This window comes from Cupressus sempervirens, chromosome 7 (genome assembly GCF_028749045.1).
Source record: "Cupressus sempervirens isolate cs-2001-9-10 chromosome 7, ASM2874904v1, whole genome shotgun sequence".
Taxonomy (NCBI): Eukaryota; Viridiplantae; Streptophyta; class Pinopsida; order Cupressales; family Cupressaceae; genus Cupressus; species Cupressus sempervirens.
This window is the reverse complement of record NC_143124.1, coordinates 528,498,862-528,570,950: the sequence shown is the minus strand read 5'-3', so window position 1 is coordinate 528,570,950 and position 72,089 is coordinate 528,498,862. Positions and strand designations below refer to the sequence as shown.

The 72,089-nt window shown below is 33.6% G+C and overlaps 1 protein-coding gene across 1 annotated transcript; it reads right to left on the bottom strand.

The window, feature by feature from the left end:
- Positions 1-41,511: 41,511 nt before the first annotated feature.
- On the bottom strand, positions 41,512-45,352 carry LOC149547845 (protein ASPARTIC PROTEASE IN GUARD CELL 2-like). The gene is made up of 3 exons (XM_089791887.1): positions 44,690-45,352; positions 43,613-43,958; positions 41,512-42,285 (listed from the first exon to the last, which is right to left on the bottom strand). Exons 1-3 carry the CDS (start codon positions 45,206-45,208, stop codon positions 41,723-41,725), a joined length of 1,428 nt encoding a protein of 475 aa, XP_089648013.1. The 5' UTR covers positions 45,209-45,352; the 3' UTR covers positions 41,512-41,722.
- Between the last annotated feature and the right edge of the window lie 26,737 nt (positions 45,353-72,089).

Sequence of the window (72,089 nt, the reverse complement as noted above, 5' to 3'; positions counted from 1 at the left end):
CGAATGGCGAGGGGAGAGGATACGTCCAATGCAACTCCTAGGGATTTAAACACTGTAAATACGCTAGGCAAAAAATAAAAAGTTCATTTTAAGCACCAAATGAAGTGTTATTTAATCTAATAAATCCACACACATGGTTTTGACAAATACACAATGGTCTTCGACAACATCCTACAAAGCAAACATTAGTAGTTTGTTATGATCATGTCTTCATACCACAATTGCCACATGCTGCAAGGAGACCATTAGTAACACAAAATCATCTAATCTATGTTCTAGAAGGAAATGAAAACCTTAGATTATTTATTTATAGAAATTGAGAATTCATAAAGAGTTATGACACATTTATTTTTATCAAATGAATTTAATTTGAAAATAAAATTAAATATTTTTTATTAATTCAAGTTATAAATTAAAAAATTCAATTAAATGTGAACGAAGATAAGAAATATTGATGAAAGCGTGAACGAAGATAGGAAGAATATTAATTTTCAAATATTGAGAAATCTCTCACCTGCCTTCAATTTATCTGTGCACAAAATTCGTGACAAAGACAGGCCTGCAATGCACTATCAGGTTGATACTAAATACAAAGATTGATGGCACAAAATGACGTCTATAATGAAAATTTGCAATCAATGATTGAAATGTGAGACATGGTGGTTTTTGTTTCGCGGATAGAATGATGTTTCATGCATGTAGGCGCAGGGCCCATTTTTGATAATTTTTTGGCTTTTTTGATTGTTCGCACGAACACGAAATTTTTAGCTATGTTTGCGCGAACATAGCCAGATATTTTTTCGGCTGCCGTGAAAGTGCAATGAACATGTTCGCCTAAACATGTGTTCATGCGAACATGCATAATATGTTCGCTTGAACATAGTGTTCGAGCGAACGCTCAAAATTAGGAAAATTTGAACTCATTTTTCATAATTTTAAATTTTTTTTGCTCTTTTGACTCCCATAATTTGCAGGAGAATGATCTCCTACTGTAAAATAAAAAATGTCAAAATGTGCTTCTCGGAGCAAGCTGTCCAACGACTATAATTTTAATACATATTTTAGTCGTTAAGACTTTCAAATATGAGTTTAACTCATTATAGGTTCATTACTGATTGAACATCAACCGACTTCGACACTTCGGGAAAATTAGTAAATTAGGTCAAATTTTTTTTGAAAAATATGTAGGCACTAGCTTATTGAGATACCTTACTATTCAAAAAAAAAAATTAGGTTTATGTTAAATTGACTTCAAATTATCTGTGTCAAACGGAACGTATGTCTAAATTATGATTCGTGTCACTTCAAAACTTCATAAACTATACAATATTCAACAAAAATAAATCAAACCAAATGCAGACACTGGATATTGATGTTACAAATCCAATGCTGAAAGAATTACTTCATTATCATTTCTAGAAAAAAAGTTATGTGTGTCAAACGGACTGTCACTCTTTAAAATATTGAATTTTATTATGTACCACTTTTCAGAGGAGATAAAAAAAATTGACATAAATATTTTTTTTTTAGATTAAAAAATATAGTTACAAAGTAGGAACAAAGTATTCAAAATCACTAGTTTATGTCATCTTGAAATTATTTATAGTTTTGGAGATATAGTCAAAAATATTGATTTCAGTGTCAAAATTGGTCAAAAAGTGGAACCCATTATTGTGGGATCACCCTAGTATACCCATGGGAATTGTACCCCTAACAAGATATTGAGCTGGTGGATTATGACTATTCATGTTAATATGATATCTTCACCTGGGATGGGATCCCTCATTTGCAACCTTAGCTAAATTGGGCTAGACTAAAAATTCTATAATGACCAATGACAAAGAAGAGAAATAAATTGAATGTTATCCTCAAAACTAAAAATTTAATATCACATTTTCCCCTTGTTCTTCATTGATTTGGAGAGATGAATGGATTCACTCTTACCATTGAGCAATAAGAGAACATTTGACAGTAGACCAATTTGTAAATGCCCCAAGATAAAGAGACTTTGAAATTTATCCATTATTATGTGGGAGAGGATGATGTAGTTGAACCTTAGAAAATTGAATAATAAGCCATGAGATTAGAACCTAACCTTCATGATTGCTTCTTGTGCTTCAAATCTAAGCAACTAGAGATCAACTCTCTCATTCAAGGTATCAAAGCATGTTTATTGAATCTAGTTGAGGATTCAAGAAAATTATAGTAAGGAATTGTGAATTATGGTCTTTGGTGAATGATCAGGTATATCAAATACAACTCATGTGTATACTCCATTTTGACTATTATTTTTCTAGGGGCAACATAAAATTGGCAACTTTAAACAATTAGATCATTCAGAGCCATGGATTTGATGGTGATGACTAAGTTCTAGGTAGATACAAAAGAATTAAAATGGATAGACAATGTTGTGAACCTTGCATGAACTTCTTGTATAATATCTTCCTTCTCTTTGTTAACATATTTAATAGAAGTAGATCTAGGTACCTCTCTTTGTTTTCAAGCTAAGTTAGTGTGGACATACATATATATAATTGGTCTTAAGAAAGTGTAAAAATATGTAGGAGTTTGAAATTCTAGGGTTAGCATTAGAAATTAGGGTTTCATTTTTCAAGCTAGGGTTAGAGTTTGAGTTAGGGTTAAATGGTTACATGGTTAGAGCTATCTTTTAGCCTAGTTATAGTTAGTTTTAGGGTTATGTCTAGACATTGTTTATGTTTTCTTATGATCAAGTTAATGTTGTTATGTATTTGTACATATATATAATCTTTACATGTTTTTATATGATGTACATTCTTTATGTTTGTATATAATCAAGTTATGTTCTTATAATTAACTTTTATTAATTAAATGTTGTAACATGTATTCTTTAGGTCATACATTCTTTATATGCTCTTATGTATGTATGTATGTTATATTCTTACCTATGCAAATTAATCTACATTCTTCTATATGTATAATTTAGGATCTCCCCTTAAGACATGTCATTGAATTATATAGTTAAGTATATACTTAGATCGATTAAGGCATTAAAAATAATAACATATACATAAACATGAATATTGAAAACATACATGTGTCTAAATTTAACATGAACATATTTACATGTACATTAATGAAATAAAATCTACATTAATCTACATTCTTATGTATAATTTAGGATCTCCCCTTAAGACATGTCATTAAATATAGTTAATTACACTTAGTTATAAGACAAATTAACATCAATAGTTAACATATGTAGATATAAAAATGTGAATATTGAAAACATGTACATGTCTACTTTTAACCATGAACAAATATACATACATCTATTTTCAAAATAAAAAATACATTTTAATCTACATTCTTATGTATAATTTAGGATCTGGACCCTTAAGACGTGTAATTTAATTACACTTAGATTTAGACATTAAGATGAATTTGACATATACATAAACATGAATATTGAAAACATACATGTCTATATTTAACATGAACATATATACATATATCTATGAAATAAAATATGTATATTTTAATTTGCATTCTTATGTATAATTTAGGATCTCCCCTTAAGATGTATGCCATTAAATATAGTTAACTAGAACTTTCACCCGTAGGAGCAAGGGATACGTCAATAGTGAGAAAAGGTGGTAGTTTACATGTAAGATACATGACTACGTCTAGTTTGTGCCATACATATAATAAGATGGTAAAGGAATATAAACAACAAAAAATGCTAGGTTGAAAGTTGTTATTTTGACAATCAAAAAACAATTCATGAAAGGAATCAATAACTTCATTTCAAACTTTGCATGTTGATGACCATTTTTTTAATACCTTACAAATCAAAACATATTCGAATACAATTATTTTTATTTATTTATTATTATTTAAAATTTATGATGAATGATACTATGTGTACATCACCTAAAGATCACATCTTTGAGAATGCACATGGGGATATAAAATTTTGAAGTACACCATTTAAAAATTAAAAACATTAATAATCTACAATATTTGAAAGTAGAGATTCTTGGAGCCCCCACAAATATGGACCCATTGAAAGCCATGCGAGATACAAGTAACATATATGTAATTGAAGTTGTGTAGACAAAGAATGATACCAATAGATTCTCTACAAAGACAACACATTTATTATTCAATTGCATCATACATTAACAAGATAGATGCAGAGAGTGTATTACACGTTAGATACAATAGAGATATACTAAACAAGACAACTTATAGATCATATTGGATACATGCAATTATCCATATATAAGTAAATTTCAATGGATTACCAAAAAGATTTTTTTTTATGCACCATACCTATAACACAACAATTATATACATTAGCGTACGATGAGATTAAAATGCATAAATTTAGCCAATTTTAGAATTGATCATGTAAGCACAAACATAGTCATATAAATTAGAGGAAAGTAATATATTTGTGACCTATCCACTCTATAGGGAGAGTTGTTGCAATCGTGACTCTTCCTTTTTTCTAATAATGGTATATGGATTATCTTTCATTCTTGAATATCAATCAAAAGAGAATGATGGCTCTATACACAAGTTGTCGAGTGATTTAACTCTTGATATAGTTGTAACAGTCAAACCCTATCATTCTATTGTACCAATATCAATTGTTGCCCTTTGAAGTGTTAATCCTTAGGATTTATGTATGGTAAGTGCCCATGACATAGATAGTGGGATCTGTCTATAATTACCCAAGGTTATAGGTGTTATAGGTAGACTGTTTGGGGCATTTTGGTCCCACAGTGGGCCAGTATAATTATCAAATCGGACAACCACATATAGAGGTAGGTCAGGGGGCTTACATCCTAGTGTATACACAATATCTACCACCTCTCCAAGCGATCCATTTACAAGGTCCATTTTAATCCAAAGGTTTATCATTAACATTGTTCTTTGACCTTTACATAGCAATAGTTCTTTTGGAAGTCGATCGACATCACTATCAAGGTTTGGCTGTAAGTGTATTTTAATAGCAATACTAAGTGCAATAGGAAGAATGAGTAATTTAAGCATTTGTCGGTTGTGTATCCCGACTAAATTGTTTGTAGAGTAAAGATGCGTTGACTAATCAAATGATCTTCATTTAGAAGTAGATATCATTTTATTTGTACGTTGCATGAGTAATTCCCAATCTTTCTCAGTCATATTTGCATTTCGCATATTGTACAACATGTGACGAAATTTGATTTGAGCTTGACTATCACCTTGTTGGAGAAATATGGTTATCAATGTGATGACCTTTGTAAATTTATCCCAAAGGTATTTGGCATTTGAGTGTGATGCATAAATTGGTTTATCCATGATAGGGGGTAGTTGTACTAAGTCACCAACAATAATTATAGATGTGCCACCGAAGCATTGTTTTTGTTGATGGGGGAAAACCTCAGGAAATCTACTATCTATTTTCAAAAGCAACTTCAGCCCTACAAAGCTAAATTCATGAATAAAAAGCTATTTCACATATCTCATCTCTTCTTGAAAGACTAGTAGTGATTGTCCACGCAGTGGGTACATTTCTCTTATTGGTATTCTAAGGGTAGCATGTATGGTTGAGGCATTTATATTTAATGCCGCAACTCCTATGGGTGCAACAATAACGAGTGGACTATTACTTTTAGGAGCTAAAACCCAAAGTGCATGTCTGATGTAATTTATCAAGTATGATTTTCCTGTGCCCACTGTTCCTTGTATGATCATATAGAGGGGTTGTTTGGAGGAAATATCATTATAATGCTCTTTTATAATGGTAAGTGCTAGTTCTTGTTTAGAAGATAATGGATATAATGGAGCATGCTCTTGTAATATGGAGTTTTCATCTTCTCGGATGTCTTGTTTGTACTTATGAAATGTTCTACACTATTGTGCAAATGGGGAGGTATAGAATATTCACCCCAATTGTTGATATTATCAAAGTCATATCTTCCTAGCATTTCAAGGGCATTCAAGTTCTCACCACCACCAACTCCCATATGTGATAACATCTCCCATTCATCTAGGTCACTCGTCTTTATTGGATCCACCTCACTTATATCATTGGAATCATCTTCATGGTCATCTTTTGTAACTATTAGGCAGTCCACATGCCAGACACGGTAGTTATTTAATTTTAATTGTTTCCAATTTGCAATAATCACATCTTTAGTGAGACCAATATCTACAATGATGTTGCGATAATGCTTGTACAAAAGTAGCTTACTCCAACAAAATAACTTGAATTGTTCAGATTCCTCATCAGGGGTACTATAGAAACAATAAAAAACATTGACAATTTCCTTTTATTTCCTAACCATCCACCTACACCCTTTGCGAGTAGCTAAAAATGAGAATGATCTAGCAATTTTGATCAATGACATTAGTTCCATACTAGTGGATCATTCTATGTAGGAGTGTAAATAACTCACTAGTACTATATTATCACCTAGTTTTTTTGTTAATTTGATGCAAAACTTTACATCCAACATTTAGTGTTATAAAAGAGCAACTACTAACAACAAGTGTTAACTTTTGTAGCATATGGCATGTCTCCTATGCACCAATATCATGATCTGCAATTATCTCAAATAGAAATCTACAATATGCTGACAGTGCATGGTCTTCACCCACTTGTTTCTTGCATATGTGCATTAGCATATCAATACAACTCTCTGATTTCCTCTCTACTTTTGATGCATATTTTGCTATATATTTAAGAAAAAGTATCTTTGATACAACTGGTTGGAAATCCATATTGGCTCTAGATATTGAAATCATATTTGGGTTGTGTGTATTCAACCTATCATCATTCCGAGTTGGAGCATAGGTTTTTTTTCCAAACTCATCATAAGCCAAGGATGAATTAACACTTTCTAACCAAGGGGCTTTGTAGCAAAAATCTAAAATATTACCTTATTTTCATAAGCACGTTGCTTCATTACATTATGTGTGTCATTGAATGCGGTTGATCAATTCCTCATAGTCAACATGCATATCTCTACAGAAGATAGTATTTGTTTCCAACAGACAAGGATCTTCTTGCAATTATTGATGTTGTGTGTTGCATCTACAAGACGAAGTGCAAGGATTCCATGCACTCACATATTTGTCAAAGAATGATCTTGCTCATTCTACCTCTGCATGATTATTCCAGTCAAGCTTCTCTATGTCAGGTGCACCTAGAATCTAGATGAACCATGTATATGTCCTAATCCTCGATGTTTCCATTCATACCTAAACCAATAATTTGTCACATAAAAGAATTTCTCTATTACTTTTTCATGGAATATTGTGAACCTTTCATGCAAGAATAGAGAAGTCGTATGTGGGTTCTTAATAACATTGTTTGTGCGTTCTTTGTTGTTCTGAAGCATCGATGGAAGGCCATTTGGAAAAAGTCATTGTAATTCAGGCCATTTAGTATCTGCAACACTAAACATGAAGAAAAGAGTAGGGGTTCCTATCTGGTTGATCATATTTGTAAGTTCACCACGATATTTACTCCAATACGCATGAGTTCCCCTCAAGGAAGATCCAAAGTGTATAAATTCTTAGGCCAATTGAGTGTTGGGCATCTGTTGTATGTGAAATCAAAGGTTTTCAATGGTGGTTTGGATGGAGTCCTCTAGATTTTTCTTCACAAACATAGAAGAGAGGCCTTGAGTTCGATGTTGCATCATTATATTGAGTACAAAATAGCGAAACCTTGGGTGGCTACCAAATCTACTATCGTGATATCTCATTAAGTGCAACACATATTCATGCATCTTAACTTGTCGATAGCGAGGTTGCATTGGTAATGCAACACCATTTGGGAAAAGTATGGGGAAAGCCATATCGAGTATTCATTTAGTATTGTATTCATTTACTGGAGATGGATCAAGCTCTGGCTAATAAATAAGAGCGTCATTTGCATTTGAAATTTGCATTGTTTCTTTGATGATATCTATCGCATGTTGTCTATTTGGTAAGTTAGCGACAAAAGATGACATGTATGTCATGTCACTTTCATTTTCATCCTCACCACTTGGATGTTCAAATTCAGTTGAGAGATCATGTTCATTGTCTACATCAATAGTATGAAGCAAGCTTGAAATGTCCATACTTGTATTTGAGAGTTCGTGTAGACATTCATCAAAAATTAGAACATCCTTATAGTATGGATCATATTTGATCTTATATTTTAATGCAGCCCAAACTCAAGCTTTACTTACATAGCAATCATACTACATTCCATGGGTTTGGAGTCTGCAAACTATTAAGACATCCAAATCTGAAATTCTGTGTGGTAGGTACTTTGCTATTGATTTAATGTCTTGGGGGAAGCTAATCGCATGACCGTAATATTTGTATTACCCACCACAAGCATGGGTTACTTCCACTATCACATTTACATGTGCTATGAGTATCTCTTCAACTTGGGTTAGATTTTTTAATTCATTTGGTTGTTTTCCTAGGTCCATATTATTTGATGTTGCAAAGCGATGTCTCCCTTTTTAGGAGAACATCTACTGCAAATTACAACATAAATTGTTGAAGATTTGTGTATGCCAAGGTAACATTCATTGCACACTCTGAATTTTTGTGTTTTTTCCAATGCATCTATCCTAGTGTGGAAGATTTTAGAAGCTATTGCAAAGTCTACATCACTTTAGGGTATGAGATTGCTTGAATTAATAGTTGGTATCTAAGTACTCATCCCTATATCTATGCCACATGTTTTCATTTTTTGTTTCATTGCATATGATGAAAAATATTGATTTCTTCTTTGTGGTGAGCATAGTACTCACGATCTCTTTTGCGACGTTGATACTTCTTATTTGCGACGTTGATACTTCTTATTTTCATCTAATGATAGTAGTTTTTCACAATTTCCAGAGGAAGAGTTAATCTTCTACAAACAACATTACACACTTCATAATAAATATCATATTCAAAATGATGCGTGAAATAAGATGCACATAATATTATTGTTAAACAAAAAAATACTTGCATATTCAAATATGTAGTGTAAACATTGGATTTTGCAAAGTACTAGAAGCACCATTTTTAGATTCAAACACCAAATATTTAATTCATGAAAAGTATATCATAAATAATTTAGTTAGTGCTAAAGATCCTCATTGGATTGAACTAGATACAATCACAAACATTTAAAATTGACCACCAAATATTTTCATTGGCTAAGGACATAAAAAACTTGCTAACTTTGAAAAATATTATTGCCTAGGTAACCATTCATTAGTATTTAGTCACTGAGATAACAACAAAAGCATAAATGAATGTTGGGAGTACTAAATAAATCCATAAACATTTTAATTCACCAAATAGATTGTAAATTTAATATGTTGACACATAACATCAATGTTGGGGGTACACTTATGTATCTGTATTATGAGAGAAGAAGCAATACAAATATATTTAAGCATGTTTGCCTTCAACAACATCGATTGTATCGATTAGGAAAAAGCATTCAAACTATTGTTACAAGTAACTAATTGTTGATATTTTAATGAGGCATAAAAGAAGAAGCAACCATTTAAAAGTGCAATTTGCCAGAACCACTATTTTATTTTGGAGGATATGGATCAGAGATACACTCAATGAAAAAGAGTCAAAAGCATACAACCACTACTCTAACATAAAAATGCATTGGCAATTAGGGACCATTCTTCAATTGAGTTTATGATGATCCACTAGATTCTATTTTGAAACTTGTTGGCTAGCTTTGTACATTGGCATAGAGCATGTGAAACAAAATATTTTTTTAGCTTCTTAATCACATGATCAACACATGAATTAATTTTGGCTAAGTTGAGCTAATGATATGGAACTTTGTTTTGTTTATTCAAAATCTTTTTTTTAATGGCAAACACTGATTTATGTATAAGTTAATGCTAAGTACTGGATTCTATTTTGAAGCTTTGTTGGCTAGCTCTGTACATTAGTATAGAGTATGGAAAAAAGGAAATAATTTATTAGTTTACTAGTCACTCGGTTAACTTAGGAATACATTTCAACTAAATTGAACTAATGATATGGAATTGAGTTTTTTTTATTCAAAAGCTTTTCATGAATGACAAATATTAAATATTTTTGTGGAGTTTAATTATGTCCACAATGTAGTGTTTTATTGGAATAATGATATAATCTATCACATATCTACTATTAATATTCATTTGAAGAAATAGTTGGCTTCATTGCACCTCACCCTAAGCTTCATATGTAACATGAACTGTGGAATGTCACTTGATCTTGAAATGTTCCCTTGCATTCTTTAACTTCTAATTTTCTAAATAATATTAAAAGGATTGAGCCTTGCAAAATTTGATTATTTGGATGAGCTTTCCATAGTTCCAATATTTGGGCTCTAGTATAGTTCCCATGGGATCGATGAGTTACTCAAAAAATTATAGAATTAATAACAAAGTGCACAATTATAATCTCCTTTCACAATCCAAACACAAAGAAGTATACACGATTTCATTGAAATGTATAGAACAAGGCTGATCTCTACGTATTATAAAACAACAAATAGCAAGATCATTCCTAATTTGAAACCCAAAGATTATAAAAGAGAACTAAATCTAAAGAGATTTGAAACCCTAGGTTATAAAGTAGGTAGATCATAATTGTGAAACCTGGACATTATAAAATGATTGGTTCATATCTTGGAACTCATCTATAGTAATTTTGAGGAAATTAAAATTTACATAAGATCTCTCTTCCACCAAATTTTAATAGGTGCAACTATGCAAAACACACAGAACAAAGCTCAAATAACTGATTTCATTCCAACCTTTGTACTCTGCATATTCAACAATTTCTTAAAATGAATTCAACTTCCAAATCGTTCAAACAAGAACAACACATTGAGAACAAACATATTTAAGAGCCAAAAACTTTCAAAACCGTCTAAAACCATGCAAAACCAATATCTATTCTATTTGATCAGCTTGCCTAAACTTGAGTGGTTTCTATCTATATTGTTGATATCAACAGCTGAGGTAAATAAACAACAATATCAAACCAATAAATAAATTAAAGAACAAAGTCATTATCAAGGGCCTAGTTTTAATCCACTATTTAAGCATTATTGACCCCATTTGGAGGGTGGGAAATGTCACAGCCGATAGTGGCAATTTCCACCGCTCATGCCACAAGACACCCAGCTCATCATTTGTACAACTAATGCTTTTTGACCCATTTTCCTACATGCCCACTTTCTCAATCCTACTCAAAACTAAATCCAACCTGTAATAACAATCACTTTCCATTCCTGCTGTTTCAAGGTTTAATTGGATTTTGGAGGGAATCAAAATCTTTGTTATTGCAGGGCATGCACTTGAATCCTAAGAAACATTGGGCTTTGTTCATACAGATGAAATTTTGAATACACTATCATAACATACGCAAATTGAGTGTTTCAGGGAATGCATTGAAAGGTTAAGGAGGGTATATATTCATAGTGAACTAGGCTCTGCATTTCTAATATTTATTTGAAATTCACAATGGAGATGCATAAAATACCTAAATAACTAAAGGCTATTGTTACCTAATTGATAATGACCACTTGCAAATCTGCCCTGATATTCAAGCTTCTACCTTTGATTGCAAATGGATATTTTTTACACCGTTCATGGATGATATTGTTTATGCTATTCACAGATGTTATTTATACAAGGTGGAGGCGGTCGAAAATATCTATTGAGAAACAATTATAGTAAATATCAACATGAAAGAAATCAATAACATATCTATAAATCATTAAGGATTCAATGCACAGATTTTACAGATCATGACAAATCTATACAGATATATAAAATCTACACATCTCAAATATGGCATTAAATATGGTCGACATTGAAAGATTCATTATATTCACATTGATTGCTCAAATACCTTGATTTCTCATATTCCATTTTTTAACCAAAAAAAAAAATGTCGATGGTATCTGGTATCTGGTTTCTAGGAATGGACAGGTTTCTACTAAAGTCCCCTCTTATAATAGCCTATCAGCTAATTACACAGTTTAGATTAAGGCATAAAGATGAATAACATATACATAAACATGAATATTGAAAACATGAATAAGGCATTAAGATGAATAACATATACAGAAACATGAATAAAACATATACATAAACATAAAAGATTAAGATATATTAAAAAATCAAAAACATGTACGTTAACATTAATAAATTTATATGAATATTGAAAATATTTTTCCAAATTTTATTTTCTACACTATTTAAAAAAAATATTTTTCTAATGTTTTCTAATTTTCAAGACTAATGTTTAAAAAAATATTTTCTAATGTTTAAATCCTAATTTATTTTCATGTAGTTTTCTAATATTAAATTCTAAACTATTTTTAAAAATAAATATTTTCTAATGTTTTCCTAATATTTAAATGTAATGTTTTTTCTAATGTTTTTCTAATATTATATTATTATAAATTTTCTAATTTTTTAAAATGTTTTTCTAATTTTTTTCTAATGTTTTTTCTAAATTTGTTTTCTAAATTTAATATTATTATAAATTTTCTAATGTTTTTCTATTTTCTAAAATTTATATTATTATAATTTTTCTAATGTTTTTCTAATGTTTTTTCTAATTTTTTTTTCTAAATTTTATATCATTATAAATTTTCTAATATTTTTCTAATGTTTTTCTAAATTTGTTTTCTAAAATTTATATTATTATAAAATTTCTAATGTTTTTCTAATGTTTTTTCTAAATTTTATATCATTATAAAATTTCTAATGTTTTTCTAATATTTTTTCTAATGATTTCTAAAATTGTTTTTTAATGTTTTTTATAATGTTTTTCTAATGTTTTTTATATAATATTTTTCTAATATTTTTTCTAATGTTTTCTAAATTAATATAATTAAGTTTAACATTAATAAACAATAAAAATATTAAATTAACATTAAAATATGCTTTGAAAACATTAAAAACGTAAAAAATATTAAAATAATAATATATAGACATACCTGAAGACAAGAATCTGAAGGAAAATGACAAGACAACACTGGCGGAAAGCACACGTTCGCTCCAACCCTTGCTTGAATAGTGAACATCGTAAAAAATGAAAAAAGGGGTAAAAATGACATTTTAAAACATCAGAAGTCGACATTTTATATGTTCGAAGTGAACATATTTATTACATATGTTCGCTGCGAACATAGTTTAAAAATATGTTCGTAGTGAACATATTGTAAACTTGATTTTGCCTTTTGCAATTTTTTCCTGTTTTTGTTCATCCCACTAAAGTGGAACCCATTATTGTGGGTTCACCTATATGTCCATTTCTCTATGGTTCAACCAAACATTTAAATGTTGAATTGCAATAAGAGGTTTGATCTATGGTTGTTTCATCTTATGGTATAGTTATTCATAGTGATACAGAGAGAATAATTTTTCATCTAAAGTCACATAAAACATATATCCAATCTTTTCCTATGTTTCAGTCAAATACAATATTGCTGAAATGCATACTAAATAGTCACAATAGCCACTAATAGCTTAATTTTCATATTTTAAATGAAAGATAAGTATTCACAAATCATTTAATCTTAATCATACACTAGAATTTCTAACATCAAAACATTTTGAAAAAGGGAAAATTATTTGGAATTAAACAACAACCTCCTAAGGTTTGTATCTAACAGTTGGTTACTTAGTCATTTTCAAATTGTGACATTGCTCTACAAATACATACCACATCTCATGTGTTTAATCTAAGCTTTTTGTGCATTAAGAAGGGTTTTGCCATGGAAATTGACATCAACCAGCATATTGGACAGTCTGAACAAATAGTTCGTCATTAAATTTTCTAACAACAAAATGGAAAGCTCTAGTTTTTAGTGCTTTTTGGGCAGTTAAAGAAAAAATAATGTTAGAAGGTTTGCCCAATTGTTGTAGGTATTCAAGAAAAGAGATGGAGAATAACTTTAAGCACTCGAATTACAATTCATCGAGCAATAATGAAATTTCATAACACACAACAAGAATCAACAAGAAGACATTGTGAAAGAGCCCAACTTGGGAACTGGGTCCAACTACTTCCCAATACCCCATAGTTTCTCATATTTATGAGTATAAGGATGTAATTTATTCAATAATCTCATCATAGTTAAAGATAAATAAAATGTGTTTTTATCTAGGTTGAATAGAATGAAAATGATTTACTTACCATTATTAAAAATCAAGTATCAATGTTAGAGTTGAGTCCCTTATCAAAAACCCTTTTTTAGGTGCTCTGTAATTAACTCCACAGGGGAGGCAGTTCAGAGTTTGGTTGTAGAAAGACACAAAAATTCATGTGAACTCCAACTAACAACAGCGAGAATGGTCCATACGGTCATGATATTGAAATGTTCTCAGTTCAATTACTAGTATTTGCTACTTTCATATGCAAAGTTTCATTTAATAGCAGAGCTTCAAATTTTAAAAGAAAAACAACTACATTCTAGTAGCACAATTGCAAAACCAGAGGCATTATTCAAATAGTAAAAAAAAAATCCTTTTCCAAATAGTAAGAAAATTGTATTTCAAAGAATTTTTACACTGCAAGGTAAGGAACCTGATTTCGCCCTTCCTATTCCATTGTCTGCCGCTGTTCGTTGATGCCCTCCCTTTCTTTCAAACCCCAATCACTGATAGCTCCTTGATCTGTTGTGTATCCCAATTTTTCCAAAAACCCTTTTTCTAAAACATCCCCCAATACAAAATAACTACCTCTCTTTCTGTAACTGACCTAGTTTTACTAGGTGTTGTTTTTCAATTAAAAGAATGAAGCAATGTTATATATGAATTTTATATATTTAATACTTCTAAGTTCCTATTAAATTATTATAGAACTTTTATTGATGTATATAAAAATCAAATATCAAGCATCATTGTTATTGAGTTAATTCAAATTTTGCTTCTAATTTCTATTCACAAAACAAAAATAGACTTTTATTCATATTTCATAATAAACATAAAACAACCTCCATTAATGATTTCTGATATATTAACAATCTATCTAAACATCTTTTACTAAACAAATCAAATGAACAATTTCATTTTGAACTTTCAAGGTAACTTTAATAATGTAATGATAAAACAAAACAAACACATGAAATCCTATGTAACGTGTGTGTGTGGTAGTACGGTCATCCAATGCATCCCCTTACGAGAGACTAACCCTCTCAACCTCAACCACACTCTCGTCGTGACGATCCCTGCATCCACTCACACACTTGAAACCAAAAATGAGTCAGTATCTATCATAATCAATGTATGACAACTTAATTACATCATCATTAAGAAATAAAACATTAACTTAATCACATATTAAAGCATAACATTTAAGAATACATCAAATGACATCACCATCATAACATAATATCTCATGTATTTCCATATTGAAATAACTCATTTCATTTTGGTAAGCCTAAAATGTTAACTTTCATTATCTTAAATTACAATTAAACCATGTTTGACCAAGTCAACATTTGACTAATTCCCACATAAGCAAGAAAAGAAAAAGACCTTAGGTCAAGATGTGAGATCCTTCCCCACTAGGAAAAGGCATCGTCCAGATGGCTTTCACAACAAAATTTAGTATACACATACCAAAACTATTATCCAATCTAAAATAAAACAACTATACAAAAAGATGGGGAAAGGAATTCTATAAATCCTCTACATCTTCCCAAGTGGCACTATCCACACCAAATTGGTCCCATTGGACCTTATACTATAGAACATCCATGTCTCATACCCTAAAGGTACATTTCTCAATGAATCGGGTGGGCTGAACTACCATCACCCTTGGATCTTGTACCTGCAATCCACGCTAGTCAAGAACATGAGATACCTCAAGATGATAAGGCTTAAGCAAGGACACATGGAATATGTTATGAATTTGGGCCAAAATAGGTGGTAGAGCAAGCTAATAAGTAACTGGGTTGATAACTTCTAAGAGCTCAAACAGGCCAACAAATCTCAGAGTAGACTTTGAACTCTTGCCAAATGAGATTGAACTCTTTTGTGGTCTAACCCTCAGAAACACTTTATCCCCAGTTTGGAACTAGTGGAAAGTGCATTTTTTATTCACATCACTCTTCTGTCAATCTGCTACCTCCTTCAGCTGGCTAAGAATTAAGATCACCTACTCTTCCATCTCTATTAACATATTAGGACCCACAATAGCCCTGTCCTCAACCCTATCCCAACTAATAGGAGTCTAACATTTCCATCCGTAGAGAGCCTCAAATGGAGCCATACCCAAAGAAGAATTATAGGTTTTATTATGGGAAAACTCCACCAATGGAAGATATTCTTCCTATTTTTACTATTGATCGATGCAGTACATGCGTAACAAGTCTTCTAGCACTTGATTTACCCGCTTTGTCTATCCATTAGTCTCAGGATGATATGCTGTACTGAAATTCAGACATGTACCCAAAGCAGAATTCAAGGTTGTCCAAAACCTCAAAGTCATTCGGGTGTCCTTGTATGAAATAATGGTCTCCAGAATATTGTGGAGTCAAAAAATCTCTTGAACAAAGTTTCCTGCTAATATTGGAGATCTGTCTTACAGACTACTAGGAATGAAATAGGAAACTTTGGTTAAATTGTCAACTATGACCAAGATGACATCATGCCTATGTTGAGTCATGGGTAAACCCTGTACAAAATCCATGTTGATAACCTGCCATTTATATTGTGGAATCTCATGGGGGTACATAAGACCTATCAAATGGGCATGCTCAGCCTTGACACGCTGACATTCCAAACACTGGGCTACATATTCTTTCACATCCTACTTGAGTCCTTGCCATAAGTATAAAGGCCTCAAATCAGCAATCATTTTGTTTACCCCTGGGTACCCTTAAAATGGAGTGCAATGCATCTCCTCAAGTACAACATTTCTGAACCCTTCACGGTTGGGAACATAAATCCTATTTTGATATTTAAGCACACCATCATCATCAAAAGAATAATCATCAAACCATGAGTCAAAAGCATTAGTGTCCAAGACTGACTTTACCCATTCATAATGGGCATCTCCAGGAAGGTACTAAAGGATATACTCTCACATACAAGTTTGATAGGTAGAGATAGCAGCAATATGTCTCTTGTGACTAAGGGCATCTACTACCCTATTGTCTTTGCCTTTTATATACTCTATACCGAAATCATATTCACTAAGAAATTTGAGCCACCATCTTTGTCGAGCATTCAAATTAGGTTGAGTGAAAATGTACCTCAACTCCACACAATCAGTCTTGAGTTCAAATGGCTTCCCCAATATTTAATGTTGCCACATCTTCAAGGAATGAACTATTGCAGCCAACTCTAAATCATGAGGAGCATAATTTACTTCATGCGATTTGAGTTTCCTAGACTCATAGGTGACAACCTTACCGTCTTGCATTAATACACCCCCAAGCCCATCTTCGAAATCATCTATGGTGACAAAAAAATATCCATTTGGGTCTAGTATAATCAATATAGGAGTTGTAGTAAGCTTTTTCTTAAATAACTAGAAGGCTTTCTCACATGCTTTTGTCCACACAAATCTTTTACCCTTGCGTTGAAGAGATGTAATCGGTGCTGCTATGTGGGAAAATCCTTCAAAAAATTTCTGGTAATACCCAACAAGACCCATGAAGCTCCTAACTTCACTTACATTCTACAGAGTTGGTAGTTCAAGCATGGCTTTGATCTTTGTAGGGTCCACTGCTATGACTTTCACTGACAAAATGTGTCCCAAGTGGTGGATCTCAGTTTGATAAAAGGAGCACTTAGAGAGTTTTCCATATAGTTTCCTATCTCTTAGACACTGCAATACTATGCACAAATGTTCTTTGTGCTCTTCTAAATTCTTGGAGTATATTAGTATATCATCTATGAATATCTCTACAATTTTATGAAGACAACCTCTTAAAACACTATTCATCAGGTTCATCAAAGTGGCAGGTACGTTTGTTAGTCCAAAAGGTAAGACTACAAACTCATAATGCCTATATCTTGTTCTGAATGCTATCTTAGATATGTCTTCCTACTGAATCCAAAGTTGGTGGTATCTAGATCTCAAATCAATTTTTGAATATAGTTGCTCCCTTCATTTGATCAAAGAGTTCATCAATCATTGGGAGAGGATACTGATTCTTTATGGTCACCTTGTTTAGCATGTGGTAATCAATGCACAACCTTAAGGTACCATCCTTCTTCTTGACAAAGATTACAGGAGCTCCCCACAGTGATACACTAGGCCAAATTAAAACTTTATCCAAGAGTTCCTGTAGCTAAGTATTCAACTCATACATTTTTGTGGAAGTCATATGGTAGGGAACCTTTGATTGAGGTTTTGCTCCTGGTATAAGATCTATGGAGAAATTGAACTCCCTCTTAGGGGGTAGTTTAGGCAAATAATTTGGAAACACATCTCTAAATTCTCGCAAAATAGGGTGATCCTCTAATCAAGGTGGTGTCTCTTCCAAAATATTAACATAGGCAATGTATAACTGACATCCTTTCCTCTTGGCTTTCTTCAACTGCATTGCTGAAATTTGTCTCAACTCCAAAGGTCATTTGACACCATTTAGTGTCACTAAATACCTCGTGTCATTGAGACATTTAATCACATTATCCCGATAGTCTACCAAAGCTTTATGCTCACTTAACCAATTGATGCCTAGAATGACATCGTATGAGCTCAAAGGCACTACATACAAGTTGATATCTATTCAAAAGCTAGGGAGTCTCGACTTACTGCAAAATAAGCATTGCTCTATCTTGCATTTAGCCCTGTTACCATACTCTACAGTCCAAGGTTTAGCCATAAAACCAACCCTAATAGGTATCTTGGCTACTATCTTAGGATCTACAAAACATTCAATAGCACTAGTATCTATAAGGATGGAAATAGGGTGACCAACAAGTGTACTAGTCACCTGTATAGAAGTGGCTTGATAATTTGCTTGTCTATGATCAATTGTAGCATGAATGTGGTGTTGCAAAGGAAAGTCCCTCTTATCAGCTAGTTGTGGGCACTTAGCAACAAAATGATGACTGCAGCATACATAACAACCTGCTCTAGGTCATCTTCTATCCTCATTCCTATTCTAATCACCTCGGTTGTTTCCATTCCTTCCACTTCCATTTCTAGGATTTTGGTTTTTGTTGCTATTCAAGTTTTCCTTATTCTTGTCAAAATTTTCTTGTTCTTTATCCTTCATGTTTTTGATTTGTTGCTTCTTTCCATCTCCCTTTGGCCTATCATCTCGATAACCCTTGTTATCTTGATATGACCTATTATCTTCAAACTTGCTTTTATAGTTTTGGTTGAAAGATTTATACAAAGAAGCATTCTTCAACATCTATTCCTGCTTAAGGGCTTTACTCAGTGCGAAGTCTATAGTTTAAGGCTCCTACATCTTGACCTCACTATAGATCTCTAGTTGAAATACCATTACAAACTTCCAAGTTCTAAGTAGCTCATCATGCTGATACTAAGGAGCATACTTCACCAAATGACAAAACCACTCGTGATATTGTGTAACATTCATGTTCCCTTGAACTAGTTTGTAGAAGTCTATTGTTTTCTTTTCATAGTACAACTGACGTAACCATCGTTTATAGAAAAGTTGCAAATTTTTCTTCTAGGTTACCTCCCCATGTTGGAGATTCTTTTCAGCCATAACATTTTCCCACAAAGTAGCTGCCTCACCCATTAGCTGATAGGTGGCCCAAACTACTCTAAATTTCCCTGTATAGTTTCAAACTAGGAATTACTTCTCTATGCTAGTAATCCATGCCTCTGCATCTTCCCTAGAAGCTCTACCATGAAATTTGGGTGGATTCACCTTCTTGAGATCTTTTCTCAACTCAATTGCTATTTGAATCTTGTCAGAATTAAGTAGAGCACTCCGACGGTCAGCTTCTTCCTTCTGCTCCATCTTAGACCTCCTAAGAGCCTCAGCTAACTATTCATCCTCATGTTTCTTCCCGAAATCCTCTTCTTGCTTATGTAGGGCTTTAGAGTGCTGATCTTCTTTCGCGTGTCTACCTCAAGCCCCTTGCTCTAGGTTATCCATCCTCTGGACTTTCCTCTTCTTTCGCGTGTCTACCTCAAGCCCCTTGCTCTAGGTTATCCATCCTCTGGACTTTTTATTGTAACAAGGCCCCCTATTGGGTCAACACTTCCATTATCTAATCTAACCTCTCATTAGGTTTCTCATTCCATGCAATGTTGCTGGACCCACTTTTCCGTTTATATCTTGTGGCCATGGTGATAATTCAAACACCTAACAAACATTGGCACAGGTTAACATAGTAGCCCAAGGGCCTAAGTTTAAACTAGTCCCTGATACCATATGTAAAGGCCATGTCCTACTTAAGCTTTTCAACATCATCAAATTATCAAAAATGTGGAAGACAACGAATCAAAACATTTTGGAAAAGTCAAACTGATTAACCATTAACCGTTAACAACTAGTTTAATAGCATACATAAACATAACATCAAGATGCTGATCTACAATATCACATTTTTAACATGTTTAAAATGATGTTCAAAATTACATCCATAATGGTGATGACTAATCACTTAACATATCTCATTTTTTGTCGGTAACTAATACCATATAAACCAGGTTGCTGATCAAACATACAACATTTGCAGAAAGTTATCAATTATATCAATAATGGAATTTACATAGTTCTGTTCATCTCAAAGATGAAACAATAAAATGAAATTAAGTTAACCCTTCCGGTTGTGCTCTTCAACATAACCTGTCTCCAAAGCTATAGGATGTCATCCATCTGCCAACTAAGATGAGAGTGTGGCCTAGGCACTTTAATCTCACCACCCATGGAGTGAATACTGCCCCAGGATTCTTCCTGACATGAAGAATTCCACGACCTTGGCATGAGAAGCCTAGCTTCCTAGAGAAAAGATGGATTAGATGGATCTAGTGTGATTGTGAAACACACTACATGCAACCATGTGCCTAGTAGCCTAATCATGGAATGTAGTAGGGAATAAAATATAAAACTACACATCTACACATATGTGGTAAAGCCAAATAAGCATAGCCACATACACACATATGCATTACCTCGAAAAAAATAAATGGCTTGGTGAAGCACTTATAAAGACAGATTTAACGGTAGAAGAAACAAGAATAGCATGTATTCATTCTATAGAATTGGTAGATAGAAGAAACTAAATGTGAAGTATCCATTCTATCTTTCCCAATATCACTACATTACACCTAGTCATGAAGGAAAATACACACCTATATGCTAACTACAACAAGATGTTCAACTAATTCTAATTTACATCGACATATAAGTTCATTCCTTCTTTAAGGCTCAACAAAATTCAAAATGTTGGAAAGAATAATTTTACATTTGAAAACACGCATCACGTTTTCTCTATGGTTCAACCAAACATTTAAATGTTGAATTTTAATAAGAGGTTTGGTCTATGGCTGTTTCATCTTATGGTATAGTTATTCACATTGATACAAAGAGAATACTTTTACATCTAAAGTCACATAAAACATATATCCAATCTTTTCCTATGTTTCAATTAAATAAATATTGCTCAAATGCATACTAAATAGTCACAATAGCCACTAACAACTCAATTTGTAGATTTTAAATGAAAGATAAGTATTCAAAAATTATTTAATATTAATCATACACTAGAATTTCTAACAACAGAACATTTTGAAAGCTGGAAAATTATTTGGAATAAAACAACAACCTCCTAAGGTCTATATCTAACAATTGGTTACTTAGTAATTTTCAAATCGTGACATTACTCTATAAATACGTATGACATCTCATGTGTTTAATCTAAGCTTTTTGCGCATTAAGAAGAGTTTTTCCATGGAAGCTGACATCAACCAATATACTAGATAGTCTGAACGAATAATTTGTCATTAAATTTTCTAACAACAAAATGGAAAGCTCTAGTTTTTAGTGCTTTTACAGAAGTGAAAGCAAAAAGAAGGTTAGAAGGTTTTCCAAGTTGTTGTAGGTATTCAAGAAAATAGACGGAGAATAAATTTAAGGACTCGAATTACAATTCACCAAGAAATAATGAAATTTCATAACACACAACAAGATTAAGCAATAAGACATTGTGAAAGAGGCTAGCCTGGCAACTGGGTCTGACTAATTCCCAATACCCTACAGTTTCTCATATTTATGAGTATAAGGATGTAGTTTATTCAACAATCTCATCATAGTTAAAGATAAATAAAATGTGTTTTTATCCAGGTTGAATAGAATAAAAACGGGTTACTTGCCATTATTAATAATTAAATATCAGCGTTAGAGCCAAGTCCCTTATCAAAAACCCCTTTTTAGGTGGTTTATAAGTAACTCTATAGGGGTGGCAGTTTAGGGTTTGGTTGGAGAAAGACACAAAAATTCATAAGAACTCCAACTAACAATAGCGAGAATGGTCTGTACAGTCACAATATTGAAATGTTCTCAGTTCAATTACCAGTATTTGCTACTTTTGTATTTAGAGTTTCATTTAACAGTAGAGCTTCAAATTTTAAAAGAAAAACAACTACATTCTAATAGAAAACATGCACAACCAAAGGCTATATTCAAACAGTAAAACAAAAAGCCTTTTCCAAACAACAAGAAAATTATATTTCAAAGAGTTTTTACATAGCAAGGTAAGAAACCTGATTTCACCCTTCTTGTTCTGCTGTCCGCCGCTGTTTGTTGATGCCCTCCCTTTCTCTCAAAACCTAGTTGCCAATAGCTCCTCCTTGATTTTCCATGTATCCCAATTTTTCCAAAAACCCTCTTTTTAAAACATCCCCTAATACAAAATAACTACCTCTCTTTCCGTAATTGACCTAGTTTTGATAGGTGTTGTTTTTCAATTAAAAGAATGAAGCAATGATATATGTGAAATTTTTATATTTAATACTTATAAGTTCCTATTAAATCATTATAGAACTTTTATTGATGAATATAAAAATCAAATATCAAGCATCATTATTATTGAGTTAATTCAAAATTTTCTTCTAATTTCTATTCACAAACCAAAAATAGACTTTTATTGATATTTCAAAATAAACATAAAAAAACCTCCATTAATGATTTGTAATATATTAACAATCTATCTAAACATCTTTCACTAAAAAAATCAAATGAACAATTTCATTTCAAAATTTCAAGGTAACTTTAATAGTGTAATGAAAAAACAAAACAAACACATGAAATCCTATGTGACGTGTGTGTGTGGCAACACAGTCATCCAATGCATTCCCTTTCGAGAGGCTAGCCCACTCTACCTCAACCATACTCTCATCATGATGATCCCTACATCCACTCAGACACTTGCAACCAAAAACAAGTCAGTATCCATCATAATCAATGTATCACAAATTAATTACATCATCATTAAGAAATAAAATATTAACTTAATCACATATTAAAGCATGCCATTTAAGAATATATCAAATGATATCATCATCATATTGTAATATCTCATGTATTTCCATATTGAAATAACTCATTTCATTTTGCTAAGCCTAAAATGTTAACATTCATTATCTTAAATTATCATTAAACCATTTTTGACCAAGTCAACATTTGACTAATCCCCACATAAGAAAAAAAAAAGACCCTAGCGCAAGATATGACATCCTTCCCCACTAGGAAAAGGCATCATCCCGATGGCTTTCACAACAAAATTTAATATACACATACCAAAACTATTATCCAATCTGAAATAAAATAGCCAAATTGGACCTTATACTAGAGAACATCCATGTCTTGTACCCTGAAGGTATGCTGCTCAATGATATGGGTGGGCTAAACTGCCATCACCCTTGGATCCTATACCTGCAATGCATGCTAGTTAAGAACATGAGAAACCTCAGGATGATAAGCCTTAAGCAAGGACACATGGAAGAAATTATAAATTTGGGCCAAAATAGGCAGTAGAGCAAGCTAGTAAGCTACTGGGTTGATAACTTCTAAGACCTCAAACAAGCCAACAAATCTTGGAGCAAGCTTTGAACTCTTGCTGAAAAGATTGAACTCTTTTGTGGTCTAACCCTCAAAAATAGTTTATCCCCTATTTGGAACTAGTAGAAAGTGTGTTTCTTATCCGCATCACTCTTCTGTTGACCTGTTCTCTCCTTCAGCCAGCTACGGATTAGGATCACCTGCTCTTCCATCTCTCTTAGCATCTCACGACCCACAATAACCCTATCCTCAACCCTATCCCAACTGATAGGAGTAAGACATTTTCGTCCATAGAGAGCCTCAAATGGAGCCATGCCCAAAGAATAATGATAGGAGTTATTATAGGAAAATTCCACCAATGGAAGATATTCTTCCCATTTGTATTACTGATCCATGCAGTACATGTGTAACAAATCTTCTAGCACCTAATTCACCCTCTCTGTCTATCCATCAGTCTTAGGGTGATATGTTGTACTAAAATTGAGACGTGTACACAAAGTGAAGTTCAAGGTTTTCCAAAACCTCAAAGTCATTCAGGTGTTCTTGTTAGAAGTAATGGTCTCTAGAATACCGTGCAGTCAAAAAATCTCCTAAACAAAGTTTCTTGCTAATACTGGAGATCTGTCCTTTAAAGTGCTAGGAATGAAAAATGGGCAACTTTGGTTAACTTGTCGACTATGACCAAGATGACATCATGCCTATGTTGAGTCATGGGTAAATCTTGTAAAATCCATACTAATAACCTACCATTTATACTGTGAAATGTCATGGGGGTACAGAAGACCTGCCGAATGGGCATGCTCAGCCTTGACACACTGACATTCCAAACACTAAGCTATATATTCTATCACATCCTGCTTGAGTCCTCTCTAGAAGTATAAAGGCCTCAAATCAATCATCATTTTGTTTACCCCTGGGTGCCTTGAAAATGTAGTGCAATGCATCTCCTCAAGTACAACTTTTCACAACCCTTCATGGTTGGGAACATAAATCCTATTTTGATATTAAGAAAACCATCTTCATCAAAAGAATAATCATCAAACCATGAGTTAGAAGCATCAGTGTCAAAGATTGAGTTTACCCATTCATAATGGGCATCTCCAGGAAGGTACTAAAGGATATACTCATATGAGTCCGAGAGGCAGAGATAGCAACAATATGTCTGCTATGACTAAGGGCATCCACTACCCTATTCTCTTTTCCTTTTATATACTCTTTTCCAAAATCATATTCACTAAGAAATTCAAACCATCTTCTCTGTCAGGAATTCAAATTAGGTTGATTGAAAATGTACCTCAACCCCATATGATTAGTCTTGAGTTCAAATGGCTTCCCCAATAAGTAGTGTCGCCACATCCACAAGGCATGTACTATCATAGCCAACTCTAAATCATGAGGAGCATAATTTACTTCATGTGATTTGAGATTCTTGAATTCGTAGGTGACAACCTTATTGTCCTCCATCAATACACCTCCAAGCCCATCTCCGAAAGCATCTATGGTGACAACAAAATGTCCATTTGGGTCTGGTATAATCAATATAGGAGCTGTAGTAAGCTTTGACTTAAGTAACTAGAAGGCTTTCTCACACGCTTCTATCCACACAAATCTTTTACCCTTGCACCAAAGAGATGTAATTGGTGCTACTATGTGGGAAAATCCCTTAATGAATTTCTAGTAATACCCAACAAGACCCATGAAGCTCCTAACTTTGCTTACATTTTGCGAAGTTGGCCATTCAGGGATGGTTTTGATCTTTGTGGGGTCCACTGTTATGCCTTTTGTTGACAAAATGTGTCCCAACTAGTGGATCTTCGTTTGATAAAAGTAGCACGTAGAGAGATTTTTCCATATAGTTTCTTGTCTCTCAGATGCTCCAATACTATGCACAAATGTTCTTCGTGCTCTTCTAAATTCTTGGAGTATATTAGTATATCATCTATGAATATCTCCATAAATTTATCAAGACAATCTTTGAAAACATTGTTCATCAGATTCATGAAAGCGGCAGGTGTGTTTGTCAGTCCAAAAGGTAAGAATACAAACTCATAATGGCCATATCTTGTTCTGAATACTATCTTAGATATTTCTTCCTCGCAAATCTGAAATTGGTGGTATCTAGATCTCAAATCAAATTTTGAGAATACAGTTGCTCCCTTCATTTGATAAAAAAGTTCATCAATCCTTGGGAGAGGATACAAAATCTTTATGGTCACCTTATTTAGCATGCGATAATCAATGCACAACCTTAAGGTACCATCCTTCTTGTTGACAAAGATTATAGGAGCTCCCCACGATGATACACTAGGTCGAATGAAACCTTTATCCAAGAGTTACTCTAGCTGAGTATTCAACTCATACATTTATATGGAAGTCATACAGTAGGGAACCTTTGATTGAGGTTATGCTCCTGGTAAAAGATTTATGGAGAAATAAAACTTCCTCTTAGGGAGTAGTTCAGGAAAATCATTTGGAAACACATCTCTGAATTCCTGCAAAATAGGATGATCCTCCAATCGAGGTGGTGTCTCTTCCAAACTCTTAACATGGGAAACATATAACCGATATCCTTTCCTCTTGGCTTTCTTCAACTGCAATGCTGAAATTTGCCTCAACTCCAAAGGTTTTTTGATACCATTTAGTGTCACTGAATACCCTATGGCATTGAGACATTTAATCACCTTATCCCAGCAGTCTAGCAAGCTTTATGCTCACTTAACCAGTTGATTCCTAGAATGACATTGTATGAGCCCAAAGGTGCTATATACAAGTTGACCTCTGTTCGAAAGCTAGGGAGTCCTAACTCACTGCAAAATAAGCATTGTTCTACCCTACATTCAACCCTATTACCATACTCTATAGTCCAAGGTTTAGCTATAAAACCAACCCTATTAGGTATCTTGGCTACTAGCTTAGGATCTACAAAAAATTTAGTAGCACCAATATCTATAAGGATAGAAGTAGGGTGACCAAAAAGTGTACCAGTCATCTTTATAGGAGTGGCTTGATAATCTGCCTATCTATGATCAATTGCAGCATGAATGTGGTGTTGCGGAGGAAAGTCCCTCTTATTAGCTTGTTGTCGGAACTTAGCAGCAAAATAATGACTACTACATACATAATAGCCTGCTCTAGGTCCTCTTCTATCCTCATTCCTATTTTGATCACCTCGGTTGTTTCCATTTCTTCCACTTCCATTTCTAGGATTTTGGTTTTTGTTGCTATTCCAGTTTTCCTTGTTCCTGTCAAAATTCTCTTGTTCTTTTCCTTTATGTTTATGATTTGTTGCTTCTTTCCATTTCCCTTTGGCCTATCATCTTGATAACCATTGTTATCCTGATATGACCTATTATCTTGGCACTTCCTTTTATAGTTTTGTTTGAAAGATTTATATGGAGAAACATCCTCAAGCAAGTTCCTGCTTAAGGGCTTTATGTATTGTGAAGTCCATGGTTTCAAGCTCCTGCATCTCGACCTCATTGTAGATCTCTGGTCACAACCCCATTACAAACTTTCGAGTTCTAAATAGCTCATCATGTTGATACTGAGGAACATACTTCACCAAATGAAAAAATTGCTCATGATACTATGTAACATTCATGTTCCCCCGAACTAGTTTGTAGAAGTCTATTATTTTCTTGTCGTAGTACAACTGAGTTAACCATCATTTGTGGAAAAGCTGCAAAAATTCTTCCTAGGTTACCTCCCCATGCTAGAGATTCTTTTCAGCCATAACATTTTCCCACCAAGTAGTTGCCTCACCCATTAGCTGATAGGTGGCCCAAACTGCTCTAGATTTCCAAGTATAGTTTTGAACTAGGAAGTACTTCTCCATGCTAGTAATTCATGCCTCTACATCTTCCCCAGAAGCTCTACCATGAAATGTGGGCGGAGTCAGCTTCTTGAGATCGTTGTTCAAGTCAACTACTATTTGAATCCTATTAGAATTAAGGAGAGCACTCAAATGGTCAGCTTCCACCTTGTACTCCATCTCAGACCTCCTAAGAGCCTCAGCTAATTGTTCATCCTCATGTTTGTTCCTCAATTCCTCTTCCTTCTTACGTAGGGCTTCAGAGCACTGATCTTCATCACGCTTCCTTGCCTCTTCTTCGATGTGTCTATCTAGAGCCCCTTGCTCTAGGCTATCCATCCTTTGGCCTTGTTGCTATAAAAAGGCCCCCTATTTGGTAACAGTGCCATTATCTAATCTAACCTCTCATTAGTTTCCTTAACTTGTGCACTATTGCTAGACCCACTTTTTTGTTTAGATCTTGTGGCCATGGTGATAATTCAAACACCTGATAAACATTGGCACATGTTAGCATAGTAGCCCAAGGGAATAGCTTTAAACTAGTCTCTGATACCATATGTAAAGACCATGTCCTACTTAAACTTTTCCACATCATCAAATTATGGAAAATGTGGAAGAGAACCAATCAAAACATTTTGGAAAAGTCAAACTGATTAACCATTAAGCATTAACAACTAGTTTAATAACATACATAAACATAACATCAAGATGCTAATCTGCAATATCACATTTCTAACATGTTTAAAATGATGTTTAGAATTACATCCATAATGGTGATAACTAATCACTTAACATATCTAATGTTTTGTCGGTAACTAATACCATATAAACCAAGTTTCTGATCCAACATACAACATTTGTAGAAAGTTATCAATTACATCAATGATGGAATTTACATTTTTGTCATATACAATTTACATAGTTCTGTTCATCTCAAAGATGAAACAATACAATGAAATTAAGTTAACCCTTCCTATTGTGCTCTTTAGCGTAACCTGTTTCCAAAGCCATAGGACGTCATCCATCTACTAACTGAGATGGGAGTGTGGCCTAAGTGCTTTAACCTCACCAACCATAGAGTGAATACTCTGCTGGGATTCTTCCTGAAATGAAGAGTTCCCAACCTTGGCACGAGAAGCCTAGCTTCCCAGAACAAGATGGATCAGATGGATATGGTGTGGCTGTGAAATACACTAAATGCAACCATGTGCCTAGTAGCCTAATCAAAAATTGTAGTGGGGATTAAAATATACAACTACACATCTACACATATGTAGTAAAACCAAATAAGCATAGCCACATACACACATATGCACTACTTGAAAAAAAATAAATGGCATGGCCAAGAACTTATAAAGCCAGATTTAATAGTAGAGGAACCAAGAACAACATGTATCCATTCTATCAAACTGGCAGTTAGAAGAAACTAAACATGAAGTATCAATTCTATCTTTCTCAATATCGCTACATTACACCTAGCCATGAAGGAAAATACACACCTAAATGCTAACTACAACAAGACGTTCAACTAATTCTAATTTACATCAGCATAAGTTCTTTCCTTCAGTCTCAACAAAATTCAAAGTGCTAGAAAGAATACTTTTGCATTTGAAAACACGCATCATGTATGTCCATTTTTCTCTATGGTTCAGCCAAACATTTAAATGTTGAATTGCAATAAGAGGTTTGATCTATGGCTATTTCATCTTATGGTATAGTTATTCATAGTGATATGAAGAGAATAAATTTTCATCTAAAGTCACATAAAACATATATCCAATCTTTTCCTACATTTCAGTCAAACACAGTATTGGTAAAATGGATACTAAATAGTCACAATAGCCACTAACAACTCAATTTGTAGATTTTAAATGAAAGATAAGTATTCAAAAATCATTTAATCTTAATCATACACTTGAATTTCTAACAACATAACATTCTAAAAGCTGGAAAATTATTTGAAATAAAACAACAACCTCCTAAGATTTTTATCTAATAGCTAGTTACTTAGTAATTTTCAAATCCTGACATTGCTCTACAAATACATACCACATCTCATGTGTTTAATCTAAGCTTTTTGCACATTAAGAAGAGCTTTTCCATGGAAGTTGACATCAACCAAAAAAGGAACAATTCGTCATTAAATTTTCTAACATAAAAATGGAAAGCTCTAATTTTTAGCAATTTTGGGCAGTTAAAGCAAGAAGAATGTTAGAAGGTCTGCCCAATTGTTGTAGGTATTCAAGAAAAGAGATGGATAATAACTTTAAGGACTCAAATAAAAATTCACTGAGCAATAATGAAATTTCATAACACTAAGGAAGATTTAGCAAGAAGACATTATGAAAGAGCCCAACTTGGCAACTAGGTCCGACTACTTCCCAATACCCCATAGTTTCTCATATTTATGAGTATAAGGATTTAGTTTATTCAACAATGTCATCATAGTTAAAGATAAATAAAATGTGTTTTTATCTAGGTTGAATAGAATGAAAATGGTTTAGTTGCAATTATTAAAAATCAAGTATCAGAGTTAGAGCCGAGTCCCTTATCAAAAACCCCTTTTTAGCTGGTTTGTAAGTAACTCCATAGGGGAGGCAGTTTAGGGTTTGGTTGGAGAAAGACACAAAAATTCATGCAAACTTCAACTAATAACAACGAGAATGGTCTGTATGGTCACGATATTGAAATGTTCTCAGTTCAATTACCAATATTTGCTACTTTTGTATGCAGAGTTTCATTTAACAATAGAGATTCGAATTCTAAAAGAAAAACAACTACATTCTAGTAGCAAAATTGCAAAACCAGAGGCTATATTCAAACAGTAAAACAAAAAACCTTTTCCAAACAACAAGAAAATCATATTTCAAAGATTTTTTTCCATAGCAAGGTAAGTAGATTGATTTTGCCTTTCCTATTCCACTATCTGCCACTAGTCATTGATGCCCTCCCTTTCTCTCAAACCCCAGTCACCTATAGCTCCTCCCTGATCTACCATGTATCCCAACTTTTCCAAAAAACCTCTTTCTAAAACATCCCCTAATACAAAATAACTTCCTCTCTTTCCATAATTGACCTAGTTTTGATAGGTGTTGTTTTTCAATTAAAAGAATGAAGCAATGCTATATATGAAATTTTTATATTTAATACTTCTAAGTTCATATTAAATCATTATAGAACTTTTATTGATGTATGTAAAAATCAAATATCAAGCATTATTGTTATTGAGTTAATTCAAAATTTTCTTCTAATTTCTATTCACAAACCAAAAATAGACTTATTCATATTTCATAATAAACATAAAAACACCTCCATTAATGATTTGTAATATATTAACAATCTATCTAAACATCTTTCACTAAACAAATCAAATGAACAATTTCATTTCAAACTTTCAAGGTAACTTTAGTAATGTAACGAAAAAAACAAACAAACACATGAAATGCTATATGATGTGTGTGTGCGTGTGGTAGCACGGTCATCCGATGCATCCCCTTTCGAGAGGCTAGCCCTCTCTACCTCAACCACACTCTCGTCATGGCGATCCCTGCATCCACTCAGACACTCACAACCAAAAACAAGTCAGTATCCATTATAATCAATGTATCACAATTAATTACATCATCATTAAGAAATAACACATTAACTTAATCACATATCAAAGCATAAAATTTAAGAATACATCAAATGACATCATCATCATAACATAATATCTCATGTATTTGCATATTGAAATAACTCATTTCATTTTGGTAATTCTAAAATGTTAACATTCATTATCTTAAATTATGATTAAACCATCTTTGACAAAGTCAACATTTGACTAATTGCCACATAAGAAAGAAATGAAAAAGACCCTAGGGCAAGACATGACATCCTTCCCCACTAGGAAAATGCATCATCCCAATGGCTTTCACAACAAAATTTAGTATTCACATACCAAAACTGTTATCTAATCTGAAATAAAACAACTATACAAAAAGATAGGGAAAAGATTACTGTAAATCCTCTGCATCTTCCCAAGTGGGGCTATCCATGTCAATTGGTCCCATTGGACCTTATACTGGAGAGCATACCCGTGTCGTACCCTGAAGGTACGCTGCTCAATGATTCAAGTGGGCTAAACTCCAATCACCCTTGGATCCTGTATCTACAACGCACATCAGTCAAGAACATGAGATACCTCAGGATTATAAGGCTTAAGCAAGGACAAATGGAAGATGTTGTGAATTCGGGCCAAAGCAGGTGGCAGAGCAAACCGGTAAGCACCTGGGTTGATAACTTCTAAGACCTCAAACAGACCTTAAATCTCAAATAAAAGCTTTGAACTCTTGCTGAACAAGATTGAAGTCTTTTGTGGTCTAACCCTCAGAAACACTTTATCCCCAATTTGGAATTGGAAAAAAGTGTGTTTCTTATCCACATCACTCTTCTATCCATATGCTGCCTCCTTTAGCTGGCTACGAATTAAGATCACCTACTCTTCCATCTCTCTTAGCATCTCAAGACCCATAATGACCCTGTTCTCAACCCTATCCCAAAAGATATGAGTTTGACATTTCCGTCCATAGAGAGCCTCAAATGGAGCCATACCCAAAGAAGAAGGATAGGAGTTATTATAGGAAAAATCTACCAATGGAAGATATTCTTCCCATTTGTACTGCTAATCCATGCAATACATCCATATAAAATCTTCTAGCACATGATTTACCCTCTCTGTATGTCCATCAGTCTTAGGGTGCTATGTTGTACTGAAATTCAGATGTGTACCCAAACTGGAGTTCAAGGTTGTCTAAAACCTCGAAGTCATTTGGGTGTCCCTGTTAGAAATAATGGTCTTTGGAATATCATGCAGTTGAAAAATCTCCCGAACAAACTTTCTTGCTAATATTGGAGGTCCATCCTTCAAACTGCCAGGAATGAAATGGCAACTTTAGTTAACTTGTCAACTACAACCAAGATGACATCATGCCTATATCAAGTCATGGGTAAACCCTGTACAAAATCCATGTTGATAACCTATCATTTATATTGTGGAATCTCATGAAGGTACAAAAGACCTGTCAGATGGGTATGCTCAGCATTGACACACTGACATTCCAAACACTGGGCTACATATTCTTTCACATCTTGCTTGAGTCTTGGCTTGAAGTATAAAGGCCTCAAATCAGCCATCATTTTGTTTACCTCAAGGTGCCCTGAAAATGGAGTGCAATGCATCTCCTCAAGTACAACTTTCTACAACCCTTCACAATTGGGAACATAAATCGTGTTCTGATATTTAAGCACACCTTCTTCATCTAAAGAATAATCATCAAACCATCATTTAGAAGCATCAGTGTCCAAGATTGACTTTACCCATTCATAATGAGCATCTCTAGGAAGGTACTGAAGGATATGGTCTCTCATACAAGTTCAAGAGGTAGAGATAGCAACAATATGTCTCCTATGACTAAGGGCATTCACTACCCTATTCTCTTTGCCTTTTATATACTCATACTGAAATCATATTCACTAAGAAATTTGAGCCACCGTCTCTGTTTGGCATTCAAATCAGGTTGAGTGAAAATGTACCTCAACCCCATATGACTAGTCTTGAGTTTAAATGGCTTCCCCAATAAGTAATGCTGCCACATCTACAAGGCATTTACTATCATAGCCAACTCTAAAACATGAGGAGCATAATTTACTTCATGTGATTTGAGTTTCTTGGACTCGTAAGTGACAATCTTACCATCCTGCATCAATACACCTCGAAGCCCATCTCTGGAAGCATTTGTGGTGACAAAAAAAGTCCATTTGGGTCCAGTATAATCAATATAGGTGCTATAGTAAGATTTTTCTGAAGTAACTAGAAAGATTTCTCACACGCTTGTCCACACAAATCTTTTATCCTTGCGCTGAAGAGATGTAATCAGTGTTGCTATGCAGGAAAATCCCTCAACAAACTTTTAGTAATACCCAACAAGACCCATGAAGCTCCTAACTTTGCTTACATTCTACGGAGTTGGCCATTCAAGGATGGTTTTGATCTTTTTGGGGTCCATGACTATGCCTTTTTATGACAAAATGTGTCCCAAGTAGTGGATCTCTGTTTGATAAAAGGAGCTCTTAGAGAGTTTCCCATATAGTTTCCTATGTCTCAAATGCTGTAATACTATGCACAAATGTTCTTCATGCTTTTCTAAATTCTTGGAGTATATTAGTATATAATTTATGAATATCTCCACAAATTTATTAGGATAATCTCTGAAAACACTGTTCATCAGGTTCATGAAAGCGACAGGTGCATTTGTCAGTCCAAAAGGTAAGACTACAAAATCATAATGCCCATATCTTGTTCTAAATGTTGTCTTAGATATGTCTTCCTCATGAATCCGAATTTAGTAATATCTAGATCTCAAATCAATTTTCGAGAATATAGTTGCTCTCTTCATTTGATTGAAAAGTTCATCAATCCTTGGGAGAGGATACCGATTCTTTATGGTCACCTTGTTTAGCATGCGGCAATCAATGGACAACCTTAAGGTACCATCCTTCTTCTTGAAAAAGATTATAGGAGCTCCCCATAGCAATACATTAGGCTAAATGAAATCTTTATCCAAGAGGTCTTGTAGCTAAGTATTCAACTCATACATTTATGTGGAAGTCATACGGTAGGGAACCTTTGATTGAGGTTCTACTCCTAGTACAAGATCTATGGAGAAATTGATCTCCCTCTTAAGGGGTAGTTCAGGAAAATCATTTGGAAACACATCTCTAAATTCTTGCAAAATAGGGTGATCCTCCAATTGAGCTAGTGTTTCTTTCAGACTCTTAACATGGGCAACATATAACTGACATCCTTTCCTCTTGGCTTTCTTCAATTGCATTGCTGAAATTTGCTTCAATTCCAAAGGTCATTTGACACCATTTAGTGTCACTAAATACCCTGTGTCATTGAGATATTTAATCACCTTATCTGAATAGTCTACCAAAGCTTTATGCTCACTTAACCAGAGTTGATGCCTAGAATGACATCGTATGAGCCCAAAGGTGCTACATACAAGTTGACCTCATTTTGGAAGCTAGGGAGTCCCAACTCACTGCACAATAAGCGTTGCTCTACCCTGCATTTAGCCCTATTACCATACTCTATAGTCCAAGGTTTAGCCATAAAAATTGCCATAATAGGTATCTTGGCCACTATCTTAGGATCTACAAAACATTCAGTAGCACCAGTATCTATAAGGATAGAAACAGGGTGACCAAAAAGTGTACCAATCATCTATATAAGAGTGGCCTAATAATCTGGCTATCTATGATCAACTGCAACATGAATGAGGTGTTGCAGAGAAAAGTCCCTCTTATCAGCTCATTGTGGAAACTTAGCAGCAAAATGATGACCACCACATATATACTAGCTTGCTCTAGGTCCTCTTCTATCCTCATTCCTATTCTAATCACCTCAGTTGTTTCCATTCCTTCCACTTCCATTTCTAGGATTTTGGTTTTTGTTGTTGTTCTAGTTTTCCTTGTTCCTGTCAAAATTCTCTTGTCCTTTATCCTTCATGTTTCTGATTTGTTGCTTCTTTCCATTTCCCTTTGGCCTATCATCCTGATAACCCTTGTTATCCTCATATGATCTATTATCTTGGAACTTCCTTTTATAGTTTTGGTTGAAAGATTTATACAAAGAAGCATCCTTCAACCTCTGTTCTTGCTTAAGGGCCTTATGCAGTGTGATGTCTAATGTTTTAGGCTCCTACATCTTGACCTCACTGTGGATCTCTAGTTGCAAGTCCATTACAAACTTTGAGTTCTAAATAGCTCATCATGTTGATATTAAGGAACATACTTCACCAAATGACAAAATCACTCATGATACTGTGTAACATTCATGTTCCCCTGAACTAGTTTGTAGAAGTCTATTGTTTTCTTGTCATAGTACAACTAAGGTAACCATTATTTGTAGAAAAGTTGCAAAAATTCTTCCCAGGTTACCTAGCCATGCTAGAGATTCTTTTCGGCCGTAACATTTTCCCACCAAGTAGCTACCTTACCCATTAGCTGATAGGTGGCCCAAATTGCTCTAGATTTCCCTGTATAGTTTTGAACTAGGAAGTACTTCTCCATGCTAGTAATCCATGCCTCTACATCTTTCCTAGAAGCTCTACCATGAAACATGGGTGGAGTCACCTTCTTGAGATCTTTGCTCAAGTCAACTACCATTTGAATCCTGTCAGAATTAAGGAGAGCACTTTGACAATCACTTTCATCTTCTACTCCATCTCAGACCTCCTAAGAGCCTTAGCTAACTATTCATCCTCATGTTTCTTCTTGATTTCCTCATCTTGCTTACATAAGGCTTTGAAGCGGTAATCTTCATCATGCTTCCTTGCCTCTTCTTCGGTGTGTCTACCTCGAGCCTGTTGCTCTAGGTTATCCATCCTCTAGTCTTGTTGCTGTAACAAGCCCCCCTATTGGGTCAACAGTGCCATTATCTGATCTAGTCTCTCATTAGGTTCCTCAACCTATGCACTGCTACTGGACCCACTTTTCTGTTTAGATCTTGTTGCCATGGTGATAATTCAAACACCTAAAAACTTTGGTGTAGGTTAGCATAGTAGCCCAAGGGCCTAGGTTTAAACAAGTCTCTGATACCATATGTAAAGACCATGTCCTACTTAAACTTTGTCGCATCATCAAATTACGAAAAATATGGAAGAGAACCAATCAAAACATTTTGGAAAAGTCAAACCGATTAACCATTAGCCATTAACAACTAGTTTAATAACATAAATAAACATAACATCAAGATGTTGATCTGCAATATCACATTTTTAACATGCTAAAAATGATGTTTAGAATACATCCATAATGGTGATAACTAATCACTTAACATATCTCATGTTTTGTCGGTAACTAATACCATATAAACTGGGTTGCTGATCCAACATACAACATTTGCAGAAAGTTATCAATTACATCAGTAATTGAATTTACAATGTTGTCATATACAATTCTCATATACAATTCACATAGTTCTGTTCATCTCAAAGATGAAACAATACAATGAAATTAAGTTAACCCTTCCTGTTGTGCTCTTTAGCGTAACCTGTCTCCAAAGCCGCAGGACATCATACATCTGCTAACTGAGATAGGAGTGTGGCCCAGGTGCTTTAACCTCACCAACCATGGAATGAATACTCCCCTAGGATTCTTCCTGACATGAACAATTCCCCGACCCTGGCATGAGAAACCTAGCTTCCCAGAACAAGATGGATCAAATGGATCCAGTGCAGCTGTGAAACACACTATATGCAACCATGTGCCTAGTAGCCTAATCATATAATGTATTAGGGAATAAAATATAGAACTACACATCTACACATATGTAGTAAAACCAAATAAGCATAGCCACATACACTGCATTACCTGGAAAAAAACAAATGGCTTGACCAAGCACTTATAAAGGCAGATTTAACAGTAGAGGAAATAAGAACAACATGTATCCATTCTATAGAACTAGTAGATAGAAGAGACTAAATGTGAAGTATCCATTCTATCTTTCCCAATATCGCTACATTACACCTAGCCATGAAGGAAAATACACACCTATACACTAACTACAACAAGATGTTCAACTAATTCCAATTTACATCGACATAAGTTCATTCCTTCTTTAAGGCTCAATAAAATTCAGAATGTTGGAAAGAATACTTTTGCATTTGAACACACACATCACAATTGTCCATTTTTCTCTATGGTTTAGCCAAACATTTAAATGTTGAATTGCAATAAAAGGTTTGATCTATGGCTATTTTATCTTATGGTATAGTAATTCACAGTGATATGGAGAGAATACTTTTTCTTCTAAAGTGACATAAAACATATATCCAATCTTTTCCTATGTTTCAGTCAAACACAATATTTCTTAAATGCATACTAAATAGTCACAATAGCCACTAACAACTCAATTTGTAGATTTTAAATGAAAAATAAGTATTCAAAAATCATTTAATCTTAATCATACACTGGAATTTCTAACACATAACATTTTGAAACCTTGAAAATTATTTGGAATAAAAAAACCTCCTAAGGTCTATATCTAATAGCTAGTTACTTAGTAATTTTCAAATCCTAACATTGCTCTACAAATACATACCACATCTCATGTGTTTAATCTAAGCTTTTTGCGCATTAAGAAGAGTTTTTCCATGGAAGTCGACATCAACCAGCATACTGAATAGTCTGAAGGAACAATTCGTTGTTAAATTTTCTAATAGCAAAATGGAAAGCTCTAGTTTTTAGCACTTTTTGGGTAGTTAAAGAAAAAAGAATATTGGAAGTTTTGCCCAATTGTTGTAGGTATTCAAGAAAAGAGATGGAGAATAACTTTAAGGACTCAAATTACAATTCACTGAGCAATAATGAAATTTCATAACACATAGTAAGAGTTAGTAAGAAGACATTGTGAAAGAGCCTAGCTTGGCAAATGGGTTCGACTACTTCCCAATACCCCACAATTTCTCATATTTATGAGTATAAGGATGTAGTTTATTCAACAAACTCATCATAGTTATAAAATGTATTTTTATCCAAGTTGAATAGAATGAAAATGATTTAATTGCCATTATTAAATCAAGTATTAGCGTTAGAGCTTTGTCCCTTATCAAAAACACCTTTTTAGGTGGTTTGTAAGTAACTCCACAGGGGAGGCAGTTCAGGGTTTGGTTGGAGAAAGACACAAAAATTCATGCGAACTCCAACTAACAACAACGAGAATGGTCTGTACTATCACGATATTGAAATGTTTTCAGTTCAATTATCAGTATTTGCTACTTTTGTATGCAGAGTTTCATTTAACAGTAGAGCTTTGAATTATAAAAGGAAAACAATTACATTCTAGCAGCAAAATTGCAAAACCAGAGGCTATATTCAAATAGTAAAACAAAAACCCTTTTCCAAACATCAAGATAATCGTATTTCAAAGTGTTTTTACACAACATGGTAAGGAACCTGATTTCGCCCTTCCTGTTCTGTTGTTCACCGCTATTCATTGATGCCCTCCCTTTCTCTCAAACCCCAGTCACCTATAGCTCCTCCTTGATTTTTCGTGTATCCCAATTTTTCCAAAAACACTCTTTTTACAACATCCCCTCATACAAAATAACTACCTCTCTTTCTGTAACTGACCTAGTTTTGATAGGTGTTGTTTTTCAATTAAAAGAATGAAGCAATGTTATATATGAAATTTTTATATTTAACACTTCTAAGTTCCTATTAAATCATTATAGAACTTTTATTGATGTATATAAAAATCAAATATCAATCATCATTGTTATTGAGTTAATTCAAATTTTGCTTCTAATTTCTATTCACAAACCAAAAATAGACTTATTCATATTTCATAATAAACATAAAAACACCTCCATTAATGATTTGTAATATATTAACAATCTATCTAAACATCTTTCACTAAACAAATCAAATGAAAATTTTCATTTTGAACTTTCAAGGTAACTGTAATGAAAAAACAAAACAAACACATGAAATCCTATGGTGACATTTGTGTGGTAGGATAGTCATTTGATGCATCCCCTTCCGAGAGGCTAGCCCTCTCTACCTCAACCACACTCTCATCGTGAGGATCCCTGCATCCACTCACACACTTGTAACCAAAAACGAGTTAGTATCCATCATAATCAATGTATCACAACTTATTTACATCATCATTAAGAAATAAAACATTAACTTAATCACATATTAAAGCACGACATTTAAGAATACATCAAATGACATCATCATCATAACGTAATATCTCATGTATCTGCATATTGAAATAACTCATTTCATTTTGGTAAGTCTAAAATGTTAACTTTCATTATCTTAAATTACGATTAAACCAACTTTGACCAAGTCAACATTTGACTAAGTGCCACATAAGCAAGAAAAGAAAAGGACCCTAGGGCAAGATGTGACAATTGTAGGCTTAGGTATGGAGAAAGGAGCCGAACATCAAGTCAAGGAGACAAAGGACTTACCACCAAAGGACAAAGGAGAAGTGTAAGCATGATGTTTCCAAGATGGTCTTGAGTAGCAAGTCCAAGACCAAGATCAAAAGACATCAAGACCAATTAGACCAAAAGATATTAAGACATGTAGAAGAAATATAAAGCAAGTTCAACAAAGAAGACAAGGCTTCCACCTAAGAAGGGAATGCTATCTTGGAATTCCTTTGGAAATCAAAGATCAAGATGAAGAACCCAATTATCACTAGAAGGCAACAAAATCTCGAAAAATAAAAATAAAACATTTAAAAAAAAGGGTGTTCATAGTGAGCACGTAGGATAAGATAAAGACTCTGCGAGATGAAAATTCACAAGTTATTCTAGAACATGATGGAATTAGTAAGTTAGTAGAGGACATGGATCCATAATAAAAAAGCTGAACCAGAATTTTCACCCAAGGTACCCACTTCTATTTTAATTTTGCAGCGATTTTAAATATTTCCGCACATATAGACTCAAATGTATGCACTCTCTGCCTGTGATTGTCAAACAAACAAAACCTAGAAAAAAATGAAACATATCAAAGCCAAGTAACAAAAATCCCAAAAAAATCTAGGAGAAATACAAAATTTTCAGTGTTAAAGATCATGTTAATTGAAGCAAATAGAGACAATGCAAATTAAGAAATGCGGAGAGATGTACAACAACCCTGTTTGGAGAAAAGCAACAACAGAAGATGAAAATAACATAGCCTAAAGTACCTTTCTTACTTTGAAATCCTCAAATGCATGATGTAGTAAGAAGCGATCACAACCCCTACAAATATCGACCGCAAGACAATCGGTCGATGCCCATCGTAAATGACAGTCTGCCACGATACCAAAGCACGTTACAGGCAACATCTCTCGGCAGTCAAGCATGACAGGAGGAGTCCACATCAGGTCCGTGACGAACACCACTCATATCCACCATGGGAGCACTGTTATGAAGCTGAGCGTTTACATTAAACACCAAAAGGGGATTCCCACTTGGAGGAGACATTTCCTAGTCATGAATCCCATAGTAAATAGCCTAATCGGCTAATCAAACCATAGGAAAATTCACAAGAGCCAATGGAAAAATAGAAATTAATGCAACAAACTAATTTAAAAATAAAAGTTCAGTAAAGTTTAGAAATACACAAATTTTTGAATGACACAAATTAATTGGTAGGGTCAATTGAAAACATTAGTGTTAGAATAATGTTGATCCACATAGTGGTAGATGGACATTTAATATGTATTCTAGAAAACTCCTGAACAGTCCATAGCAAGCTCCAGAATTCCTCTACCGTAGTTTATTGTGGAAAATTAGAGGCTGTGTAAATCTTATAAATACATCAGCCTCCTTTCACAAATGCGTGTAAATTTTTTTACAGTGCTGTGCTAAATAAATTTGTATATTTTACTCTGTTCAATCTGGTTTTACTGCTATGTGATGCTCTGTGTTGTCATGTTTTCGCTGCCATATTCTGTGTCACAAACTATTGCTCATTTCATTAATGAGTTCCCTGCTAAACAGATCAAAACTGAAAAATAATATAATCTTCCATAAGATCTCATGCAAACGCCTCTTATTCAAACAAGATGCAATTGCTCAGCAAACTAATTCGGCCCATGTCAAGTTCGTTCTACTGTAACAATCAACATATATGTGCATAATTTAATTCGACCAATAGATAAGTATGAAGATATTATTATTAAGTACTTCAGTATAGTAGAGGGATGCAGTTTACTGCACTTATTCTACATGCCAATTTTGAAGGCAGCGCTAGATTTTGTGTAGGCGAAACTAGAGTCAGACATATAATAGTATAGTAGTAGTAGTACTACTACTAGTATATCTCATCATCTTATATCTCTGGGCAGTGCATTAACACTGGTTGGCAGCGAAGCCAACGAGAGAGTTGGCAGTGTCAAAAGAGACTCGAATGCCCTGCTGCTGGAAATTTCCGATGATCGACAGAGTACCCTCAGTGGGCGCAAAAGCCAGGCAGAAAGTCCCCGTCTCATCCACGGAAATCAGAGTATTCTTTGCCGGGAGAGTCAAAGAGGCCCCATTCGAAAACTGAAAGGAAATAAGGGGGACTTTGACCGTTTTAAGGCCAGAGAGATCGTAACAGGTATCCAAAATGGAAACTCCGTTCGCGGGGGGAAGATGTTTGGTGCCCGCCACGAAGGCGTCTCGGAAGGCTTCGTATGACTCCGCCTGCAGTCGCGTGATGGTGGTGCCCGAGTCAACTATTATGCCGCCCTTCCCATTTTCGTCGAATTCAGATACGCTCTTTGGGAGAGCCACCATTGATCTCCCCACGGTTATGCTTTTTATGGAAACGTAGTAGAAGGTGCTCGCTCGTGGGTTTGTCAAAAGCGGGGTGGAGATGGTGCCGCTACGAGAAACAGCTCCCGGGCCGAACCGCAGAGTGCCCTTGTCATCTATGTTAACATTCAAGAGCCAAAGAGTCAATGATCATTCTTGTGTAGAAGTTTTCTGACATGTTAATACACAAAAACTCATTCACAATCTATTTCGTACACCGTGATTAGTGATTGGGATGATAGCTATGACTGATCATAGAATATAATCAGAAACATTCATACAAAAAAGATCACAGTCTATCTTAAAACAACAATAATCAACAATTCATATCACACTCTGATCTATCATGAAAAAGGAGTTGATGATAGATCACAAAGTTTGATTTGATATTTTGTACAAAATGACATATGTACAATTGAATCCAGAAATAGTAGCAACCAAATATTCATTTCATATTCCATGGCCTGCCATTAGAATAATGGAGAGGATGGATCAAGAAGTGTGATCTAAAACACTGATGTGAAAAGCTCACAATCTATTGCAAAACAAACAACAATAAAAAAATCCATATTACATTCTATGATCCATCATCAAGATAATGCAAATGATGGATCATCAATTGTGATCTTATGGATTGGTATAAACTGACACACATCTAATCTAAAAGTAGTAGCAATCAAATACCCATTTCACACTTGGTGATCTATCATTACAAAAATACAGATGATTAATCATGGAGAGTGGCTCGGAACATTACTACAAGAAATTAAATTTAATCTTGAAACAAAAGAATCAGCAATCCATATTACACCCAGTGATCCATCATCAAAGATAATAGAGATGGTGGATCGCAAAGCTTGATCTAACTCATTAATACAAAAAACTCTGATACTATCATAATCCAGAAATAATAAAAATCAACAGTCCATTTTGCTCTATGTGATTGATCATCAAAACAATAGAGACAATGGATCAAAGAGTTTAATTCAAAATATTCAAACAAAAAAATCATTCTATTTCTGGAACTGCATCAATCAACAATCTGTGTCACATTATGTGATCCATCATCAAGATAATAGTGACGATGGTTTCTGGAGCTGCATCACATTATGTGATCTATCATCAAGATAATAGTGATGATGGTTCACGAAAAGTGATCTGACATACTGATAGAAAAAACTCACACAATCTAATTCATAAATAGTACCAATCAACAATCCACTTTATACTCTCGTTAAGATAATAGATCAAGGAAGGTTACAAAAATCTCTCACACAAGTCTAACTTTAAAACATTAAAGATCAATAATTTTATAGAAATGGTAGATAAAATTTTCAATATAACATATACATAGAAAAATACACAACCTAATTCCAAAACAATACCAAGCACTAGTATAAATTCTGAAATCTAATATGAATATCATTGATAGTAACATTTTACCAGAGTCTCGGTCTACAAGACAATAAGAAAATGGTGTGCCGGATGACCCCAGTTGGGTGGGAAAAGATAAAGGACCCCCACCAAGACCAAGCAAGCCTCCTGCTCCCTTAAACAACCCTTCATTGTCCTGCCCACACCCGATGGCCATGCTCTTAACTGGTGTTCTACCAAACGTCAGTGTTTCTTTAACAAAGTGTCCCACAGTAAAAGAGCCATCTCCATATGAGACCCCATATAAGCACCCCTTCTTGTCACACTCTGATATATCTAGCTCCTGGCAGAGTCGAGACTCACAAGGAATTGTATTGTATGAAGTAGATAAGGATGGATCAAACACTGGGTCCTCCTGAAACAAATCAACATTAAAGTGAATTTTGATTAATAAAAAAAAAAAAAATTTATCCTTTGTAGTGGCTGATGTTGCTTTTATATTTAACTACTTTAGAATGTTTGAGAGTCTAACAAGATGAAAACTATGGAATGCAATTTTTAATATTTATAATCAAAAAAATATTTCATTTGCTTGAGTTTTCTAATATCTTTATATTGTACACTCAATAAAATTTAAAAATCACAACACCTGATAATCTATATTTAGAATGTTAAAGAACTGAAGGAGATGAAAACTAATGAGATCAAATCTATTAAAAAATTTAAAGACAATAAACTTAAAAACAACCACAATCTTGTTGCGATATTGCTATCAGGATTTTACTGTGTAGTTTTTGCATCGAAGTCATTGACCCATGTTTGCTGTGTAGTTTTTTAGTCATACTCATTGACCCATGTTTCAGAGTAGTGATTCGCATGAATCCATCTCTCATTAGAATAAATGGAAACACTTGACACTAACACAAAGGTAAAGCACCAAAACTTTCCTGGGTCACCCATCCTAGTACTACTCCAACTTGAACGCGCTTAATTACAGAGTTTACTCCATGGTTAAACTCATTTTACTCCAACCCCATTTTCAAGACTTTTACCAAGTCTTTATTCATTATAAAGCCCCTTAAACTTATCAATGGATGTAAAATTACTTACAGCCCTTAAACATAAAATGTAAATAGAGAGGTGGACCTGATCGTAGCACTTAGAGCATGGCTTGCACTGCACCCAAGTGATGTCACTGCCAGTGTCCAACAAAAGGTACTCCATTTTGGCTGGTGTTCCAAAACCAATACGGATTAGATACTCCCCGGTACCTCGAGACAGACCAGATATCACATCACCTCCAATATCACCAGTTTTGGCCTTGCGCTCTATTCTTTCCGTCTTCCCATTCGACATACTCTCAATCCGTTTGTTCAGAGCCTTCACCCTCTGCGAATCCCTTTCCAACCTCTCTTTGAGCCTCTGCTCGTAGCTCGTATTTCCCATCATCAGACCATCTCTGTGGAAAACTTGGAGGCTCCATGGAGAAATCAACTTCTCCTCTGCTACACATATCTGCGAAGGAGGAGAACTCACTTCCCTCAGCCTAGCTGCAACATCCAGTGCATGATAACCACTTTTGTCCCCTGCAAATCCAACTTCAACAAAGAAGAGGAACACAAGGACGGAAATTGAAAATCCAAGAGAAAGTCTACAAGCTTCCATTTTATTTCAGGGTAATGTCAGTGATATCAGCAGCCAAAAGACTTCAGAGGGCATTTGCACTTGCAGAGGAATATATGAGGAGCCCAAAAATTGCTATGGGTGCTCTCTAAACAAGTGGGCTTACTGGAAAAACAGACAATCCATGACAAAAAAAAGTATTACACCACAATTTATAACCAAATTGTATGGGCTCACAATGAGTTAATGTGACTTAGGTCAATATCATTGCTGACTCTTCCCACTTGTTGGATTAAAGTTTCCACTCACCATAGTTGCCACTACCACTAACAACAATGGAAATCCGCACCAATAGAATCTGTGATCTGCCACTACTCCATGGAATTTGACAAGATTTCCTTCGTCATATAGATTTGTCAGGGATGACATAAGATGATCATTCCAAATAGCAGCAAGAAAAGGAGCCCTGTGGATGAAGACCAACTCTACGATATCAAATCATTGATGCCCACCTATGGGAGTACATGGAATGTTCTTAAGCTTAGATTTCCATACGGATGGATTGGGTAGATTACTTTTCTTTGTTTATAAGTTCATCTTAAACTATATTGACAGTTGGGTTTTACATATAGATTTCAATCGAAGTGTGTGACTTCATTGAAGCTAGTTAAATCTTAAGAGTGTTTCTGTTTAAGTCTAAATATTGGTGAATTTTATAGTAAATTTCTTTTTCAAAAAATCACCAGAAAAGGTTTCTAGATGGACAAAGATTAGAGAAAGAGAATCAATAACTGTTTATGTTTCAATTATAGTTCACTCTTTGTTCATCCAATTTTCTAATTATTAAATTGAATGGAATCAAAGTCTATTGATCACATATCATGTACAATGGCCACTCACTTGTATATCTCTAGAATTTTGAACAACTAAAAGGATGTTTATGTATAACTATTTGAAATTTTTGATGTACTACTAGGACATTTGTTTATAAGTATTGACAATTTTTGAGATGGTTGTAGTGCACAACTATTAAGGAATCTATAAGTGGATTTCAGACGATCACTTTGAAATGACCATCTTTTGAGCCTTTGCACGTAATGGATCCTATAGCATGTGTTGCTACTACCTAGAAGCTAAAATTGTGAGAAATAAATCACAACTTTAAAAACTTCACTTGACACTAACTATTGCCAAGTGCCAGTTTGCTGGGCACCTTAAGGAGCCGAGTGGCAATTTGCTCGGCACGTGAAGATGCCAAGTGATAGGCAATAGGTGCCGAGTTAGCTCGACACAAGAAGAATCTGAGTAAGCTCGGCACACAAAGGGCAATGCTCGGCAACAATGGATGTCGAGTGAGCTCGGCTCAAACTGGAAAAATTATAACTTAGAGAAATTTCAACGTGAATGTTTCCACCATTAAAACTGGAGAGCCAAAGCTTGAAGCTTCTAAACAAACTTCTCAAATGCAATGAATAGAAGAAGAACAATGGATTCAAGTATGCCTGCTTGCTTTCTATTCAACTTTGATTAAAAATATTACAAAATCTGGGAGCATTCGGCTTCAACCAAAAAACCCTAAAATAACTCTAAAACTTTAAACAACTTCAATACTTCAAAACTTGCAGCTCTAATGGCTGCATACAATGGTGCCTGGAGCAATCACTGCTTCAACAGGATAAATCCAACAATAACAAACTTACAGAGTGAATGGGGAAAACACATGCAACTGGAGAGATTGGATCTGCTGATCACTTTCTTCTTCTTCCTTCTCTGCTCTGCTTTGCTCTGCTAAACTCTGAACTGACTCTCTTCTTTGTTCTGCCGAACACACACTCTAAATGAATGAAAAATGAAAACATTCATTTTGTCATATTTTTTCCCCTTTTTTCCTGATTTCAAAAACTCACCCACTGCATTTATGTTTTATGTCTGTTCTGGAGTCCATCAAGGGTGGTAGGTGGGCGTTTGGCTCAAGGGGAAAACGTCAACATCATTAAATATTCCAACAAAAATAATAGCTATAAGTAGTTAAGCTACATACAAAAATACAAAAAAACTCATTGAATTCCAATGTAGCCTTTAAGATACGTGGATACAATTGTGTTCTTTCTACCAACTCTACCATATCAATCTAGTGATGCTTTTTCATTTAGAAATCTTAATAAAAGGATTCAAAAGATACCAATAAGAGTAAATGTAGTGACCTTAAACTTAGCTTGTATGTACATGCTGATTGTAAATTGTGGTTGAATGAAATATTTTAACTTGTTTGCATGACTATCTTATATCATATCAGTAAGGAGGTCTTATTTAGTAGGGAATGTGAATTTAAAGAAATGTCTATTCAAATATCATAATGATAGCTAACAAGACATTTAGTTGTTAATCTATAATATAAGTACATACTTAAGTTTTTACTTTTATTACTAAGTATAAAATAAATGACTTTTTAGCATCTATTTTGATGGTTGTGTAGCTAACAACTGAAATAGTTGAGCTATCTAAACAAGTAAAAGCATGTCAAGTAGTCAAGTGTGTGGTTCAAATCCAATCATTTGTGAACTTGACACATCGGCTTGCCTTCAATTTTTTTTTATAAATATTATTATATTTCAAATTGATGCATGCATATGGTGATAATTTAAATTGTGAAGATAAGAATGCTTTGATTAATAATTTGATACTTTCAAGCAACTTGTTTTATCTATTTTGATTTAAACAAAATGCTCCAAGTTGAATTTCTTATGTGGCTCAACTCAAATGGCATTATTATTAGAGAAATGTGATCTCATCATGAATGACCTAAACAGGTTGAATCATAGAAAGTATTATTTGAGACCTACCATTTTATTCGTAGATGATTTAATTTTGAATTGAAGTTAAATTGTGTAATATTTTATCTATACAAAATAATTAAATTATGTAAATTAAGATTTGATTTATTGTAATATAATTGTATGTGATAAAATATTTTAAATAACTTCCAACTTGTATTTGTAAAAATAATTAAAACATTATTTGTTGTTATGTCTTATTTAATTCTATTGAATTATAAAGTTGAAAAATGATAGATCATTTTCATTAATACAAATTGATTAAATATATTGGAGTATATGACTAACATGTATTGAATATTGAGGAATACAATATATAAATTCTATAAGATGAAGTTGTTGACTTGGTGGTCAACACCTCCTTATAGATTTGTGACATGGTTGAGTTGCCTCTCGTGTGTCAAGTTAAATATGACATTTATATCCAGCATCGATAGTTTGAGTATTTTGGTGCAATGAAAAATGATTCCAATAATTGGTATCTAAGCTTGGTTTATGGGGTCGAGTCTCCCTTTAGTAGGTGCTAAAGGCTCAACTAGTGTTGAGGGGGGAATTGTTGACTTGGTGGTTAGTACCACCTTGGAGATTCTTGTCATGGCTTAACCACCTCCCATGGTCAAGTTAAATCTGGTATTTGTATTAGGCATTGATAGTTTGAGCTTTTGGCATAATGACAAATGATTCTAAAAATGTATCTAACAAATTATAGAAAAACCAAGGTTTAGGGTAGTACACAAGTTAAATGACTTATCCCAAAAGCAAAAATGACAATAGCCCATTAATGGATTTTAGATGTAAACAAAATAAATCACAAAAAATGAATTAACTAGATTTAAAATGCATGTTTTTAAAATATGTTTATGTCATAGGGGAAAGGGGATCTACCATCCCTCTCAGAGTTAGGAGCTTAGTCCTTAGTATCAAGTACCATATCAACAAACTAGCAATGAGGAGAATCATCATAGGTATTAGGAGGGAAATCATTTATAAGTTTAGCAAGGGCCTTCATTTTTAAAACCATAAGGGATAATGCCATCCTCCTGAAAAGAAATAGTTTCATAGTCATTCTCAAATTTCCAATCTCCTCTACCGTAGTATAGGTTATCAAAGTTCCTTTGGTTAGTATCCTCACCTTCCTCCAAAAGAACATGATAATCTTTTGGTTTCAATTTGGATAGAAAGGGATAGGATTTCCAATGCTATGAATGAGAAACATAAGATCTTCACGTAATGTGAGTTTCCTTGGATTTTATGCTTGTAGAAAGAGAAGACATAAGGTAGAAGGCAAAATAAATCTAGAACTTATGTTGAAAATGAGTGACTAACATAAATTGACATCCATAGATAATTGCAAATGTGACATCTAGAAAGAAATGAAAGATAAGAACCTTCAAGTTCACGATCCACAACTTCTTTATTGAGTTGATGGCATAACCAATTTTCTTCTTAACAAAGGTGTCCCCTTTAGCAATGATCAAAATTATGTTTGTCATTACTTTATATATAAATATTTTAAATTTTAATTAATTAAATTAATATAAACTATTAACATCAACAATGAAATAATTTCCCCTAGCAGATTATTTAGCCTTTTTGTACTTTGGGGCCACCCCTGTCTCTTTGGCTATTATCTAATACTTAAAAAACAATGAAATCATTTCAAAGAGATGTTTTGTAAATTTTAAATTATATAATGTATAAAAATAAATTAAAATCCTACTAATTATGGAATTATATTGTTTATTCTTATTATATCCACTTAATCATTTCAATATTATTTAGTTGTTTCTTTTGGATTCGATTGTGTTAGAATTTTTCATCAACGTTTCTAATCACACTCTTTGATCCACCATTATAATGAAAGGGAGAAAGAAAAAGGTGAAAATTCTTATGGATTGTGGAAATTTTTTTGTATGACAATGAATAATTTTCTCCTTTTTTCTTTCTCTCTTTCATAGCAATGATGGATCAGAGAGTGTGATCTCAAATGTTGATGAAAAAATTCTGATACAATCAAATCCAAAAGAAACAATTGAAAACTCTTATGGATTGTGGAAATCTACTCACTATTTATTTCAATAATTTTTCTAGTAAACTTTTTAATGTGATTGAGGATGCTAGCATGGCACAGCTTCTTAAGATCACACAAAATACTTAAGACCAATAGTCATGAATTAGTGAGACTACAAATAAGGGACCTCACTGGTACACAAAAAAGTTGGGACCCAAACTTATGAGCATATTAGATTAGCTAAGACATAAGATTGTGGTGACAATAGTCCAATATAAATTTGAACTTTGATAAAACAACAACATCATCACTTAACCAACACACTAGATAATAAACACAAAATTAAATATTTAACACACACACACACACACACACACACACACACACACACACACACACACACGTGTATATATATGTATATATATATTTATATATACACATATATAGATACATATAGATATATGTGTGTATATATATGTGCCTGTGTGTATGTCTATACATATATATACACACACACATACATATATACACATATATATGTGTGTGTGTGTATATATATATATACACACACACACACACACATACACATACATACATATATATATATATATACATACATACATATATATATATATATGTATATACACATACATACATACATATATATATATATATATATGTATATACACATACATACATATATATATATATGTATATACACATACATACATATATATATATGTATATACACATACATACATATATATCTATGTATATACACATATATACATACATATATGTATATATGTATAGATATATACACATATATATATATACATATATAGGTATATATCTATATGTATATATATGTATATACATATACACATATACACATATACATATATACATATATATATATATATATACACATACATACATACATACATACATACATATATCCACACACAGATAATAATTTTAATAAAGCATGGAATTCCTATAAACCTTATTTTTGATTCTACAAAGTGGCATCTGACAAGATCTACTAATTCTTATGCCTTATTAGGCTGGGCATTATTACTGTTTGTTTTTATGTTACTACTTTTGGGTGAATATAATCCAAGTATACGAGGTCTTTGATTAGTTGAATGTCACATGGTTTTATCTATTTCAATCTTAGTGCATCTCAAACCACGTTGGATAGTTTTCAAATAGGCATAATATTATTGGCCGAGCTTATGAAGTTGAGAGAAATAATGCTAGCAAGAGTTAAAATAATGAAGATGATAAAGATATAACTAGTGCTTAGTACATGAGTTTTTGAAGATAACCCATCACTGGAATGGATGCAAAGGATAATAAAATATGGTGCCAAAACTCAATCTGTGGATGATAGATAGACCTATTGACAATTTATAGTGTACAAAGTGGTGGATGTTTTCAAAAGCATTAACTCAAAATTATGATGAGGCACCATATAAAAAATAGAGAGTCAAAACACTTGACATAGGATATAGCTATGCCAATTTGTTTAAAAGTGAAATCTAGCTGAATTATTTCATGGAATTCACATTATTTTATGCATAGTGGGGCATATAAAGTTAAATTGAGTTTTATCATAAATCTTTTAGAACTAGTTGAGAAGGAAACACGTTATTCATATTGGATTATTTAAAATATAAATTAGAAGAATAATGATAAGAAAGTAAAATAAGTCAAGACACAAATTAGATATAAACAAGACATTTAAAGTTATTATTTTAATTAATTATTTATTTTGTAGAAAATATTTTTTGTATTGACTAATATCTATCTTTTATTCAAAGTTTATTTTAAATGGTTAAAATAAGTATTTACAAATAATATATTAATTAGAATGATAAAACTTCAACCAAAAAATAAAATACAATACTACCCAATTTTGATGTAGATAATTTTTTAAAGATGTGTAATTTTGAAGAACTCTAAGTTCGATTAACACCTCCACCTATACAATTTATAAAATATGAACCCTTCTTATTTAAGCTTTCATTCATAGCTCTCAAACCAAAAATAAAATATTTATTGAAGTACTTTGGTGACTATCTAGAAGAAGAGGTAAACACATGTTTATCCCGCACTTCTCCAAAGCATTAAAGAATGCATTTATTGAGAAGTACTTTGGTAGCTATCTAGAATAATTCTCCATATTCCTACATGTTTGATGTCATGGTTGTATATTTTAGAACATTGATTGTATTCTCTTTTCATATTTCACTACTATCATTTTACCTCCCCAGTGGTGTTGATGATATGCCTTAAGTGTGTAGTGAGTTGAAAGTTTGGATGCCTATCAAGACAAGTCATTTCTTAGGTTTCATCTTGAAGGGATTATTTATAAATTGTGTATAGTATCTTAGTTTTATGTTCTATTAAAGAGGTGTACCAAACCTATGTCTTCCATGCTATTTTTTATAACCATCCTTTCTCAACCTTCAAATATGAAGAACTATGTTTTAGATTGCTTATGCAAGCCCACATTATTATAGAAAGATGAAATATATTATATGGAATAATTTTCAATATTCAAGACCTACATCTCTATGTGACCTACATAGTACAGAATAAGTTCTTTGGTGTTACATGATGTCTAGATTTGATTATTTAGGTATATTTGTGGTTATTTCGCCAATTGGGTTTGTTCTCTTTCTTATGCTATGTTATTAATTGTGGTGGATAATGTGTTGAGTTCATCTTAGGTCTTACCTTTTAATGTTAAGATCCATGATAAATTATGGTTTCATGTTGAATATGTATTTTGGACTAACTAATTAATGCAACATATACCCCACTCTTAGTTTTAAAGGATATGCATCAGACACATGTGATGTTTTCGATCGAAGTGAATATTGTGTTATGTTGATTTGGTCCATGTGTAATTCCTAGATAGGACTACTTTCACGATAATTAATTTTTAGTGGCCAATATTTTGGAGTTACCCATTTTCCCTCATTTTGATAGACCTAAATAATGTTTGGCACTAATACAAGTTGTGTAAATAGAAGATCAAATCAATAGTAAACCATGTAGAATCTGTGTGTGATGTTTGAAATGTAAATTTAAGGTAGTAACAATGTGTGGTTAAATTTTTTGAGCTAAATTGATAATAATATCTTGAGACATCATGTTGAAAAAGAATCTACATCATGGGGTCAATGAGCTTCTAGAGTTGCACCTTCCCTTTCAAGTCCTCATGAATTTGTAGATTGATAGTTTCTCTTGCTATCCTCAGGAGAGTGTTATCCATGTTCACATTTCTCCAAGTTGTCACCCTCCCTTTAGAAGAGCCAGTAACTAACATTGTTTTATCTTTCATCTATTCTTCCATGGGGTTGGTTAGAGTCTCAAACCCCTGCTGATCTCCTTGGTCCAGATTGTTGATAGGACTGTGCTCCCTATATTCCACATATCCTGTAGTCTCCTCTTGAACTGGACACTTCTTCTTTTCTTTGGAGGTCTTTCTCACAACCTCTTTCTCCCCTTCCATTTCCATTTCCTCACCTTCGTCCTCTTCATTCTCATATGATGACTCGCTTCTTTTCTTCTTCTAAGGTTTCTTGGGCTTTTCATCCTTCCTTTGTCTATTAGCTGAGCTTTTCTTCCCAATAGTGTACATAACTTCCATATCCATGTTCATATCATCCTCACTAGAGCTAAGATCATCTTCAAACTTAGTAGGGTTGCCGAGAGGACCTTTGGTAACCCTTTTTTATAGCTGATTTCTAGAAGCTTTCCTTTTGACATTTTTCTTCTTGCTCTTGCTTGATTTAGAGTCCTAACTAGTGTCAAGGCCATGATTGTCCTCCTCATCTGAGGAATCTTCATACTCATTAGAATCATCTCCTTTACCCTCTTTAATCTTGGTCTCAATGAAAATACCTACATTGTTAGCTTTAATGTCCTCATAAATGAGAAGCATGAGGCATCATGAACATGGGGATTAGTAAGACTTTGATCTCTAACCCTATTGATGACATTATTCAACAAGGAGTACATATGAAAAGGAATCAAAATCTTTTTATTATGCCTAAAGTGATTTAATATTAACAAAATGATACATATAGACCCTAGAGAACCATCCATCAAGTGTAATGTAGGAAACAATAGCCCTAAGAATAAACTTCCAAAATTTCTTCAGAGACTTGGGCTAAAAGGAGGTAATACATTTTTTCTTCACCACTTTTGATTCTCCTTGGTTGTCTTTGAGAAGGTGTCCATTGTAGAGTTAGAAATCTTCCAATCTTTATAAAACTTCTTTCCAACAATTGATGCCCGTGACCTTGGAGATATACTCCTTAGTGATGGAGTACTTCCTACCATTCACTATAAAGTAGCCCTCATTCCAATTCTGTAGAACAACTGGGTAACTTGGGAATTGCCCCCATGCAATTTCTCCAAGAAGGTAGCAATACCCCATTTTCTCAATACTTCCAAAATTTACATTTTCTTCCACCATTTTTCATAGCTAGTTGGCTCCCAACATCTTCTCTGGCCTCACATTCTCTTTGCATTGTTTGCAAAGCTAATCCAAGAGGTGAAGGAAAAAATATATCAAATAGAAAAAAGACCTAGAATCAGTGTGATATAATAGTAGTGTAATGGTGAGTACCACTGCCACCTCTCCCACACCTTGTAATAAAAAACATATCCTTCTTAGAATACATCACTATCTTTAATAATGACCCCTTCAACTCCGACCATGCCACCATGATTAATTCTCAAGATGATTGAATCAGGAAGGTTTTCATTCTATTTTTGCAATCTTTGACATGTCACAGTGCAGTTGGCCATGGATTCAGTAGCCCCATTGGCTTTTCGATAAGTATGACTTATAAAGTAATCCTAAAAGGTATTGAGAATATAAATTTATTTTATTTTATTAAAATTTCTATGGTCCAAGAGAGATCATATTATCCTTTAAGACATTTCAAAATGTTGAGTGAATCTCCCTCTAGCCATCATTTGGAAACACCCCTCTCTTTACATAGTATTGTGGTTTGAAGGGTAATCATGGCTTTAGTAACATGGTTAGTCTGAAACACCCAAAGGGAGTGCCACTCCTGCCCAACCATGACCACATAAATATCTAATCACTCCCCCACATTATTTTTGAAGTTACCATTTAATATTTCAAAAGATTATTATGTCCACTCAGTTAAGAGATTTTTTGGTACAATGGTAAGAAAGTAATAGTGAAATTATTAGTTAGGCTTTAGCATTAGTAAGAAAGTAAGAGATTTCTCTCAATATTTTTCCTTTAATCTCTTTCTGGATGATTCACACACTTCACACTTTAACTTGACACTTCCTTTTTTTGATCTTCACTATTTTTTTATGCTCAGTTCACCTTATTCTTTCTTTAAATTGGTCAACTTTAATCACCAACTTTAGTAATGTCAATTAGTAATCAAAATCAATAAACACCATGTTTCATCCCTTAAATGGATTTTTTCTATCCCTTTAGAATATTATAGGATTTTTTGCTTAATCACAACCATTAGATCTTCATTAGGTTCAAATTCATTGAATCTAGACACTTAGAAAATAGACTTCCATCTTGAACTTTTTGCTCCATTTCAAATTGATAAATCTTCTTCATTAGATGGTCTTTGAATTTCTCTTGTCATTGGTCTCATATCTAACTTCATCCTTATCCTTAAAACTTCTTGAAGTTTTTAAATTTTTCATCAAATGTTAGCCTCAAATAAAATATTTTCTAAACCCTCCCTTCATGTCTATGTTGGGTGAACATTACATCTTGCTTGGTCAATAATAGAATCAGTTAAAACTGAAATGATTCAGTTAACAATATCTTTTCATCAATTCTTTCTTTGATGCTTAGTGACAACTGTAGTAGCTTGGTTAATATTGTATTCCTTCATTCACTGACCAAACCATCTTTCTTAGACATCCATATTAAGATCATGTAAAGAAATCAAACTAACATTATACTATTAGAGTATAACTCATTCAAGTTCCCATTGAATATCATACACTTCTAAACACTTACATCACCATATTTTTTTGAAATCTTTTTCATCAATCAAATTATATGGTATTGTATTGAATTAGCATAATGTCTAACTAATTAAGGCTTGATATTAATGACAACATAACAACTAATATGACTCTTCACATAAATTAATAGAATTATCAGTTGGGGATAATATTAACATTCTATTTAAATGGATTTTAAATCATCTTAATGAGTTTTACAAAGTTTATCTATATTTTAGTATAAATAGATTCAAAACCCTCACTTAAAAATGATTTCATAATAAAATGCATATATCTTAGCTATCCACTTTTGGAAATTTCAATCCTTTGGTGAAAAGTTGGGATCTACAATGCATTTTAAAATGAGTGAGATCTTAGACTAGGGAGTAAAGGTGTTGGGGAGAGATGACCCTTGAATAATCAAATATCTCCATGTGACTAACTATTTTTGAATGGAAAATTGATTGAAAATGAGAAAATGGATAGATTGTGCCCAAATAAAAAGTAGATTCAGTGTTTCTAGATGTGTATAATATTTTTCCAAGTATTTGAGTGAAAATTCCAATCCATTTTAGATGGGGTTATTTGCAAAAGTGCCCTAATTCTTTAATTAATTTTTCTTGACCTAGTCAATTTAACTAGGTCACTTCATGGTCAGATCGTGAAGCAAAATTGAAGTATGCAATATAAGGGGAAGAGGGTTAATCAAAAAAATATTTTTTTGGGTGGGTTTTTTGGAAGGTTTCAAAGTTATAGTGCAAAAACCTCTAAAGTAAGGCTGATAGAAAATGATGCTTCTATAAAGAAACTATTATCAAGAACTTTGGTATGGACAAAGTAATGGTTGTTTGAGGTTATATTCGATCCCTAGAATTTAGACATGATGAGATAAAAATTCTAATCCTATCACACCCAATATTTGAAAAAGACACATACATACAAACAATAGATACTATTCAAATTTCTTAAACATTTAAAGAAATTCATTTAGACATATTTTCAATAACCATTTGAATAAAAAGAGATAAACTTTTAATACTTCTGAGCCTTTTCAAGAAATCATTCAGAGGGAATATGCATATACAAGATTGAATTTTACTTCTAATATTACAATTTCCTTTGAGAACATCTCATCAAATCACAATTACAACAATGACGATCAACATATGATCTTTTTATTGATCTCTAAGCCTTTTTTTCCTATTAGTGTCCAACACTTTTTCATTTTTAAGGAAACATTGGTCTATCATCATTGCAACAATGCCATCCAAGGAAGGTTGAGCTACATGGACTTATTTATATTTCACTAAATGCTAAACAAGTCAAAGGTTACTGAGCACCCCACTAGAGACTGAGCAAGAATACATGCTGAGTGAAACATATGAAGAACAAGTGATGTAATGATAACCAATGTTGGGTGAGTCAGTATTTGATGAGCCTATAGAAGCGAGGGACTACATGAGTATTAGTTATGATTGACCCTCATAACATTCAATTGCCAAATATTGTTTTTCATATATGTTTGTAATACTATAAACACTTATGTAAATCATTTTAGCTAACTTCTATGTATGGTATTTATGGATTGTAAGGATAGTTAAGGAGCAATTTATGTGATTTATTAGAAGGCATTAATCCCAAAAAAAGTAGATTAACTAATCAAAAAATTAGAAGGGTTAAATCTCAAAACCTATGAATTATGGATCATTGATTGTGATCTAAAACATTTCCCAATTGTATATTTAAGAAGTGTTCAAAACCTAAAGCAACATGAAAAAAAGATTGTGATGGTATACAAAGGAAGATAATGAATGAACAAAAAGGCTAAGGATAGAGCAAGGAAGGCTAAGTTTGATAAAAATGTCAAAAAGAGAAACCTAGCAGTGAAGGGCAGAACAAAGAAAATAAGATAAGGAGATCAGATTTAGACATTGAAGAGAGAAAAATTTGTAATAAGCTTTGTGAGAGAAAACCAAAGGATTGGGTACTAAGACATTCTAACCAGTATATAAAGGAAAATCTCTTAATAAAGTTGTTTTAATAGACCAAGTTAAATCTTGTAACAAAGTTCTTATTTCACTATAAGTTTAAATCCTTTAATCAAGGTAGACTTAATAGTCTTGTAATGCTTTTAACTAAGTAGACCCCTCATAGGGTAAATCATCAAAAGTGATCAAATTCTATCCCTAATAGGAAAACTTTGTTGTTGGAGTAGTAAATATTTATGGGTGTCATCCTCACCCTAGTTTTACCTTTACCTTGGAGGGTTTCTGGGTTATCAAAATCTTTGTTTTATGAGTTTACATTTTCATTTTGATGGATGTTGAGAATAGTTAGATTGCATTTCAGTTTTACAACTCTTGATTATATGATATGAGATCTAGATATGGATGAATTAGGAGTGAATACAACTAATGAATTATTTTTTTCAAGAAGTGAAAAGTTTTAAAAGTTTTCTTAACTCTTCTTTTTCAAGGTTTTTGGGTTGTGTTTCCCAATAAGACTTCCAACAATTGGTATCAGAGCCTTGATCTCTTGAAAGAAGCCTAACAATTTGAGAGTTGAGATCTTGGAGATGGAGGCTTACTAATTGGGATAAATTATTGAGAATTAGATGATTGACATCTAGATCATACTGCAACAACTTGAAGTAGCAAAAGAAGAGTTAAGAAAATCCTTAAAGGAAAGGAAAGATATGTCCATTCTGTAGAATGATACACTATATAAAGAAGTGGATATCAAAGGATTTCTTCACATTGAGAATTCTAATGAAAGTGATGCCAAAATAGAAGACCTATTAGAGAAGAACAACATTCTAAGTGAAGAAGTCAAAGGATTAAAGAGAGAACATGAAATCCAATTAGTAAGACTATGTGAAGTGACTAAACAAAAGAAGAAAGATAAGTGTCATGCCCAAAATTTGAACAAGACACACACACATACACAAACACATAATATTCAAATTTTTAATTCTTGAAAACAATTTAAGAAATCAGATCAAATTATTAACCAATTATTTTGCTACAATTTTTCAAATACTTTTACTCATTTACAAGAAATATTTAAAATCAAAAGTCCTTTCAAATGTTATAATCGCAATTGGATCCTTACATGATCTAAATTATGAATTCAGGTTACAATACCTGGTGTAGAACCTGCAGTATTGTGACTAAATTGAAAACAATTAAAATGCAACAATAGATGTCCTGCAAGCCAAAAAAGTGATCCATTCATTTCAAAAAACAGAGTTTATAGAAGTTTGATGGATCCCAAGGGTCACCATTATCCCTTGGATATGAAAACAAAAAGTTCACAAGCTAAGTAATTACAAAATAAACTCTAAGAACTATAAAAAACTATATTAAAATTTACATCAACTTGTAGAAGTCACAATTTTCTACTCGTAGCTTGAAATCATGAATAGTCAATTTTTTTAGAAAGATATTCCAGAGTTCTACTTTCATTTTCCAAAGTTTTAAGTGTAGCCGAAGCTTAGAAATGCCTTGAAGACCTCCAAAAATGCAAAATACTATAACATAGAAAATATCAAAAAAATGGATTTTGATATTTTCCCATTTTTTCTTGTGCCAACATCATCTGCATCATCCTAGACTATGTTTTGACCATTCCTTCCTTCTTGAGAGGAAATGGGCCCCATTTCATCCACACTTTACATCAGATGTGGAAAATGAAGTTGGATTTGTTCTTCATGATTAAGCCATTTTCCCTGTTGAACAAATTGTCCTACTTTTACCACATGATACAAATAGATTTTATGGTTCTTCAAATTCTTCATGACAATTTCAAAAATTTGATCACTTTAAAGTGGATGGACAACTTTTGGATTCAGCTTTGTATGAGTGATTTCTTCAACAACATTTGCAATATCTAGTAAAGGAGGGAAATATGGCTTCAAAAATTCTATATTGAAGACTGGGTGAATACCCAAAAATGGAGGCAAGTTGAGTTCAAATGCATTTTCACCAACTTTCTTTATAATCTTATAAGGACCATATCAAAGAGGACAAAGCTTCCTATGAGGGCCTTGTAGGTGTTCCTTTTGGAAATGCAACCATAAATCCCCAACCTAAAAATTATGAGGAGTTCGATGCTCATCATGCCCCTATAAATTTCATGAACTTGCTTCTGCAAATACTGAATTCTATCAATAAACTTCATTGCTTTTCCCTTCTCCTTATCCAAGCATGGTACCAAGTTAGGTTTCCTAATAGGAATAGAAACATTTATTGGTGCTAAGGGCTGCTATCCAAGACAAACTTCAAATGGGCTATGGCTAGTTGAACTATGAATTGCCCTATTGTAGCTATGTTGTACATAGGAAAGGCTCTCATCCCATGTACAATGATTTTTTGAGTGATACATACAAAGGATTTGAAAAATTGTTAGATTAACAACCTCTATTTGAGCATCTATTTGAGGGTGGAAAGCAGTAGACTTTTTTAGTTTCGTGTCCATCATTGCCCATAATGAAGACCAAAATTTACTAAGAAAGTGACTATCCCTACCTAAAATAATGCTTTTTGGTAGCCCAAAATGAACCTAAACATGCTCAAAAAAATATTTTGTAGTCTCTTTAGCAGAGATTTCCTTTTTACAAGTGACCAAGATTGCCATTTTTGAAAATCTGTCAACTACAACATATACACAATCATGCCCATATTTTGTGGTAGGAAAACCAAACATAAAATCCATTGAAATTGAATGCCAAGGTTTATTTGGAATAGGAAGTGGTAAATATAAACCCAACTTATGATTTGTAGGCTTTGCAATGGCACATGTTGTACATGCTTGAATGTATTTTATCACATCAATTTTCATTTTTGGCCAATAGAAATATCTTTGTAGTATAGTAGTAGTCTTACCTATTCCAAAATGATCGACAACCTTACTGTAGTGAGCTTCCCAAATTAACTTCTTACATTCTTCCTTAGGAACACATATTTGGCCAAACTAACTGGTCATTCAATCTTGCAAGTAAAAATAATTCACATGCTTACCTTCCACTAGTTGAGCATAAACATTAGAAAACTCATTATCATTTCCATACATGTGGGCCCAATTTTTTGTTTGGTGACCACATGATTCTAATACCATACTTATTCCTACAATTGGAGGCTTACTCACACAATCTGCTATCTTATTGGTGCTTTCTTTCTTATGATGAATGTTGAGATGAAATTGTTGAAGATAAGCTGACCATCTTTGATGCCTATCATTTTATAATTTATCTTGTGTTTGAAAAAACTGAAGGGTTTGTGATCTGTATGGATGATAGTTTCCTTTCCCAATATATAATGTTTCCATTGCTTGAAAGCTTAAACAATAGCATATAGTTCTTTTTCATAGGTGGGATATCTATGCACTATATTAGAAAGAGTATCACTATGGTAGGCAACTAGATGTCCTTGTTGCATGAGGACTTAGGCATATTTTAATGCATTGGTTTGTATTTCAAAAGAATGTTGTAAATCAGGAAGAGATGAAACTGATGCAAAACATAACCTTTCTTTTAACTCCTCAAATGGTTGTTGTTGAGCACTTTTCCACTTGAATTTTACTTTCATACCTCCTTGTAATGAATGATTCAAAGGCCAAGACAAATGTGAAAATCAAAACACAAATCTGCAATAAAAGTTAGCTAACCCCAAGAAGCTACACAACTTTGTGAGATTTCTTGGAGAAGGTCAATCTTTAATTACCTAGATCTTTTCAGGATCAACATGAACAACCTCACTATCAATAACATATCCCAAGTACTTAATAGTTTGTATACTAAACTAACATTTTTCTTTATTTACATAGAGTCCATGCTTTTGTAATGTAGAAAGTATTTATTCCACATGTTGCAGATGTTCTTCCCACATTTTTTTGAAAATTAGAATATCATCCAGATACACAACTATAAATGAATCAATGAATGGCCTAAGAACATCATTCAACATCCTCATAAATGTGGCTGGGGCATTTCTGAGACCAAAAGGCATCACCAACCATTCAAATAGTCCTTTAGGTTTCAAGGTAGTCTTCCATACATCTATTGGATCAATTGGTACTTGATGGTGTCTAGATTTCAAGTCAATTTTAGTGAAGAATTTTGCCCCTCTAAGCTGGTCTAAGAGATCATCTATCTAAGGAATTGGATATCTATTTTTTATAGTGATTTTATTCAATGATATGTAAGCAATACAAAGCCTCATGTACCATCCTTTTTCTTTGGAAGAACAATTGGGCTATCACAGGGAGATGCACTTGGGTAGATATGTCCTTTATGAATTAGTTCTTGTATCTACCTTTTTATCTCATCATTCTTTATTGATAATAGATTTAAAAAAATAAAAGAGGGAGATTATTGAGATTAGATTGAAGAAGACTATCAAAGAGGGAGATTGTTGAGAACATATAAGTATGACCAATATGTTTCAATCATTATTTTGTCACTGATGTCAAACCTTCTATTTGCTAGTAAGAAAAAATGCTTATATGATTTAAGTGCTATCACTTATTTAATTGATCAAGAGGATTTGATGAAAAGATGTAACAATAGAACCTAGAGGAAAGGTTGAGTTATGATTATGTAATAAAGTACAAGAATCAGTTAAGATAGTGATAACATGATGCATTAATAATCTGCTTAAGGTTACAAAGGCTGGTTACACTAAGAAATTTTAGAAGAACAAGTTACACAAAGGTTATTTACCAAGCTTGACCGAGTGGATAATAGGTGCCAAGAAAAGTCAGTACAATCCAAGTAGAAAATCTGTTAGAGTCAAGTAAAAGTTTATTTTAATGTATGCCGAGTAGAACAATGGATTCCAAGTAAAGTTAGTTGATGCCGAGAACCAATAAACTTTAGTTCATGCTGAGTGAGTTCACAGAGGATGTTGAGCAATGTAGTATGTGCTAGGTATCAGAAGCTAGATAATGCCAAGCTGCTGCATTATTTAAAAGATCATGAATTTGATGGATCTAAGATGACAAGTTTGTTTACTTGGAATTTGTGAACCATGTGGAAGATAAGATTGATGAGCTAGTGGCACAAAATTCAAGGTAAGCCATTTTTAGGGGAAATCAAAGAGGATTCAAGAAATTTCTAGAAGAGATATGGGATGTGGGATAGATTCATTGTATCCTACCTAATCCATCCTAACCCTAAATTAGATGATGGAGAATAAGGGGCAAAAGATCTCGATTTCTTATTTATAGGGATGACTGGTTAGAAGAATAAATGGTTAAGTGTGAGAAAGATTTTTGCTTCACCAAGTGACCTAAGAGGAGAGACTGCATTGACATGTTAAGCAAGAAGGCTTAAGGATATGAATGTTTGAAGGATGAACAAGCTATCAGAGCTGAAAAGTAAGAAGGCCAAGTAGAATAGAAGACTGAAATAGTGATCTATAATCTAAAAATAAAGTTGTAAGTTTTTATCAGATCAAGCCTTACTATTACTTTCTAACAATTGTATCAGTCTAGGGTAAATCCTTTGGATTAAGGTTGACCTAACAATCAATTGTAAATCCTTTAACTAGGTGACATTCCAAGTGAATGGTCTAAAGTCCTCTAACAAGGCTCACTACTAACAAGGTGATTGAAGTCCTTTAATAGGATCACATTTAACAGTGTGTATTGTAACCTTTAACAGGGTTGGCATTTCATAGGGCATCACTTCAAAAGAGTGAAAAATAGTAGTATGTTACTGGTGGTTTTTTCCAAATTGGGTTTCCATGTAAATCATTGTGTCAAGTTTTTTGATGAATCTATTATGTTTCATTTTTACATTTGTGCAAGTTGATTTAATAGTAACCTACAAGTTTTTTGTGATTGCATAATCTTATGGATGCATCCATGATGAAGAATGTTTTATGGGTTCACTAAGTTGTGGAAAGTTTTGTTTATACATATGGGCCTTGAATAACTAATTCACCCCTTCCCTCTTAGTTGTTCTAAAATTATTCCAAAATTCTCTAGAACTGATGTCCTATATACTAGCTCATTAGTCAATGGGGTTCTTGGTATTAAATCAATAGAGTGTCTAAGTTTGCAATGTGAGGGTACCTCTATTGGTAACTCAAAGACATTCTGATATTTTGTTAAAATCTAATCCATTGATCTTTGTTGTTTTTTTGTGATGGACACAATGGAATGGGAATTACATACATTTTTCTTTTGTTCCTCTAGATGAATCATTAATAACACAAATGTACCAGTTTGGGATATTAACCTTCTACACTATTTTGCACTAATCAAAGTTGTAGAGTGTGTAGGACTTACCTCTTGAATTCGGTACTCTTATCCACCTAATTTGATTGTCATGCTTCGTGGCCTTGACTTATACACTCCATGAAATTGATACATGTATGGCTGCCCCCAAGAAATATCACACACATCAAGAGAAGCTACATTACAGATCACATCATCTTTGAATGGTTTTATGGAATATGAAAGATAGAATTTCTTGTTTACTTGAATGTCTCACCCTTGGCTCACCCACCCCATAAAGTATGGTTATGGGTGTGATTTTGTCTTTAGATTATCTCTTTATAGTCTCAAAGGATATCTAATTATTTTGGCTACCAATGTCAACAATAAAATATAAAGCTTTTTCTCCTACCCACATTTGTGAATGGAATAATCTCTCTTCATCATCATGAGCAAATGCCTTTGCAGTGGCCATAGTGGCATTGTTGAAGTTGATGAAAGATCAACCCCACAACTCCCAAGAATCACTTGCATGCAAAAACCTATTATAGAAGAAATAAGCAAAAAGCTATAGAGGCAAGAATTGCCAGATCCATAGATGAGACATCATTGATGAGCAAAAAACTAGATACCCATAATCAAAATTGAATTAATCTCAATTCTCAATTAATACAATGAGAGATCATCCTTATAAAGGAGATCAAAACCCTAAAATGGTCTAACATAGGTTGCATCAGAATAATTAATAAAAAAAATAATTATTAGATGCCTAAAGTTTAGCCTAAGCAACTAGAGTTAATTAGGAAATATCTAATTACTCTAACACCCCCCCTTAAGATAAACTTAGGGAGTAGCCAAAAACCTAGAAACTACTGATGAAAGTAGATTTGGGTCCCAAAAAAAAAAACTTGATGAGGTACCCAAGCACAACCACATCTCTGAAAAAAGAAGCAATAGAGAAAACCACATGGGAAAAACTCTACTCCAAAAAGAGATGGAAAACATGCTAAAAGAAACTAGTGAAGGAAAAAAGAAGCCTCCAAAATAGGGAATGTTCCAGAAGATAGGAGCAAAAGATGATCATGAAGAACATCACTAAAGCATGTAGAAGCTACAAAGCTCTATCAAAAGTAACTACTAATCTAAAGAACCTCCACTGAAATGGAACCTGACTAGGTGGAGAAGACTGTAACCTACATTGAATCGAGAGGCACACAAAGGAAAACAACTAAACTCAAAGATATAGATGGCATGAAACAATAAAGCCTAAAGAGCTAATCAATCAAACCAATGAAGCATGAAAAATAAAAAAAGAACCACCCCACCCCTAATGCAAAGAAGGGTGAGGTGATAGGCAATTGGAAAAGTGGGCCAAAAGAACTATAAGTCAAGGAACCATGATCAAGATGCACAAAAGAATACATATGTGTGTACACTGAGGTGATCAATCTTAGAAACATCATGAGGCTAATGTCATGGAAGGGACACTCACTGGACAAAGGAAGATGGAAAAAAAAGGCAAAACATCAACCCCCCATGGCATTTTATCAAGGTAGTAAATGTAAAATAAAGCACAAGACATAATGAATTCCAAGAATATAGTAATTTGTATGACTGTCCTCAAATGACACTACTCGAATCAGAAGGCAAACAAAAGAAAACAATTGAAATGAAAATATAGATGTAGAGAGGCACTTTATCTCAGTGCATTTTCACAAATGCATACAAATGATGTCTAAATAGACTAGAAGAGACATAAGACTAATAAAATAGATAGTACAAGTCATGAAAAATCATCCAAAGAAAAAAATCAATCTTCAAACCTGAAACAACCAAGTTATCCACCAAAATGCAAAAAATGTAGAAGAATGAATAGAATGTGCTTGGAGTAGAATTTGAAAAAACAACCAGCATCATTGAAAAGAGGTTAGAAAGACCTTTCCAACAATATAAATAATTTCCAAATCAGAGATTAGATGATCAAGATATGTCTTGCAGAGTGCAAAAAGGAACTCCACATTTTGATAGCAAAAAAAGCCATAAAAAAAGCCATAAAAAAAGCATCAAAACTAAAAATAACTTGCACCACTAGAACAATCTCAAAACCAAATTTTTGGTGATATCTCAATTGCAAAAAATAGATTCTATATGCCTAAGATATGAGAGAAAACATGAAAGTTGGTCCAAATAGAGGCCGAGGAGGTGACAAGACGTGGCAATGCAATGCTGATGTAGTGCTGATGTTAGTAAGTGATGAGCCCAAATTTGATAGTTAAATAGTCATCAAGGCAAAAAAATAGCTAGAAAATGACCCCTATTAGAAAACATATCTGACTTCCAAAAACACAATATTGGACAAGGAGTCGGTCCCAGAAGAAAAAAATGATGGCCAAAAATGGTTTCTATGTGTCAAAATGAGATTGGTTGTGAAATTAAACCGCTCATTCATAGGCACAAAAACCAATGTTTGAAAATTTTAAACCTGCAAAAAAATGGAAATAGCCTTGGAAACTTTTCCAACACAAGAAAATCTTTCTCAAATCATCGCCACTCTTTTTCCTTCTTTTCGTCCAAATTAGGCATGCAAAAATTGTGTTGTTTCATTTTCATGTTGGAGTGAGAAATGACACCATCATCATCAAGCTCACCATGTGTCACCTACAAGTTCCTCCATTGAATATTTCACAGTGATAAAAACTTTATCCTTTGCTAAATGGAAAAGTTTTTCCTCTCCACTCAAGGTGAAAAGTTACTCCAACAATAGATGCATTCATCAATTTTAGCAACCTCCATGTATGTAACAATAATACTAGGCAACATTAATGAAATCATACCCAATCATAACACATGCCACCAATGGATATAGTAAGTGCTAAGAAATTTCCCAAAAACTATCAATAGTGAGAAAACTACCAAACCACCATTCACATGCATTGATCGCTAGTAGGTCTACTCCATTAATGTACATGGGAAAAGGAAGAGTCGTTGAATTGGGCTGGAGGAATCCTAGAGAAGAAGACAATGGCTACTTTGTGTTCTTCTAGCATCCTATAGTATTCTCTTGGAAGCTGCATACATTTCCAAGGATTGTGTGACAAAGGTGATGCAAGATAGATACACTATTGATTCTCGCAAAGATACTTGCCAAGTCTAGTGATCGCCAAAAATTGGTGCATGATAGCTCCCCAAAAAAAATGGTCTGTGCCAAAATATGGGGCATCAACCCCAAAAACTTGGAGTTCAAAGTGTTAACTCTGTTATAATTCTTTAGAATAACTGAGAGGGGGGGGTGAATCAATTATCCAAGGTCCAATGATGTCCAATAAATTTTTTTCTACAAATCCTTAATGGTACATAACTAAAATTATCATGCATGCAATTGAACATTAAACAATCATGAAAATTAAACATGCATCACATCATAACACTACGGATTTGATAACCCAGAAACCATCTAGGAATAAGAAGGTAAAATTGGAGTGGGGATGATACCCACAAAATAACTGCGCAATTGATTTCAACCACTTCTGATGGTCTGCCCTGTTAAAGGCTACATCACATTGTTAAATGTGACCTTGTTAAAGGATTTAAGAACATTCAACTTGGAATGTCACCCTGTTAAAGGATTTACATAGAGCTGTTAAGCTCACCCAAGTCCATGGGATTTTCAATCACCTTCTCAAAAGAATCTTTCATCCCTCTCTAAGGATCTCCTATCCTCCTTCTAAGGATCTCTTTACCCTTCTCTTAAGGATCTCTTTATCCTTCTCTTGAGGATCTCTTTGTCCTTCTCCTAGGGATCTCTTTATCCTTTTCCTGAGGCTTATCCGCCTAGCTATTAAGCTAACCTAGCAATGTAGGGTTTCAATATCTAATACAATGGTAAGAAAGTATTAGAAGAGTTTTGACCTGATACAGATTTGCAACCCTCACTGTGCAGATTTTAGATCACTTCTTCAGTTCTTTTCTTTGCTTGGCTTTCCTCCTTTGCAGTGTAGATAGCTTGTTCACCCTTCAAGATCTATCTCCTTGAGTTCTTCTACTCATTATGCCAATGCTCTTTTTGGTCACTCGATCAATTCAGAGTCTTGATGCTCTATTCTTACTCCTCTTGGCTTCTTTGCATGATTACACTTATGACCAACTCCTTCTTATGCATGCTCTATTTGATCTCTAACCTGCAACTCCTTATAAAGAAGTTTTGTTCTTGATTTCCCACTCAAATCTCCCTCTCCAATTTTAGGGTTTCAATGGATTAGGTAGGATACAATGTATCTGTCCACATCTTGTTTCTATCTAGAAACTTCATTAGCATTCGCCAAAAACATTTTACATAGTGTTCTATGCCACCAGCTCAACATTCTTATCTTCTATCTGGTTCACAAAATTCTAGATAACTACCATGTCGGCTTAGATCTGGTGAATCTTCAACTTTTTGAAATAATGCAGCAATTTGGCATCATTGGTTTACTGATGCTCAGCACCTAAAGAAATTTTGTGAAACTCAGCTCTTTAAATTCACTCAGCACTTCAATATCACTCGACACTTATATCTTGCTCGACACTTGAAGACTTACTCGACACCTAGTATCTTTTTTTCTACCTGGCACCTGATCTTCACTCGGTACTTATATCTTGCTCGGCACTTGAAGACTACTCGGCTTCAATTGAGAATTTGTTCGGCACTTATATCTTTGATATGTCTTGGTGTGTCCATCCTCTGTTGTCTTAGAGTATGTCATCAATACACTATTTCATCAATGGCTTAGCTGATCCTTATACTTCATTACAACATCATAACTTCAACCTTTCTCTAGGTACTCTAGTTACATCTTATTGATTGCCACCTCCTTGTCAATCAAACAATTGATAGTATTTGGATTACTAAAGAAATTTTCATTCCTGCAAGTGGCAAGTTTGACATCAATGACAAAATAATGATTGAAACATTCTTTACCAGTTCCATTACTTTGAATGAGCTTTTCAATCATTTCCAACAATCTCCCTCTTTGGCATTGATGGCAAACCAAACTAATCAAATGATTAAGCTGATCAACTTAGTTTCCACTAAAATCTGAATTTGTTTTGTTTTGCTTCTCCCTCTGTACTACTGCATCCTTACTCCGTATTCTAGCTGCTTGCTGAATCTTATTTCTTCTGAATCTCCCTCTTTCTTTCATATATATCTCCCTCTTACTTTATATTGATCAATTTCTCATATATCTCCCTCTTTGACATAAATGCCAAAGATGTAACATCTTTAGTATGCTAAATAGAGACCTTTCATCTTCATGTTTTTCTCCCTCTGTCACCATGCTTGTGATTGATCTAGAGTTTTTGCTCCTGTTGTCATCCTCTGCATCACTCTTCTGATATTTCAATGATCTACTCTGGTTGATGCAGGGCAACTTTTGTGTTGTTTTAGACTACTTGAGTTAGGGGCATTACCCCCAACTTGCCTCTAAGATATTCATATACATCCTTGGGCAATGGTTTGGTGAAGATATCCATAATTTGTTCCTTTGTGTGAATGTACTCCATCTTCACTTGTTTGTCTTCCACCAATTCTCTGACATCGTGATACTTGATTGCAATATGCTTGGTTTTTGCATTCATTACTGGATTCTTGGATATGTTTATAGCACTTGTATTATCACAATATAGTATCACAGGTTTAGTTACCTCTTCTTTCATTCCTTTCAATAGATGTTTGAGCCACACAATGTTTGTGCAATTGACTATTGCTGCCACATATTCTGCTTCTGCAGTGGACTGAGATGTACATGTTTGTTTCTTTCTCATCCAAGTAACTAGCCTTTTACCTAAGAATAATGCTCCTCCACTTGTGCTTTTCCTGTCATCAATGTTTCCTCCCCAATCTACATTTGTGTATGCATTGAGCTGAAACTTCTCATTCTTTTTGTAATATAGGCCAAAATCATCAGTTCCTTTGAGATACCTCACTATCCTTTTTACTACCATGAGATGGTTTTCTCTAGGATTGGCAGAGAATATAGCCACTATTCCAACTACTAATGCTATGTCTGGTCTACTATGTACAACATATTGTAGTTTTCCAATCATGGATCTATACATTGTTTGATTGACTTCAGCTTATTCATCATTTTTAGATAGCTTATGTCCTGTTGCCATTGGTGTGCTGATAGGTTTGGAGTCTTCCAATCCAAACTTCTTGAGTATCTCCTTGATGTATTTTGATTGTGTCACAAATATACCATGTTTTAATTGATGTACTTGCAATCCAACAAAGAACTTGATTTCTCCAAACATAGACATCTCAAATTCATATTCATTTTGTCAGCAAAACTTTTGCACAGTGCTTCCTTTCCTCCAAAAACTATATCATCCACAAATATTTCAGATACAAGAATATCCTTACCTTCTTCTGATTTGATGTACATGTTTATGTTATCATCAGTTCTTTCAAATCCTATTTGCACCAAATATTTGTGAAGTATTTCATACCAAGCTCTAGGAGCTTGCTTCCATCCATATAGAGCCTTATGTAGTTTACATACCTTATTTTTTCTCTTTTCATCAACAAAACCTTTTGGTTGCTCTATGTAGACTTCCTCTTCAAGTATACCATTCATAAATGTAGACTTAACATCCATTTGATAGACTTTAAATCCTTTGAAGGTTGCATATGCTAGTAAGGTCCTTACACCTTCCATTCTGGAAACTAGAGAAAAAGTTTTTCCATAATCTAGTCCTTCTTCTTGTGCATATCCTTTGCAGACTAGTCTTGCCTTGTTTCTTGTGATTTCACCAATCTCATCTAACTTGTTTCTGAACATCCACTTGGTTCCAATTACATTCTTATCAACTGGTCTTGAGACTAAGGTCCATGTCTTGTTTTTCTCAATTTGTTCTATTTATTCTTTCATAGCATTATACCAGTCATCATCTGTTATGGCTTCACTTACTATTTTTGGTTCCATTTTGCTGAGTAGACATGTTTCATTTCTGAGTCTATTCCTTGTCATTGGTCCTGCCTCTTTGTTTCCAATAATTTGATCTATAGGATGATGTCTTTTCACATACTTTGCTAGTACAGGTTCTTTCCTTGTTTGCATGTTGTCTCTTTCAGAATCTGTATCCTCATGCATATTTTCATCAGGTATTTGTTCATTTTCTTCTTGTTGGCTATTCTCAGAATCCAAATGAACATTTTTTGTATTCTGTAGCTTGGCTTCTGAATGTGTCTGTTGTTTAGCATTCACTGTCTGTGACTCGACAGATACTAGATTCTGTTGCTGATTGTCATTCTGAGTTGCAACCTCACCATTATTAGGTATACCTTCATAAAAGTATACAAAGGTCTTGTATTCTTCTGCTTTCTTGGTGTTCTCAACACTTTGAACTTGTGTAAGCTCATCAAATTTCACATTTGTGCTTTCTACTACTTTGTTAGTGTTACCATTTAAGCACTTATAAGATTTGCTTCTAGTAGAATAACCAAGAAATGTGCCTTCCTCACTCTTTGCATCAAAATTTCCATTCCTAAACTCTTTATATATATAGAATTTGCATCCAAATATTTTGAAATGTTTTACATTAGGATAATTCCCATACGATAATTCAAAAGGTGTTGCATTTGTACCTTTCTTGACTTGAACTTTGTTTAGTGTGTAGACTGCAGTACTTACAGCTTCTCTCCAGTATTTGAGTGCAACATTTTTCTCCATCATTAAGGTCCTAGCACAATCTATAACTAATCTATTCCTTCTCTCTACTATACCATTCTGAGGTAGAGTTCTTGGTGCTGATGTCTACCTTTTAATTCCTCTTTCATTGAGAACTC

Coding starts and splice junctions, on each gene's coding strand:
- LOC149547845 (XM_089791887.1), bottom strand. CDS start 45,208: ATGGAAGCTTGTAGACTTTCTCTTGGATTTTCAATTTCCGTCCTTGTG. Junction 43,959..44,689: donor GCTCTAAGTGCTACGATCAG/GTCCACCTCTCT, acceptor GATTTGTTTCAG/GAGGACCCAGTGTTTGATCC. Junction 42,286..43,612: donor TCTTGTAGACCGAGACTCTG/GTAAAATGTTAC, acceptor ATGTTAACATAG/ATGACAAGGGCACTCTGCGG.